The sequence below is a fragment of the Ovis canadensis genome, chromosome 6 (assembly GCF_042477335.2).
Source record: "Ovis canadensis isolate MfBH-ARS-UI-01 breed Bighorn chromosome 6, ARS-UI_OviCan_v2, whole genome shotgun sequence".
NCBI classification, from domain to species: domain Eukaryota; kingdom Metazoa; phylum Chordata; class Mammalia; order Artiodactyla; family Bovidae; genus Ovis; species Ovis canadensis.
The window spans coordinates 60,272,800-60,344,888 of record NC_091250.1 but is presented as its reverse complement, the minus strand read 5'-3'; the positions used below and the strand labels follow the sequence as shown (position 1 = coordinate 60,344,888).

General features: G+C 43.9%; 1 long non-coding RNA gene across 1 annotated transcript; it reads left to right on the top strand.

Moving 5' to 3' along the window:
• Positions 1-22,638: 22,638 nt before the first annotated feature.
• On the top strand, positions 22,639-51,348 carry LOC138442448 (uncharacterized). The gene is made up of 2 exons (XR_011257685.1): positions 22,639-22,871; positions 50,011-51,348. It is a non-coding gene; the product is annotated as an uncharacterized lncRNA (long non-coding RNA).
• Positions 51,349-72,089: the final 20,741 nt, after the last annotated feature.

Genomic DNA, 72,089 nt, shown 5'->3' with positions numbered 1-72,089 from the left:
CCGTTCTTTCCTGCCCAAGTCCTATTCTTTTAGCTGCATCTTTTCTATGCTCCAAGACCCAGCCTTACCTTCTCAGGCCACTCCAGCCCATTCCTTTCTCAGCAGTGATATCCCATCTTACATTCGGTACATACTCTCTCTCTCGCAACGGCTCAATATTATCGAACATCTGATGGAGTCAGGGTGGATAGGATGGGCATATCACTCCCACTGAGACAGTAAGTTCCTGGTTGGCAGAAAGTATGTCTTTTTAAAATTTTTATAAAACATTTATTTATTTTACTTATTTGATTGTGCCCATCTTAGTGGCTGCACATGGGATCTTTGATCTTTGTGGCATGTGGGATCTAATTCCCTGACCAGGAATCAAACCTCTGGCCCCCTGCATTGGGAGCAAGAGTCTTACCACTGGACTGCAAGGGAAGTCCTGGTACTGTGTCCTTACACTTGATAATTTCCCTTTGAGCATATAGTTTGGGGCCAGATACCTGTTAAGTTCTCAACAAATACTCATTCAATGATCAAAGTATTCAGAAAAGAGACTGTGATTAGACATTTTTTTAATTAGAAAAAATTTGGTTGTAGATGACAGAACACCCAGCTCAAATAGTGTTAAGTAAAACGGGGACTGTTTGGTGCACACAGTAGAAAAATCTGGGGGTACATTGGCTTTAGGCAGGCTCCAGCCAAAGCTCAGACAATGGCCTCGGAACTTGGTCTCTCCTCTCCTCTTGCTCCTGCTTTCCTCTCCCTGTTGGCTTTTTCAGGCTTTTCTTGGGTACGCCACCGATATCTCATCAACTTCATTGGCAGCTGTCTCAACAGAGAAAACAGTGGCTCTTCTTGGGAGCCCTGGCCTCAAGATGCATCTGCTGGGATCCTCCGTACCCATCCCTGAGCCAGTCTCTGTGGCCAAGGAGCTGAAACCCTGCTGGTTGTCTGGACAGGGGAGCTGGTAGAGCATGAGGTGGGGGCGGTCAAGCCCTGCATGGCTCACGTGGCCTCTGAGTGTGAGGGGCTCCTCGGAGAAATGAGACCCTGCAGCCAGATGCTGTGACCAGGTGCCTGCGCTCATCGTGTCTGTTTCCTGATCTACAAAATAGGAATAGCAACACTGGGATCTGGAAAGAAGCAGAGGATTGATGAGTTAACACACTGTGTGCTTAGAGCATTGCTCGATCCGTGGGAAACGCTCAATAAATGCTTGCTGGTATTATAGAAGCTGAATATATACATGTTTGGCTGCTTCACATGTGGGCATCCCAGCATGTGGGACCTTAGTTCCCCAAACAGGAATCAGACCCACACCCCCTGCATTGGAAACGTGGAGTCTTAACCACTGGACCACCAGAAAGTTCTCTGAATACATATTTTTGATCCTGCAGAAGCTCTCTCTTCCCAACAGATTCTCCATTTGGAACTCTGTTCTTAAATGATGGATCTTTAAAAATGTTATATCCCATCAGTGTTTTACCTTAAAACATACATTGATCTGAGACCACCTGGCGGGACTGGTCCCAGGGGAAGGCAAGTGAGATACTTGAAAGTAAAGTCACTCAGTCGTGTCCGACTCTTTGCGACCCTGTGGACTGTAGCCTACCAGGCTCATCCATCCATGGGATTCTCCAGGCAAGAATACTGGAGTGGGTTGCTGTTGCCTTCTCCAAAGTGAGATACTTAGGGCACAAAATAAAAGGAGGTGCTCACTGTCAGATGCCACTCTGTGCTCGCACAGTGTTGACAGCAAGTCCTCTTGTGAATCTGCACCCTGGGCTCCTCGCTTGCCTCACCAGTGTCCCACCAGTCCATGTCTGTTGGTTCAAGTTTCTTGTTGTCTGTTGTCTGCACAAGCCATACACTGAAGTCATCTCTAACTTCTGTTTTCGGTTTCTTTAAAGACCAGCAAGAACTTGAATACACCTGCAAAGGTGAATCTTGGATTTTCACCAGTTTCCCTAACACTATCGGATTGTCTGGTCCACACCAAATTCAGTAGCTTCCCTGGTGGCTCAGTGGTAAAGAATCTACCTGCAATGCAGGAGGTACAAGAGACATGGGTTCAATCCCTGGGACGGGAAGATCCCCTGGAGGAGGACGTGGCAACCCACTCCAGTATTCTTGCCGGGAGAATCCCATGGACAGAGGAGCCTGGCGGGGCTACAGTCCATACGGTTGCAAAGAGAGTCAGACGCGACTGAAGTGACTTAGCACACATTCTTCTAGCAACTTAGTCTCCTCAGTCATGGCAAAACATTTCAACTGGTTTTCATAGGAACGAGAACTTCTTTTGCTCACTTGTTTTTCATTAGTTTCCTACTTTGTGATTTAAGTATGAAATGAAAGAAGTATAACTGGAATAGAAGGTTCCTGAGGGCAGGCCTTCTCTGTCTTACTCACCAGAGCAGGGAACAGTGCCCACACATCACAGGTGCTCGAGTGTCTGTTGTTTGAATAAATTAAACTGCCATCCACAGATCTTGGAAACAAAAGATTGACTCAGTTTGGGGGAATATGTGGGTGAACTCAAGCAGAGCAAACCCACTCAGCATTTCATGGGCCTTGGGCATTGTCAGCATGCTTTACAGAGGGACTGGTTGGCCTCAGTCAACCCGGCAAGCTAGGAAAGAAGTGGTTGAACAAAAGAGCGGGTACCACATTAGGTGTAAATACCTAGGGGGAGAGTCTAGAAGCATCTGCTTGTTGCTCATACACAGTAGGCAGGTGCTTCCCTGGGCTGACTTCTTTCTTCTCTTCTTCCAGCTCTTTACCCTCTGAAGAATCTTCCTCCTCCTCTTCAGAGCTTCTGCATTTGAGAGTTAATAATGTATCAGCCACTATAAGAGATATGTATTATTTCATTTAATCCCCAGTAACTCTATGGAGTTATCACTTTGCTGACAAAGGTCCACATAGTCAAAGCTATAGTTTTTCCAGTAGTCATGTACAGATGTGAGAGCTGGACCATAAAAAAGTCTGTGAACTGAAGAATTGATGCTTTTGAACTGTGGTGTTGGAGAAGACTCTTGAGAGTCCCTTGGACAGCAAAGAGATCAAATCAGTCAGTCCTAAAGCAAATCAACCCTGAATTTTCATTGGAAAGACTAATGCTGAAGCCCCAATCCTTTGGCCACCTGATGCAAAGAGGAGCTGACTCATTGGAAAAGAACCTGATGCTGGGAAAGATTGAGGGCAGGAGAAGGGGGCAACAGGATGAGATGGTTGGATGGCATCACCGACTCAGTGGACATGAGTTTGAGCAAACTCTGGGAGATAGTGGAGGACAGGGAAGCCTTGCGTGCTGCATGCAGTCCATGGGGTCACAAAGAGTTGGACATGACTTGAGAGACTCTACAATAACCACAACAACTCTATAAAAGTAATAGAATCTCCATTTGGAAAGGTTAAGACCTAGCCCACATCACATGGTCAAGGACTGGGTGATTCCACAGTTCTCAACTCTTTTTAACCACTTAGACATACAGTCCTTCCATCCTTCCATGCATGCATGCATCCATCTATCCATCCTTCCCACTGATGGTGCTTGCTCTTCTCCCCAACCATGGCGCTTAGGCTCTTCGTATATGCAAGAGAAGCTTATAGACTCAGGAAGGAATCATGCATACGCCGTTACAATGCAAGCTGTTAAGTAAGAAAGCAAGAGGAAATCAGCTCGCTAGCAGGGGGAGGGAAGCAAGGAAGGATCATATTTCTCAATCACATAGGTGGTACCTGATAAATATTAATTATCTGTTGATTAATTTGGCTCTGTTTGCTCCCGAGGAAAAGCATCTGCTCTCACGATGAAATGAGCATGTGGGTAAATGTAGTCTGTGAACTCAAAAGCACTTACAAATGTAAGGAAATGTGCCTGTGGTTACCGGACAGGTGACGCACCTGAAGCGACGCTTATAGGTAGTAGGTGCTAAATGCATGGGTGCTGTTATTAAAGACAAATGCCAGGGCGCAGTTGGTGTGCTAGCCTTGGTAATTTAAAGGGGAAAACGTTTGTAATATTGTGAAAATGTTCTCTCCCTCCATTTTTCTGTTCAGTCGCAGAGCGATGATAAAACTGAAGCCAGAGGGAGCACATGTTTTCATGAAAAGTCTCCATTGCCTACAACATTTATTTTAAGGCAGAACCTGAGGTGTATTCCTTGCGACCCACACAAACTCACCATTCACTGCTTGTCTCCCACCTATGATATCCCTAGCATATTTCATGGGTTCTTCCCCTCAAGAGCTTCCTATCATTCAAGATTTTCAAGACAGAGAAAACAGGGTTCCTGTGTGACTCTGGGTAAGTTTCGTAGTTCACCCAAGGCCAAAGTCTTAATTCTGACATATTTCTGATTAAATATCTGCCTCACGGAGGCTCTAGTGAAGACGGCAGCAAGTAACACACAAGAGCACTTGCCTGTTTTGATCCCTGTCATATAGCAGGAGCTCAGTAAAACTGTGCTCCGGTTATCTGTTGCTCTTAAAAATGGCCTCAAATTCAGTGGCTTAAAGCAACCGTCTTACCACATTCCATGCGTGGCCGGTCAGGTTATTTGGAGGGAAGGCTTGGCTGGGTGGGGTGTGGGGGGGTCCGTGGCTGAGACGACTTGACTGGGGCCTGCAGATTCCCTCCAGGGTGGCTCTCTCATGTGTCTGGAGCTCAGCTGGAGCTCCACGTGGCTGCATTGTACTCACAGTAGAGGGGCTGGGTTCTAAGAAGGTGTCCCAGGAAACTGACAGATGCTGCAATGCCTGGCCTCAGAGGTGCCACAGCAGTCTTGCGGCTGCATTGTCTTGATCAGGCAGGCCACTAGGGCCAGTTCAGATTCACACATACTGGAAGGAGGGCTTATGTATGGAAGGATTTACACTTAACTCGCCGGCAACAGCAAGCTGTAGTTATTGTATGTGCGGAGGCATGCGGTCAGCATAGGCTGCTGGGTTCTGGCACTGACCACAGGTCCACTCGGGGGCAGGCCTGCGCGTCCAGCTGTGCAGCAGCAGCTGGTTCCCTATGTGTCTCCTCTTGCCTCTCACTGACCTGGAGAAGGCAGGGTTCAGGGCCAGCCGTGGGTCTCACCATCTGTCACTGTGGACTCTTCTATTTCCTTCCTTCCTCTTTCTTTTTCTCCCTCTTAATTTTCTCCTCGTCCTTTCTCTTTCTTTCCTTTTTTCTCTCTTTTTCTCTTTTTTTGGTTTGTGTTTTGATGAATTTATTTCAAGCTGACTTGAATTTGTTTTACTGAGTAATCCTCTATATACTGGTTTAAATTCTTTTCAGTTTTCAGTTTAGTTCAGTTGTTCAGTCGTGTCCGACTCTTTGTGACGCCATGGACTGTAGTGTGCCAGGCCTCCCTGTCCATCACCAACTCCCAGAGTTTACCCAAACTCATGTCCATTGAGTCGGCGATGCCATCTAACCATCTCATGCTTTGTCGTCCCCTTCTCCTCCCACCTTCAATCTTTCCCAGCATCAGGGTCTTTTCAAATGAGTCAGCTCTTCATATGAGGTGGCCAAAGTATTGGAGTTTCAGCTTCAACATCAGTTCTTCCAATGAACACTCAGGACTGATCTCCTTTAGGATGGACTGGTTGGATCTCCTTGCAGTCCAAGGGACTCTCAAGAATCTCCTCCAACACCACAGTTCAAAAGCATCAGTTCTTTGGCACTCAGCTTTCTTTATAGTCCAACTCTCACATCCATACATGACTACTGGAAAAACCATAGCTTTAACTAGACAGGCCTTTGTTGGCAAAGTAATGTCTCTGCTTTCTAATATGCTATCTAGCTTGGTCATAGCTTTTCTTCCATGGAACAAGCATCTTTTAATTTCATGACTGCAGTCACCATCTGCAGTGATTTTGGAGCCCAAAAAAGTAAAGTCTCTTACTGTTTCCATTTGTTTCCTCATCATTTGCCATGAGGTGATGGGACCAGATGCCATGATCTTAGTTTTCTGAATGTCGAGTTTTAAGCCAACTTTTTTACTTTTTCTTTCACTTGCATCAAGAGGTTCTTTAGTTCTTTACTTTCTGCCATAAGGGTGGGTCATCTGCATATCTGAGGTTATTGCTATTTCTCCTGGCTGTCTTGATTCCACCTTGTGCTTCATCCAGCCCAGCATTTCACATGATACACTCTGCATATAAGTTAAATAAGCAGGGTGACAATATACAACCTTGATGTACTCCTTTCCCGACATATCCAGTTTTAACTGTTGCTTCTTGACCTGCATACAGATTTCTCAGGAGGCAGGTAAGGTAGTCTGTATTCCCCTCTCTAAGAATTTTCCACAGTTTGTTTAATTTTCAGTTTTATTGATCTATAATTGACAGAGCACTGTATGAGTGTAAGGTGTGCCACATAATGACTTGATATACATGTATTGTGAAATGATTACCATGGTAAGTTTAGATAATATCCATTACTTCATATAGTTACAAAAACTTTTTCCTCATGATCGAGAACTTTTAGGATTTACTCTTAACAACTTTCAAATGTACCTCACAGCAGCATTAACTGTAGTTATTATGTCATGTACATGACATCCCAATATTTACTTATATACTTCCAGCTATGACTGGAAGTTTGTACCTTTTGGCCACCTTCATCCAATTCCTCCAATCCATGCCTGCTTCACTAACCACAAATCTTGCAAAAACTGTTTTTCTTTGAGTTTTATTGTTGTATTGTTTATTAGATTCCACATACAAATGAAATCATGCAATATTTCTTTCTCTGACTTACTTTAGTTAGCATATTCCCCTCAAGGTCCAACCATGTTGTTGCAAATGATAGGATTTCCTTCCTTCTTATGGCTAAATGGTTGTTGTTTAGTTGCTAAGTCATCACAAGACTCTTGTGATCCCATGGACTGTAGCCCACCAGGTTCTTCTGTCCATGGGATTTTCCAGGCAAGAATACTGGAGTGGGTTGTCATTTCCTTCTCCAGGGCATCTTCTTGACTCAGGAATGGAACCCATATCTCCTGCTTGGCAGGTGGATTCTTTACCACTGAGCAGTCTGGGAAGCTTCAGTCAGTAATGTGATTCTCCAAATAATGGCATCCCACTATATGTATGTATGTATGTGTATATATGTATATATACATACACACCATATATTCTTTATCCATTCATCTGTGGAGGAACACAAGTTGTTTCTGTAATTTGGTTATTGTAAATAGTGCTGCATGGACTGAACTCTTTAAGCAACTCAATGCTAAGTCTTAGCAAACACCTGATCACTTTGATGAACACAGCAACTTTATAAATAAACTCTCATTCCATGCAAAGATCTTAGCTCTGAGCATGAGCTAATAAAATACAGATTTTGTACCCCATGGTATGAAGGAACCTGACTGCCATTTTGTTTTGTCTTCTGGGCTATATTAATATTTAGGAGTCATCCTGAATGCTGAAATGGCTTTTTCATATCATAAAGACTTTATGTTTCTTAATGGCTCTGGTTCTGTTTCATAATTCAGACTCTCTGTGAACGTCTTGCTAGGACACATTTTCCTCTGTCCTTGAGACGTCTATGTCAGTTCGTTATCACGTGGGTAAAATTCCATTTCTTCACTTTCATTATGTCTCTTATTTGTCTCACTTTTATTATGCCAAAACCAGCATTTCTCAAAGTGAACATTAACAGATGTCATATGTATATAAAAACCCTGATGTCAGGTAAACCAGGGGAAGGCTGATGCTTAAAAAAGTCAAACAATTTTCTTGACTGCAGGACTTATCAGAACCTTTAACAAACTAACGTGTACTGTGCACTTCAGAGAGAATACCAAAGGCCACAGATTTGTGTTAGCCAGACTGTTACTACAGGGCACCTCCCAGGACTTAGTGTTCCAGGGGACACACTTTGGGAAATAGGCCCTATCCTGTACTCCTTTTAGGAGGAAGATGCATGTGCCCACCACGCTGTCAGCGTCTGCACACCTTCCCTTCCTCCAGGCAGCCCTGGTAGAGTCAGAGAAATCTAGGTTCCCTTGCAGTTTCTCCTCTCAGCTCTCTGCTCCTGGGCAGGTAGGCCTCAGACTTCTCAGGTCTAATATGTAGTTAATACAACTCCCTGAGTTGAGGCAGTGGGGGATTATAGACAGTAGTACACACAGAGAAGGAGCTGGAGCGGGTGTCGGAAACATGCCTGCTCTCCCTCCCTGGTTCTGGGACTGAGCCACCATAGGGAACAGGAGTGAGCGCACTCGCCCCCTAGTGGACATTTCTGCCTCTGCCACCTGAGTCGACCCATCCTTAGCACTGATGGCTTCTATTGGCTTGTTAGCAACTATTCAGAACTAGTGGGTGGGCGATTCATTTTAGATGAACCCAGTTGAGAAATTATTTACATGGAGGTGATAGATCTGAGAACGGGGATTTGGGATGCTTTCCCCAGCACGAGACGACGCATTCTTCCCATTTTACACATGCTGGCCTCGAGGTCACCCAGAGGGGCCCTTCCACACCCCTGAGTCCTTGTGTAGAAAACCAGGACCAAGATCTTATTATCATGTGTGGTTCTTAATTTTGAGGGGAGGGGAAAGAGATGATTTGCCTGAGTCTGTGATCTAAGGTAATTGCGAATCTGAAAGTCTTGCAAATAGTAGGCAGGCAGTGATAACAAAGGCGCTGTTTATTCAGAGCTTGCTCAGCCAGGAACCATCTTAAGTGCTTTAGTTATTTAATCCTTGCAACAAGCCTTGGAAGATGGTAGAATGATTCTTCCATGTTAGAGCTGAGGAAACGAAAGCACAGACCATTTGAGTAATTTGCCTGTGGTCACATAGCTAATGTGGGCTAAAAACCAGTATTCAAACCAATCCATGCAATCAGATTTTGCACCTGTGTACTTAAACATTGCCTCGCCCTGCCTCTTGAAAAATCGTCTGTGGACCATCCTGGCCACACTGGGTGTTTACAGTATCTCTGCTGTGTGCCTATTCCTGTGTCAAGTTGGAGGATACAAAAGATTCATGAGACTATTTTATGTCTATGATTGCTCCAGAATTGGTTTTGACTTCTTAATAAAGGGTAAAATCCCCGAGGAAAAAACTGAATGATGAAATTTAAAAGAGCAAGTTTTTCAAAGTAGGAAGAAACTGGTTAATAGCAGGCTGAAGGGCAAACATGTTAAAAGGAACCAACGCAGGGAAAACCAACACTGTATTAGTGACACATGTGATTTGTATGCCTGTAAGCAGGCAAGTGTAAAAGGGGGAGAGAGCTGTCTTCTTGAGTAAATGAAGCATAGAGGTTCATTAGGGCTATAAAGAAGTGTTAAAAGAGGAAACCCTGCCTTAAGAGCATCAATGGATTGTAATATAAACCATGTCAGGTAGGTGCAAATTGGAAACGGGAGATGCAGAGGCATGATCTGAGGAATACATTTACCAAAATATCAGAGAAATAATAAATTATTAAATATGTTAAAAGCTAAAAGGATCTTTGTGTCTGCAAGGCTCTTAAATTCAAGAGAAAAAAAAAAAAAAAAGACTGGCTGGTCTGGTCCGAGAGGGTGAAGGGAGGGCAATGGAGACGGTCTGGCTGGATTAGTCCTCCATTTGAAGACACAGAAAAACACACCCCTGGTGGAGTTTTCACAGAAAATCATTAGACCCAAGCCACACGCCAGGCCCTGGGGAAATTAAGGAACAAGGTAAAAACAGGAGGGCGGCTGACAGCTGGGAGGCCCTCTGTCAGGATCCTGTGTCCAGGAGCCTCAGGCCTGGCGGAAGGTCCCACTGACCAGGGCGGGGGTGTCTGGCCCACTGGGCTTTCCTGCCCCCTCTGGAGTGCCCTTCAGCCCCTCTGCTGCCCACTGCTTGGGGCCTGGGTGCAGTCTGCACGGCCCCTGCGGCGCTGGTAGGGGAGAGGGTGTGGACATGGGCCTCCCTTGGAGCTTCTGTGACACTCCTGCCACCTCTCCCACCTGGACTGTGGACTTTCACCCGACAGACGGGAGAAAAGTCCCAAAGGGCAGCAAGGAGTGGCCACGAGGGGCACGCACAAGACTCAGAGCCCCTCTCCCAGTTGTGTGAACGCGGGCTGGAGTGTGAAATGGGATGGTGATCGTGACACCTCGCTGCGTTCCCCAGATGCCGGCTGTAGGCCTGCTCCACCAGGTCTTCCTGCCCGGGGGGAGCCTGCAGTAGGGAGGTCGGCCTACTGGGCCCTTCTGTGAGACCTGTGGGGCATTTTCTGCAAACACAGAGGTAGCAGCATTGGTTTATTTCATCATCGGGACTGTTACCCTGTGAGGTCATTATTGCTACGTTCCTCCTGTTACAGCCCAGGAAACTGAGGGGGATGGAGGCTAAAGAACTTGCCCAGGATGGTTGCTTCAGTGCCACATGCCTGATGTGCAAACTGGGCTCTTAACCCTATATGGTACAGGACGCTGGTGATCGCATGGATAGTGTGCAGTCATAGCTCTGACCGGTGGTTTGGCGTACCCATGATAGGGGCATTTCACTGAGGAAGTGATGTCACTGGAATCTGAGTGAGGTCAGAGTTAACCAGGGAAAGACAAAGGGAGTTGGTCTCCCTGAGGGGAGGGGGACTCCTGAGGGGGATGGCTGAGCCCCTGGGGTGAGGGCCAGCCTGTGGCTGCAACATAGAGCTAGATGCCTGGCTGCTGTGTGGCCTTCACCAAGCTCCTTAGCCTCTCAGAACCTCAGTCTCCACATCTGTAAAATGGACAGAAGAGATCAGAGGGGGATGAAGCTAGGGGATGGCTGTAGAGTGTCTGGCCCACTGTTGTTAGTATTATTTATTGTCAAGAGCAGCAATGTATAAGGAAGAATCCCCTCACCCCCATCCCCCCACCATGGAGTCTCTACCTCAGCAACGACACCACCTGAGAGCTGAGAGAGGTCACAGGTGGTCAGGGGAGCCCAGTGAAACCAAAGTCAATAGCCCAGATTTGACCCTTCAATGGGCCAGGCCAGCCAGACACTCGGCGTCAAGGTCAACAGCAGCTCCAGCGTCCTGCGCCGCCCATGTTACTCCATTTCATGTTTGCAGCAGACTCTCCTTAGGTAAGTTCACAAACCCATTTGTAGATAGGTCCCAGATAGGCCTCCTAAGGCAGCATGGAGAGGCAGGGCTGGGCCCTCCAGCTCTGCTGTCCCTTCTCTGCGCTCTCTCATACACACTTCAGGAGAATTTCGTAGCTACGGGATACTCTGAGTGCCGTTCCCTAAGGTTGCCATTAAGCTTTTGTTTTATGTTGAGAAATTTAAATAAATCTGACTCTAGATGACTGTATGATTCCTTCCCCTTGTCACTTGGGTATAACTTCAAATCTTACCACCTCCAACAGTCTTCCTAAAAGATTCCCACCCTTCCCACGCGCTCTATCACAGGGCGGAATTGTTTCTCTAGCAATCACCTCACATCGTCTCATCCACGTGTTTGCTTGCTGACTTTACTGCGGGGCTCAGCTCATTGGACGGTGAGGGCCACAAGAGTAAGAACCCTGTGGGGCCTCCATTCTCCAGTGAGGCCAGTGCATTCCCTGCACGTAGTAGGTGCTCAGTGTCCCTGTGTCTAGACAGCATGGTCAGGAGCACAGAGCCTAGGCCCCCAGGTGGGCATGATTGTTCTCCTCACTGTCTGCCCTCTATGGAGCAGCCAGGCCTCACTCATCCCATCTGCAAAATGGGCAGCCACCTAAAATGATGTGCAAAAGTATGAAATGACAACGGACAGATATTCATGATGTGGTAAATGGGGGACAAAACCAGGCAGGAAAACAGTGGGTCAGGGTGAACCTACGAAGGGTGCAGAATATAGAATTAAAGGCCCCGCTGGGCTTCCCGGGTACCTAGTTTCCAACCTAAATTCCCCATTGACCAGTGTATGACTTGTGGGAGGTAACACTCTGAGCTTTGCTTTCCTCATCTGTAAAATAAGGCTACTAGGAGTCCATGTCAAAGAGTTGTTGTGAAAATGAATGAATTAAGGAGTTGGTGTGGGAGAGTGGTGTTTGGCACATAGAACCTATTGCTGTTGTTGATATGACCATTATCGTTTCTATTATTACTCTGATGTAGCAAGTGAGAATGAAAGCTTGCAAAATGAGATGGACAATATAATTCCATTATTTAAAAAATGTGTGTATACATGACTGGAGGTATGGAGACAGTTCTTATTTTGTTCTTTCCTCCTTCCTTCCTCTTCCTTCCTTCCCTCTTCTTCCCTCCTTCTCCCTATCTTCCTCTCTTCCTTTAAGTATTACTTTTGTAATGAGACAATAAAATCAAGAAAAGTCATTTAATCCTAAAAATAAAGTGAGCAGGACACACTTCCTGGGGAGTGGAGAAGGTGGGCTCTGGCCTCTATTCCTCACTATGGACATGCCAGGCATTACACTCAGCCCCTCACCTGCATTCCACAATTTAATCCTCTTGGCAGACCTGCCTGCTAGGTTGCTATCATCACTGTTAAACAGATAAGGAAGCCAGAGCCCAGAGAGGTCAAGTGATTTGCCCCAGAGTGCCCAGCTACCAAAGAGGCGGTTCCCAGCCAGGCCTAACTGACTTGGAGCCTGAGATCTAAACCTCATCATTTGAACTGTGGGCCCGGGCCAACACCATCAACATGCCCTGGAGCTTGAATCTCAGGCCCCAGCCAGTCCTGCCAGACTCTGCTCTGTGACCCAGTCCCTGGGTGGTTCACGGGCATGGTCAAGTCAGAGAAACCCGGTCCACCTGGGCTGTTGTGCCGTGTCCCTCAGGCTTCCCCCAGCACCTGCCTGCCCTCCTGCCTGGCCCTGATACTTCCTGCTCCTCACTGGGATCTCTCTCTCCAGATCTCAGTGGGGGAAGCCAGGAGAAGCGACTTCCACACCACTCTCTTTACTGACTACTTAGCATCTCTGAGACAAAGGTTTGAAGGTGGGGGGTGGGGGGGGAAATGTTTGAATCCACAGAACTGATTGGAGGACTATCTAGAGTATCTGTATCCATGTTATCTCTTTCCAAATAGTGGACTGTAAAGAGAATAGTTTTGGTATTTAAAGAAAAATACATACTGCAGGCTTCATAACCAGAGGCCCCGTCTGATATGCTTAAATGCGGCCTGGGTGGCCTGATTTAAGGGACTAGTGCTAGCACAGCAAAGGTAAATTATCCTGGCCTGCGGCTGTTTATATATGATGATGGAATGCAAACAAGCGTTGTTTGGCTCTGAAAGCAGAACCGGAGAAAACTTCATCTAGGTATTTAATTATACAGGGCAGAGTGGAAATGGTCTTTTGTTTCCTCACTGGCCCATGGTTGGAAACCCATCGGTCACTCGGAATCAAAAGGCATTAAAATGTATAGAAAGGAACTGGAACATAACGTGTAGCAGGGGCTTTCTGCATTTCTGCTTGTGTTCTTCACTGCTAAGGCTGTTTACACCGTGAAATTGGTGGAGAGAGTCAGATAACATGGTCTGTACACATGCATATGTGCAGGCCCATGCACGCACATGCACACACACACACACACACACACACACACACACACACCTCTTTAGGATTTATGGGAGAAAATACAATCAAGTCTGATAATTGGGCATTTAATTCTGCGTAGGTAGAAGAAGGGTTGGAGATGAACATTTCTCGTGTGTGTGTGTGTGTGTGTGTGTACATATATGGGTCACATAACCACACACAGTCAAGGTCCTGGGCTGCAGATTTTGTTTTTGCCAGTTTTTTAATGAAATACCCGGGTTTCGACACCAGTGCTAGAGCCAAGGCAGAGACCTAGAAAGATAAATGATTTAATTCGGGCTGTCAGGTTCTGTGTGTTTGGAAGCAAGGATTCACGGAGGAGAAAAGCGCATTAATTGAAGTCTCAAGGTGGTGGTAGAACACATTTTCTTTATTACTGCTCTCTGTGGAGGGGGTTGGGTTTCTTTTTAAGCTGATTTGGTCTTGTTCAGTCAACTTTTATTGAGTTGGTCCTGGGAAAATCCACATGGATAGGGCCTGCCTGTGGGCAGTGGGCTCCAGCAGTGGCGGGAGCAGGGCTGAGAGAGACACGCCATTTCCGTGGAGCCCTTACAAAGGGAATACTCCAGAAGGTGACTCCTGGCTCCATGCTGAGAAGGTGTCGGCCAGGCAGGAAGCTGGGAAAGGCATTCCAGGCAGATGAAAGTTTAGGGAGAAACCACAGGGATTTCTCTGCCCACATGGCATACCAAGGCTGCGTGTGGCTGTGGGGAGGAGCAGAGGAGAAAGGGGTTTGAGATGAGGCTGGGGAGGTAGGTGGTAGGAATCCGATCCCCTTCAGGGCTCCACTGGCTTCTTAGGCCACATGGGATCAAAGAAAATCATGCCAGACTTGGAGATGGTGAGGACCGCTAGATTGAAGGAGTTGGCAGGGGTCTTAAGGATCTGGACTTTTAAAAAAATAGTAATTTTTTTTTTTAATTGAAGTATTTACAATTGAACAATTTACAATGTTGTATTAGTTTCAAGTGTACAGCGAAGTGATTCAGTTATTCATTATATATATATGTGAGTGTCTGTGTCTGTGTGTGTGTATACACACACATACATACATATGTGTTCTTTTTCAGATTCTTTTCATCAGAGGTTATGGCAGGGATCCTGAGTGTAGTTTCCTGTGCTGTACACCAGGTCCTTGTTGCTTAGCTATTTTATATATAGTAGTGTGTGTATGTTAAGGGATTTGGGGTTTGATCCAAAGAGCAGTGGAAGCCACTGAAGGAAGGCTGCAATCAGACTTGTGCTTTGAAAGCTTACTCTATTTGAATGGCAGGTATAAGCACAAGAATGGAGACAAAAAGAATGGACAAGCGTATACTGTGAAGTCCTGGCAAGAGAGGAAAGTAGCCTGGCCTGGGAGGAAATGGAGAAGAATGGAGGGTTCACAGGGAGGACACACAGTGAAGGCCGGAGTTGAAGGGAGGGAGATGTCAAGGTGGTTTTCACCACAATCCATACTTCTTTCTAATTGCCTCCCGGAGACAAACGTGATGTGCCATCATCTGTTTTCAGATGACACTCAGGACTTGCAGGTATGGTCCAGGAGTGGTCTGAAGAATACAGGCTTCTGTGGACATCTTACCTGTTGGCATCGAGATTCTTTTTTTTTTAGTAAATGTCAGAACCAAGTCAGACAAACGAGTGTGACAGGTGAACTGAGTCCAGCCTTTTTCATCTCTCTCCCTCTGAACTCCTGTCATCTGCTCTATGGCAGGTATTGTAAATTCATGCAGTATCCATTGCAACCCCTCCTAATTAACCTTTTGATACTTAGAAGCCAGAAAGTAGAAAACTACATTTCCCAGACTCCTTTGCAGGTAAGGGGCCCCAAGTGAACCTGCTCTGGACTGACCGGCGGAAGTGATTGGTGTGTGGTGGCTGCCAGGTACAGGAGATCAGGCACTCTGGCCAATGAGGTGGCAAGACCTTTGTTCTTCTGGGACAGTGGGTGCTCCAGTTCTCTGATGTCTCAGGCCCTACTGTCATATCGCTTCTTTTTCTGGCTGCTTTGTTCCTATTTGTAGTATCCGAACCCAATTCTCTGGCCCTCCAAGGAATGACATGAATTTCCTCAGATTGTCTGCTTTAAGTATAGAAAAGTGCATTCCGTTGCCTGCAAATAAGAATCTACAGTTCACTTCATTTATTATCACATATCCTTCGTTGTTCTACATGCAGTGTTCCTCTCTGAACACAGCATGGGCTCCTCAAAGACAAAGATGAGGCTGTGAGTCCTCTCTGGTGTCAACCACAGTGCTGCTGTGGATGACTGCCATTTCCGTCTGCCGGACAGCCAAGCATCAGTCTTCTAGCAGAGAAGATTAGTAGTTTGTGTCCCAGCTTTCCTCTGGGGAACCCTATCTTCTCCAGGCTCAGTCCATATGCTTTGATACGGTAACTCCACCAAGAAAGCCAAGGATGGCTGTGTGATTCAAATCTGGTCAGTCAGAGCATTGCATCCTGCTGGTGACCATGATGAGGATAAAGATGGGTGTGTGATCCAATCAGAGCCAGTGACTGGAAATCTCAGGGCTTCTGCTGGGACGGTTGAGAGAGAGGGGCATCTGTCTACTCTCTTTCTGTTGGGACTACTGATAAAAAAGCAAGAGGTGAGCCAGGAGCTGATGGAGGCTCTGTGCGGGATTGACAATGAGGTCAACCCAAAGGCTAGTGAAACCAAGAGGCTGCGGTGCTGACACAGGGTGAGCCTTGCAGAGATCCAGCCTTTCCCCACACAGCCCTACTCCTGGCCTTTTCAGTTAGGTGAGTCAATAAAGATTTTGTTCATTGGTTTTTTCCTTCAACCAGTGAAGTGGGGTTTTTGTCACTAAAAATCAAGAGTCATAATTAAAACAGTAATTGTCCATTAGTAGCTCCTGACTGGCTCATCAAAAAACTGAAGGTCTTTGGTTCAGTTCAGTTCAGTTCAGTCGCTCAGTCAGGTCTGACTCTGTGACCCCATGAACCACAGCATGCCAGGCTCCCTGTCTATCACCAACTCCCGGAGTTCACCCAAACCCATGTCCATTGAGTCGGTGATGCCATCCAGCCATCTCATCCTCTGTCGTCCCCTTCTCCTCCTGCCCTCAATCTTTCCCAGCATCAGGGTTTTTTCAAATGAGTCAGCTCTTCGCATTAGGTGGCCAAAGTATTGGAGTTTCAGCTTCAACATCAGTCCTTCCAGTGAATATTCAGGACTGATTTCTTTTAGGATGGACTGGTTGGATCTCCTTGCAGTCTAATTCTCTGTTTTCTCTTTAAGCTTTTTGTCACTTTCACTCCCAGCCTTTAAGTGACCATCATTAACACATGTTGCACTTTTAATGATTTGATGGAACAAACAATTCAAATGCAGCCAAGATATACCCTGATCCATTATCCTCTTAAACAAATTGGCAGCTGTTTCTGGAAGGAAAGAGGTTCCAAGTGAGGGCCAGACAGTGAGAAATGTGCTGTGGCCTTGAGCGCTGTCCTAGGTAGATACTAATTGCCACTGTAGAGCATGAATGAAGAACATGGGCCATAGCACCACAAGGAATTAGGGTGACTTGGGTGTGATTATTACCTCCACACTCATTAGAGGTGTGATCTTGGCAAAGCTGCTTACCTTCTATGAATATAGCCCCAACTGGCTTAGAGTTTATTGGCTTATACACTTGGAAAGTCCAGCATAGTGTCTTTGGCTTCAGGCTGGGCTGGATCCAGTCGCTCAAAAGATGTAAGTCAGAAACGTGTGGTGTTTCCTTTCAGTGCTGGCTTTCTTCTGCACTGGCTTTATTTTCAAGCAGTTGGGTTCATTCTCGTGGGTGTAAGATGGAAGAGCTCCAGGCTTATATCCTCCCAACTTTGCTCTCCTGGCAGAAAGCACACACCTCTCTAGCTCCTGTAGCCCTGTAGATGCAATGGAAATCTGAGGTAGTTAGATTTTATCAGGTCAGCTTGGTTCACCTGCATATCCCTGGAGTGAGGAACTTAGTTTGACTCACTGATATGGGGGAGGGAATGTTTCTCAAAGGAAAAGCAGGGGGGCTGGGCTGTTGCCTGAAGAGGGGACTGATGCTAACTGGGTGAGAACAACAGAGGCCCCTTCTTACCCTCCTAGACAGGGTTCTCTCAGGAAGAAGTGGACAGGCTCCCACTTCAAAAGGTTTCGGTAAAATGAAATGAGTTAATGTCTGGGGAGCAGATGCTCCTAGTGCTCCACCCATAGTCCAACAGCTCTTACCGTTTCCAAGTATGAGGCCCCAGCCTCTGCATCTCTTTGCCTGAGAAATTTCTCTGGCTGCCAGACCTCACTCCGCCCATGTATGCCACAGGTTGGATGTGCTGGGGGGAGGGTGTAGTTAACAACAGCTGGGAGCAGCCTGCAGCTGCTCAGCCGCCTCACCCATTGAATGGGGCAACTCTGAAATGTGCCCCCCAGAGGTCCTCAGATAGGATTAAGCTCCAGTTGCCCACAGGTACAGCCTTTAATCCTTCCTTCACTTCTCACTTCTTCTATCTGCGTTTCCTAGGATGCCCTCCCAAATAAACATCTCGTACTTGAATGCACTTCCCTTTGGTCAGGGAAGCCCAAAGTAAGACTGTCCTACGTTTAACGTCGTTCCTGCCGAGTCACCAGCCTCCGATGCACATTTGTTATTACCACTGTCATAGTTATTTGGAGGTTCACTTTCTGCTTCCTGCCCTCATCTTTCTGCACTTCCCATGGGGTCTCCCTTTCTCTCTCTTGTTATACCACCCCTCTGCCCTCTCAACTTTTCCTTGTCTATTTCCTAATTTTAATCTCTCCCCAGGGTAATTATAATTTTGATGAGTGAATGTAAGTTTTTAAACAATTACAAAGAAAACTGGCAACTAACACAATAGGTAGACCAAACAACATGTGTTGAGACTGTCCACTTCATGAAGGTAGGAATGATGTTGGTTTTCACTGTGCCTGGAATTAACGCATGAGTTTGTATTCAGAGGGCTTTTTAAAAATAAGACAGATTAGCAGGCTTTATTTTAATAAAGGAAAAAGACTGAATGAAATCTACTTCCTCTGTACATTACATCTGCTTCCCATCTGCAGTTTTCGCCAAAATGATCATTTTTTTTATCCACATCCACAACAATTTGGCCTCCTGCATCTGCAGAGCGGAGCAACCGTTCACTAAATGATACCCTAGTGGTATGAGAGTGTTAATGCATCTCATTTATAAACAAGGAAAACACCCCAGCATCATCTGGACTATTAACCGATTTCCAATATGAAATTAATGCAAAACTTATTTCTTAAGGGGAAAGTATTTACAAAGAAAGATGGATTTTCTCATTAATAGAAAGATATCAATTTAACAATCGCACATTTGACAAATCATGACTTGGCAGTATGACAGAGGAATGCGTGCAGAAGAAAATTTGGTTTATCTTGAGAGACCCCACCATAGTGGATTTGGAAATCAAACGTGCTGTGCTTGGGGTTCCCATCTTCAGATCTCTGACTTCTGCACAGCAAAGAGCTGGCAAGGTGGCTGGGGCGATCTTTTCTCAAAGAGCTTGTGGCTCCCTCAGCTTCCCAAGGGGTTGTTTCCATCTGTTCCGGGTCCCAGTGCGGGTAGAAGGGGTGGCTTGTTTTTATGTTGCTGGGAACTAGCAGACAAACGCCTATGTTACTGCGTTTCTGCCTGGTGAGAAACCTACTGAGGAAGAATTCTTTTAGGGTGTCAGGGCTGTCCTGGAAGAGGACAAGCTGGGCAGAGAGGGAAGGCGTTTCATCAGAAGTCTATCCAGGTGGCCTTCCTTGGGCCTGCCCTGTTTGAAAAAGAAAGAGCTGGAGATTTGAGGGCAGCCAAATGTTTGTGGCTGGAGGCCAGACTTCATTTAAACAAGTGTTCTCTGGTTTGCTGCTCAGAGGAGATGCTTTCCACCTGTTCCTGACTCTTCCTCCCCACCCCCAATATCTGTAGGTCCTGAGCCTGCTCAGTGGATCCCTGTACCTACTTTTCCGTGTGTTTGAAGTTGGGAGAGACTACTCTTTTAAGAGAAAAATGTCACGAACCAGAAATCTCTGGCTCAGGACCTAGCTCTGCTATGTACTAGCTCTGGATAGGATAGGGAGTTGAGTCTTCTTCTCTGAGCCTTAGTCCCTTCATCTCTGAAACAAAAATAATAATAGCTTCCTAACAGGGTTCCTAGGGCTTCCCTGGTAGCTCAGTGGTAAAGAATCTGCCTGCCAATGCAGGAGACTCGGGTTTGATCCCTGGGTCAGGAAGATCCCCGGGAGTAGGAAATGGCAACCCGCCCCAGTACTCTTACCTGGAAAATCTCATGGACAGAGGAGCCTAGTGGGCTATAGTCCATGGGGTCACAAAGAGTTGGACATGACTTAGCAACAACAACAGGGTCCCCACAAAGAGTGGATGAGCTGGTGAACGTACAATCAACCTTTAAATGAACACATCTCATAGATGTATACATACCACAAATTTGGGCAGTTAGAGCAAACACTGACTTTGCTTTTGGGGGGGATGAAAGATATGGTCATGGAACAGCAGTGCTCTGATGGGCTCAGATCTTTATGTGAGAGGTAGGTGGGGGTTACAAAGTTTGGGTTTAACTCCCACTATGTTGTAGCTGGGTGATCTTGGGCAGGTTATTTAGCACATCTGAGCCTATTTCCACATCTGTGAAATGGGTTTAGAGTCTTGATTCTTTCAGGATTGTCATGAGGAATAAATCTATTCATTCAAATAGGAAAGGGGATCAGAGACAGACTTAACTTGTCCTAGGGTGGAGGTGGGACCGGTGCACAAACAGGGAATCAGTAAGTGGCTGCAGGAACAGAATTTAAACTTGAGCTCAAGTGTATATGAAAAACATTTTACAGTACTCTGTAGAAATACTATCTAAAGGACTTTATTTAGATAGGAAGACTAAGAAAGCCCAGGCATTGGGCCTAATTTCTTTTTTCTAGCCCCTTTACATTTAATATGGATAAGCATGAGATTGTACAGGGTTAAAGGCAGGAGGGCATGAAGAATGGTTCCCTCTTTCTTCCAGTCCAGAGCTCCAGGAAACAATAGATTGAATGATGAATGTTCTATTCAGTATCTTGCCAATATTGAATAGAAGCCCCTCTATTCAATATTGGCAAGATCAACACTAATTTTGATAACTGAATAGACTTTTTGAGGGTCTAACACTTCTTAAAAACAATTATATTTTATGAAGCCAGGTCCTTTGGCATTATTTGGATCTGAAGTTAGTACATTAAATTTTGTCCCTCAATGTTCAATCTGACGTGACTTTTTAGAAAAAAAAACTTTTCCCCCTTTATTAAAATCTCTAGTGGTCAGTGTGATTAGGTACCACTGATTTGAAACACCATTCTTCACGAACACAGGAAAGAGGATGGTGACTTTTTTAAAAAGGATCACTTGATGTTTCTTTGAAAAACATTTGATGTTTCTTTCAATCTCAGAGAAAGAAAACAGGTATTTAGCCAGAAGTCGAGTCTGTTCTCTCAGTCTCTACAAGGAGAAATGTTATTTCCAAGAAAACAGAATCTGTCTTTCCAGAGAGATCCTCTTCTCTTGCCTTATTTCCCCTCTGAAATTAGGAGCCAATGTTTGTGACATCACTGGGTTGCTGTGGAAATGTTTATTTCACAGAGGATTTCGACCTCAAGTGGGCAATTTAAAAGAGGAAGTATGGAATCTTGGAAAAACACAACTGGTTTGCATAAAAATGGGCAGCATTTTTGAAAGATTCGGAAAGAAAACAGTTGTTCCAAGTTTTCCTGCGAGGATTCAAACACTTGTCGGAGTACCTTACACTGATACGCCGATTTTTATTAGAATTCAACTTACTGTAAATATCTGAAAAAAAGTTGGAGAGAGCAGGCTTTTTGCAGGGGGAAAACATTGGCTATTATTAAAATTGAGAGAAAGGTTTGGTTCTAAAATGCCATTTTGGGGGCGGGGTTATCGGTTTCCAGTTTTATAACGTACAATAGACTTAAGAAAATAGCTCCATTTAAAGAACTATGACTCAAGGGGCCTGAGTTTCAATGCAGAAACTGCAAAATCCTTCTGCGTTTCAAACTGTTAAATCAACACAATGCCAAACTAGAACCTTTCTTCCTGCTGGGGCAGTATTGTCCCCTAAATCCACTTTCCAGTTCTCTCAGCCTAGCCTAGTTTGATGTAGCATTGACTTAGCTTAACTACAGCAACCGGCAAAAGGAAGTGGGTTTGCATTTGGGATGGGAGGAGGCGGCCACGGGTGTGTGTGTGCCTGCGTGATTGCGCGCGCACGCGCGCGCGCGGGAGACGTGGGGCACCAGGAAAGGAAAAAAAAAAATCGAGACGTAGCAACTATGTGAAAATAATTTCCCCGTGGCTGTACGAGTGGTCTCTGCAAGGGAAAGCAATTTTAGGAATTAAAAATAAAAAATCTTCAAAGAGGCTGGGAGGAAGGCTGGACAGGAGGGTGCGGGGCATAGCGGGGGACATGTGCCTCCTCGCCGGCATCTTTTCTTTTCCTGTACAGGCTTGGGGCGACCCCCTCCCTAACCACCCACCTACCCGCCGCCCCCTGCTGTCCTGGGGCCCGCACGGCCCAGCAGGAAGGGCTGGCCGCTGGCCGTGGGGGGGCTGCAAAGGTCTGGCGGCGCGGGCTGATTTAGTGGCCGGGGCTGTAGTACAGGCTGTCCCCGGCAGCCGGCGGAGTCAGCGCGCCCACGTGACGGCCCCGGCTCTCCGGTGAGCTCCCCAAACAGACGCACACCCAGCCACACGCGCGCGCGCGCACACACACACACACACACACACACACACACACACACGCACGCACCCTCGCGCGCACACGCCCGCCCGCTCTGCCTCTGCGCCCTCCATCCCGGCTCGCTCATTCTCTCGCCCTCTCGCTTCCCCTGCGGTCTCTCGCTCTGCGCGCACACACCACACACACGCACACGCACACACACGCGCGCACACACGCAGCCGGCACAGGCAGCAGCGGCGGCGGCTGCTCAAGTCAGGACGAACCTCTCTAGGCACCTTCTTGAGAAGGCGGCGGCGGCGGCGGCGGCGGCGGCGGCCGGAGCACCCCTCCTCCGCGGAGAGGGAGCACCGCCGAGAGTTTCCGTTCCCCTTGCCGTTCCCTTCCCCCTCCTTTTATTTGTCGAGAGAATTTCTTCTTCGCTTATTGGTTTAATTTGATTTTGAAAATTTTCGGTTGCTTGTGTGTGTGCTCCCCCCCCACCTTTCCTCATTTTATTTGCATCCAGAGCATGGCGGGCTGCGGGCTGTCGGAAGACACCTTCTTCTCTTCCTTCTTTTACAACTACGGCTCCTCCTGGGAAACCCCTTCCAACCAGGTAAGGGGTGGCTCGGTGCCTGGCGGCGTCGCGCCCCGTGCCCCTCGCCGTGCGCTCACTTGGCACTCGGCGGGGAGGCAGAGGCTTGGGAGGGGGTGGGGAGGCTGGGGGGCCAAGTGGGTCGCAACGTCTGGGTCAGTGCCAACCGGTTAGAGGAGGTGTCCCCCTTCCCCCAGCACGAGCTCTTTGGTCTCCAGGGTCTGTCGCGTCCCTCCCTTGTCCAATCTGCCATGCAAACCTTCCCCTTCCAACCTCCCAACCCAGCGGGAACCAGAGAGAGAGGCAGGAGCCGGCACGTTACCCCGAACAACTCCAGGCAAAACCGGGGAACTCGAGCGCAACCTTCCCCAAGTCGCCGCGGGCGCCGCGCCCCTGTGCGCCCGGCGCCTGCCCGCCCTCCAGTTGCGCCGAGGGGCTGCAGAGCTGTGAGTCCCCCCGCGACGTGCTGTTCCCCCTCCACTTCCCCCGGGGCCCCGAGCCACCTCTTTCCCTAAAATGGCTGCAATCTCAAGTGGAGGCGTCCCCTGACCCCGAGGAGGGGGTGCAGAGTGGATGCTCCGGTGCCCATGACCCCACGCCTCCCCCGGCGCGCACAAGCACCCCACAAACACACACACACTTAACTTTGATGACTGTGCAATGCAGTCCGGCTGCATCGTGCCCTCGACGCTCCCCGCCGCCGGCCTGCAGGTGTGCTTGTCTGTGTGACTTGGGGGGCGCCGAGAAGCTGGGGGTAGACGCCGGAAGGGGGGGGCGTGGAAGATGGGTGTTAGCGGGCCACGGGTAACCTGGAGAGACAGGCGTGTGCTCAGGGTCTAGGGGTGCAAAAGCTATTCTGGGAGCCAGAGCGAGAAAGAGAAAGGGGGGAAAAATGCCTTTTAATTAAATAACTGTTGTAGTCTGCTGCCCCCACCGCTTGTTTGGTGAAAGTCTACAGGCATCTGTCATTTCCAAACTACACGGGGAAGTGGAGCTGGAGTCGAGGGAGGGGAGAGGGGTGTGTGTGTGTGTGTGTGTGTGTGTGTGTGTGTGTGTGTCTGTCTGTCTGTCTGTCTGTCTGTCTGTGTGTACGAGCACGAGTCCAGGCTGGGGAAAGTTAGGGCGGGAGGCGAGGTGAAGGAGCATCGGGGAAAGGCAGCAGCAACTCGATGGGCGGTCCGGGGAGCGGGGGATTCCCGGGCCCGCAGAGCGAGAGCTGCCGGGGGAGCTGGAGGGAGGGGCGGGTGCCGGGGCGGGGGCGTCGAAGAAAAGAACTCGGTTCTGCCCGTCTCTCCCGGCCCCCGGGGCGTCTCTTCTCCCCAGCTCGCTCGCCAGCCACGGCGGCTAGCCCGGCTGCTCGCCGCACTCGCCGGCTCTGGCGCGCTCCTTCTCGGGCCCGGGGGGCAGCGCGCTCCTGCGAGCTCCGGGCAAAAAAAAGCCAACCCGGCAAAGCAAAACAACCGAAAAATGAGCTCCGCCGCCCCCGCAGCACCCCCCGTTTCCAAAAAGCTGAAATCGCCGAATTCGTAGTCTCCTGGCGAAGACCTCGCATCTCTGGCATGGGCTTTCCAGAAAGCGCCGTGGCCATCGAGTGAATAATACATAAGAGGGGCCCGGGAGCCTCGCAGAGGCTCCTGTCGCCGCGGCAGCAGCAGCGGGAGACGGCGGCGAGCTCTGGCCAGACTGCCGGGCCGCCGCCGCGGGTGGGGGCATATGGACAGCTCTGGGGAAGCGCGCGGGCCCCTGACCCGGCGAGGAGCTACGGCAGGCGGAGGGGCGGGGGGCGGCCTGGGGACACGAAGTTGGAGGTTCAGGGTGAGGCAGCTGGGAAAGAGGAGGCCCCGCTGTGAGTAGAAACTTGGGGGAACTGCCGAGGTGGTCGGGCTAGCGCCGGGTTTGGGCAGCTCGAGGGGGGCTCTGCTGCCCGAGGCCGGCGCTGGGTGCTTTCTCCAGGCCACCCTGCCTTGTCTGGTGGGGTTCGGGTGCTCTCCGTGCCTTCGCGTGCTGGCTCCGGATTTGCCGAGAGCCAACGACCCCTCCGGCTCCGCAAACTCCAGGTCTCCAGGAGCGGGCGTCCGGGTGCCTGCTTGTGTGTGTGTGTGTGTGTGTGTGTGTGTGTGTGTGCGCGCGCGCGCGAGTGTGTGTGTGATTGTCGATGAGTCAGAAACCGACGCCAGCTGGTCTTTGAGGACCGAGAGGTGTAGGAAAGGCTAGAGCCACAGTGCATCCCGCACAAGCCCGGCCGGGACTCGGGATTCCTCTGCCGCGCCGCGCCTTCCCCACCCCCCACCCCGCCTCCCCCAGTCTTGGAGTCAGATGTATTAGGATAAGTTTCCAGGAGCGTACATCCGACCTGCACCTCCGGGCCGAGAAACTCAGGCACTTGGTTTTCCTCCAAAGGAAGAGAGAAAGGAGGCTTGGGTGTGGGGGAGCTCACTGTGATACAGCTTTACAGCGATGGGAGGTTTGGCAACATTTTTAACGAGATAGGAAGGAGGTCGTTTGAGAGCGTAGCAAAGGGCTACGGCCGGATTTTGCAAGACAGGCAGTCACGTGCAAACTCCTTGGAAACCGAAGGAGGTGGGCGAGAGGGGGTGGTGGTGCCGGGCAGGATTGGAGTAAAGGAGAGAATCAGAGAAGGGGCGGGGGTGGCGTTTAAAAAAAAAAAAAAGAGGAAAACTATCGGTCTCTTCGGGTGAAGTTAGTTTAACTTAATTTGGAAAAACCTTTTCCCAAAAGGCAAGATCTTTCTTCTGGAAAGGGAAACTCACGTTGCTAAGAAAATCGGAAAGAATTTCTGACAAAGCATTGCAGGGTGATTAGCTCGCGGGCCGGTACTGGGTGGCGCGCTACCCTTAGTGCAGTGAATTGCACGATGGGGAAAGGGAGGTTATCTGAAATATTGATTGCTTCTTCCAGTGGTGCGGTATGAACTTTTAAGATAAAGTACAGAAACAAATGAGAGATGTACATCATTAGAGAAAGGTGCCCTCAAAGTGCTACCGAGGCTTTAATATCTGGTGGTAGGGGCAGTTATTCAGGCAGTGCATCCTACCAGGATTTGCTGCTTCTATCGCGGCCCTATCACCGTTTTCAGGGATGAAGAATATGTAGGTATAAGGACCTAGTCTCTTATTGATCGCTAGTTTGCATTTTCAGCATTGGAACATGGGCAGAGGACTAAGAAACCTGCTCCTTGACTGTACCTTCGGAGAAAAAGGATTAATTAAACAAAGGCAACCCTAACTCCTATCTTGGACTCTGGGCAGGACTGCTAGGGGGAGGCCTGGGCCAAATTTGAAAGAGTGAGACTTATTCATGATTTTTACCTGAATTGCTGCCAAAAGGCTTACAAATCCTCCATTACCTAAAAATAGCAATATTCTTCAAATATAATTTGTTTACTCCACCTCAATTAAATATAAAACCCTGTTCCTAGTGTTAAAACGTGCTTATGAAGGTAAGGGTTCACTGTACTAAAAAAAAAAGTCAAGCTTTTTATTTCTAGATCAATATGATATGCTCTCTACATTTAATACCATGTAAAAGGAGCCTTTTTACAACATCAATAGCAGGCAGGCATGTCTCCCTAAGAAGCTCTTTTCCTGGAATTACAAGGCATTTTGATTGCTTTCATTTTCACAAGAAACATGATTATGACACCTCTGGTTATAAACAAGCAAGTGAAAAAATAATGAAGATGGGGGTTCTTCATATAGAGACCTGGAAATTTGGGAACAACTGGGGTGTTTATTCATTACTAAACACAAAAACCAAAACCCGGAAAATCCAAACACGAATCACTGCTGACTGGAAGGTTTTTACTTATCCTGTGACATTTTGTTATTAAAGCAGGGGGAGGGTGGGTTGGGGTGAATTTTTTGGAGAGAGCCCAATGTGTATTAGAGCCGAAACTGCATCTGTTACCATTTAAAAACTGGGAAATTCCATCTTATATCTGAAGAGACCATGTTGCAGAAATTTTGCACCCACTTGCCAACGTGGAAAACATACCATAGTGAGAGTGGGGGCGGGGGAGCATCTGCTTAGGTGGAATTTATTTCTTCAATTAGAATGAAAACCCCAATTAAAGTGTGTATGTGAAATGTCTCTGATTTGGCTCAGTGTAGCAGACAACAGACCATTCTTTAATTTACAGTTTCACGCCTAGGGATGGCAGTAGTGCAAGCTTCCAGAACTCAACTCTGTCTTTCTATGTTGTGCTTTTTCAACCTGCGAGTCTCTCCCATAGTTGTTCAGGCTTTCCAGCTCCGTCATGAAGCTGACCGTGCACTGGTCATTCCTGCTGGCAGCTTGGACCTGGGTCACCTTCTTTAGCTGTCCTGCTATAAGCCCAAATTGAGGCAGACCAGGTCTATTATGATAGTGAAGCAATCAACTGAAAGTGAAAAATGAAGCCAATTAGCTGACTGCTTGGGTGTCCACGAGGGCCGACATCTGACTTTATTCACCCGATTGACTGTTTCTTTGGCTACTGGGTAGCTTAAACCTGAGTTTGCGAAAAAGGCATCATCACCAGCAGACTTGACTCCGCTTTTTAACTTTTCTTCCTCTCCTGTCCCCTCCCCCCACCACTCCTTCAAATTGCCAGACTAGAGGTAGAAATGGCACCCTTATAAGGACACAAACTATCTTCTCAGAATAGATGGTGACTGTTTTGAATTCAGCCCTGGACTTTTGGTAGCCAAGACCTGTAATTCTTTATACTCACTCTATCTTTTCAAGCAGGATAGATGTTTCAGTGCAAAATCATTAATGGGTTTGGGTAAGTTGTTGAACGCTTGTGCTGTCTATATTTCGGCGGGGGAGGGTGCTTGGCATTTCTTCCATGAATATGGATAGCTGAAGCAGAAGCTGTCCACTGAGGAACATTTCTTTTATCCAGTCCATATACTATAAAGAACTCAATATTTCCGCCCCCCCCACCACCTCTTTTCTGGGTATTTCTTAATTCCTGAAGTGATAACACAGCTGGGATTCACTGAGGTGAGCCAGAGCTTGGGAATGTCCTCCATTTGCAATATTATTAGAAAGCCAGTATCTTAAAGTTGAAAAAATGTAAACTCGGCTTCATCATCTTCTTTTTTTTTTTTTTAAACTTAATTCTCCTGAAGATGAATGTATGAACTACAAACTAGTTTTTAGTTACATTTCTATAGATTTACCTTAAATACACTTTTGAAATCTACCTCTAAATCCCGCTCACCTAATTCCAGTTTTTCCATCGTTGGATGGATTTCTCCAATGTAGACAGAAAAGTAAAAGAGGCTTGGAATAACTTGAGTTTGTTGTGGATCTTCGAGTAAAAGCAGCTTTTTTAAGGCACCAGTTTGAAAATATTGTTCTCTTTTCTGGATAAAGTTTTGTTAGCCTAAAACTTGGGAACCAAAGTACAGTGACAATAGCTACCATTTATTAATACTGTTCCAAATAAAGTATGTGACTCATTTAATCTCCACAGCATATGAGTAAGATGCTTTTATTATTGTTCCCATTTTATAGATGAAGAAAGTAAGGCATAGAGTTCAGAACCTTGCCTCAGACCTCACTGCTAGTTAGGGACAAAACTGGGCCATCTTCTGCCTGCAGTGCAGGAGACCTAGGTTTGATGCCTGGGTTAGGAACATCCCTATAGCAGGGCACAGCAACCCACTCCATCCAGTATTCTTGTCTGGAGAATTCTATGGACATTGGAGCCTGGCAGGCTACAGCCCATGGGGTCACAGAGTTGGACACGTATGACTGACTTTCACTTAATATATAGCCAGATACAGTTCTGTTTGGGAATGAGGTGGAGCCTTCTCTTGTGGTGAAGTGGGCTGCCGTCTATGGGGCTGCGCAGAGTCGGACGCGACTGAAGTGATTTAGCAGCAGCAGCAGCCATTAACTACCCGATGCTTTTTTTTTTTTTCCTTGGTGATGGACTAAATGCTTGAGTTTATCATTCCTTTTGGTTTGAATAGTTGATCCAGGTTGAGAGATAGGTCTTCAGATTGTCTGCTCCCACTAGCAGATAATTACGGTTTAGTGGAGGGCTCCTTTTGAATGTATGTGGGTATCAGGAAAATATAACTTTATGAAGAAATACAATTCTAAGATACTTGAATACAATAATTTTCTAAATAATCATTTAGATGCACCAAAACCCTAGCTCATAATATATATGTATAGTCATGTAGGTGTGTGTGCACGTATTTTTGAGGCATAACTCTCCTTTTATCATTTTGGGTTTGTTCTGTATATAGTTGTGCTTGAGATTAAGACTGAGATTTACCTTTCTGGTCACGGCATGTTATAACAGGTGTCTTCTGTACCAATTCATGCACCTAACATTTATGTCCATCATGAACTAATGCCTTTTAGTGGTTCATCCCTTGTATCGTGATCTTCCAAAATATAGTTGTGGGAAGGGGAGGGAAAACATTAAATGTCAGTAGTTACAGCAAGACAGTCTCAACGAAGAGGGCAAAGAGTCTCTCTCTAGTTTCACAATCCGGCAGCCCTGGCGGAAATGTAAAAGTGCAGGGTTTGCATTGGAATGAGAATGGGGTCACCTACCCTTTGTAGTCATCATCAAGGAAGCAGAACTTCCTCCCAGAGAGAGAGACCATAGGAAATCAATGATCACACTTTGCTGGCGGAGAGGTAAATGTGGACAGCAGTTGGCATTAAATAAAAAGGCAGCAGAAAAGTGATTTACTCCAGACGGCAGTGTGGCTTTTTGGTTCCTTCAAAGAATTCACATCTTTAACATAATTATATTAAAATCTTTCTTTTGAGTTATATTTTTATAAAAAAAAAAAGGAAAGGAGAAAATACCATTAGGTGATGCTATCGTCTTTTCACTTGAAGATTATTTTTTATGGAAAGCAGAGTGTCTGGAATAGGAGAACTACGTCCTCCCCTCCCTTCTTTTTTGTTTAAGAATTGACCTGATTTATTAGAGTTGCCAAATTTCTGTTTGTTTAGTCCATGTATTCCTTGACACAGAAAGGAAGTTTGCCATTGGGCAAGGCTCACCTTGACAAGGTGTTGCAAAGGATGCTTATATGGGAGAGGTGCAGAGAAGGGGGTGGTGATCACTGGGGTAAAGGGCAGTGTAGATGTGGAAGCTTAATGAAATATGCAAAACCAGTTGTGGGGTTCTAACATGCTGGCCCTCGTTAGCTTGCGCTTCTGATTGCTTTGTGAGAACATTTTCCTGTAGATTTGAAATATCGAACTGCAGGTAATAGCTGTGGGGCTAAGAATGTCTGGCTTATATCTGGGAGGAGATGAAACATCCATGTAATCTCTTGCCTGAAAGCGTATTGGAAAGTATGTTAGTTGTGTAACACCGAAACAAAACAAGTCAAAAAAGCACAAAGAAAAGGAAAACTCGCACCAACACCCCCTACCACATTTTGATCCAATTTATTATTTCCAGTAGCAGTTCAGTCCCTAAAGTTAACAATGAATGATTATGATTCTGTAGTTTCGTTTACAGCATAAATTAGCATTTTGTTTTCTGTTACAGCTTTTGAATGAGGAATTATAATGTATAATTTGCTGAAAATAGATGTTATCATCTCTTAGGATGAGAACAACCACATAAACTTGAACAAATGATAAAAATGGAATCAATTACATTTCAAATGGAAGTAGTTTACAAACCTCCAAATACAAAGTGGCAGTAGTAGCTGGTTATTGTAACAAATAATTAGTTTTTTTAAGCAACATTTATTGAATTCCATTGACGATTTGGTAATTGTTCACAGTCAACGGTAGCCCTCCCTCTTCCAAAATGAAATGTGGCGTGGAATGACTGCATTTTATAAACCAGTTTGCTCCATTATTTAGTGTTGCGACCAGAATGTGTATTTATTTGCAGATGTAACCCTTTCTGAGTAATAAGAAAACAGTGGATTGACTAAAATGATGCCACCAAGCTTGGTTGGTGGCTTAAGATAAACACCCAAGGGCTCATGGGTGAGAGTGTTTTCCATTTGCAAAGAAAGAAAAGAAGCACATTGTCAGAATGGACGTGTGTGTCTCTGCGTGTGTGTGTCTCTTCGTGTGTGTGTGTAAGGGGAAACTTTTAAAGTGATTTATCAAATAATAGATGAGGCATAATTTTACATCAGCAAGAATTCATTTTTCTGCCCCGCTCTCATCACTGTATTTCCCATGCCTTTTCCATCCTGACTTATTTTTTCTGTGTAAATCTCGCCTCCCTTGCCACTTCAGAAGCTCCTTGTGGGAAGAAACTGTGTCTTTTTCACCTCAGGATCCCTCATCATGCCCGGCCTGTCGTAGACAAAACAGATGTGTTAGAAAATGGTTGAAATTTCAGAAAGCTTTTATGCCATTATGTGTCCCTTCATTTATTTTTTATTTCATTTTTTAAAAGTCTTTATTGAATTTGTTACAATTGCTTCTGTTTTATGTTTTTGCTTTTTGGGTGCAAGGCGTGTAGGATCTTAGCTCCCTGGCCAGGAATCAAACCTGCACTCCCTGAGTTGGAAAGTGAAGTCCCAACCGCTGGGCCCATCAGGGAAGTCCCTGTCCCTTCATTTATTGTTCTTTGCTCCATCTCTTAGGATGATGAGGACAATCTACAGTGTCATTTTTGAAAATGGGAATTTGACTTGGAGAGTAAATGAATCCTGCCTTCATTGAAGCATCCCCAGGGAAGAAGATGATTGGTTTACCGTAGGCTCACTAGACCTCTTAATTTTTAAAATGAAAAGTTATGAAGTATATACTTAATAAATTCAGAAAAGATAAGGGCAGAAAACTGGGAATCTGAGGCATTGTAATTTTAATTTTTTGTTTTTCGGTAACTGCTACATGCTGAGTGGATCATTCATTTTTGATTATTTCTAAAAGATTAATCTATTTCTTTAAAGTTAATATGCAAAGAAATATGTTCAACATCACTTTATTTTTAGATCCCACAATTTAGTCTGAAACAAATCAGTGGTGCATTATAAACACACAAGAATGTATCTAATGACAGGAGTCAGGCTGAACAGATGCTAAAAAAGATGCTTCATGTGAAGTCGAGGGAGCTGCAGGAGGGAACGGAAAAAAATCTCTAGAAGTTGGAGGGCTTGTGAGGTGAACGCTATGGAGACTTCTCACCCATCAAATGTGTGCTTGTGTAGTTCAAAGCAGAAGGGACCCCATTTGCTTCTGCACAAAAGTAGGAATGATGACATCCATCCTCTAGGATGGTTGTTAAAATGAAGTGAGACCTTGGACCTGGAAAGACCTTTGCTATTGACTAATAAAGAGCTGAGTCGATGTTCAGTCTTATCCGTCAATCCTCAAATATTTATAGAGCACCTTCTGAGCACGCACTGATATGCTAGCCCAGCAGTGTGCCTGGCACATAGTGGAGCCTCGATACATTAGACTGAGTCGATAATAATAGAGTTCTTGCATTGAACACTTACTATAACATTTCAGAAACCTTTCAAAGTGCTTTACGTAGATTAACTCATTTTGCCATCAAAATAACCCTAGAGGTAGGTACTGTTATCAGTATTGCATATTACCTATTAAAAATGAGAGAGCCGAGGTTCAGAGACGTGAAGTGACTTAACCAAGATCACACAGCCAATAAGAGCCAGTAGGCGGTACAGTCAGGATTTATATCTATCCTGTCAAGCTTCTGAACCCATGTTTTAATTTTAACCACCATGCTCGGCTGACTTAAGGTGGATGAATCGATGGGTGACAAGGAACTCAAAAATGAGTAAAAACCTGCTGCCTTCAGCATGAATGTGGGTTTCAGGTAGAGCTTCACTTCTGTGACGAGTAAGCTAGAAGATGGGTAGTACTTTGAGAAGAGACCAGACAACGTGCTGTGGTCATCTGGATGATGAAGAGTTTCTTTTTGGCTGGAAGAATCACAGAAACTTTTGAGAAGGCATTTGGAGAATTTGAGCAGGTGAGAATGAGGTAGAGGGGACGTTTCAGGTAGAAGGAAAGCACAGGAGGAATTTGTCAAGGTTGGGGTATTTTTGTTGTAGTTCTTTTTTCATTCAACAAAATTTATTTGGTACCTACACTTTATATTGTGCTTGTCCCTGCCCTCAGGAGCTTTAATTTAGTAGGAGAGACGTAGATCACATGACATATGATATGTATATATTACATGTGTAATATATATTACATATAAATTATTTTGTGTCTATCTCCGTATATATACACGTACATCAGTCTGTCATCTATCCTTCCTTCTTTCCTTGCAGCCGTCAATCATGTCCTTTAAACTATGTGAAGTGCCAAGAAATAAAAATGAAGAATGTTATATATAGAGAAGAAGGGGTTGGGGGGGCCTGCCCTACCCATTCGGAGAAGACAATAGCACCCCACTCCAGTACTCTTGCCTGGAAAATCCCATGGACGGTGGAGCCTGGTGGGCTGCCGTCTATGGGGTCGCACAGAGTTGGACACAACTGAAACGACTTAGCAGCAGCCTTACTCATTATTTCAACTTTAGAAATTCGCAAAGCATCTTCCAAGGGTGAATTCACCTCCTCCCACCAGTGATCTCCCTTCATCTCTCTTGCTTAGCAAAGGGACAGGGAGCTGGCCGAGTTGGGCGGATGTGAGTTAGTAGTCTAAATAGGAGAGCTGCTTTCCATTCTGTTCTGTAAGGAGCAAGCAATAAAGCTTTCAAATTTAGTTGAAAGTTCAGATCTTTGCATTGGTTAAGATCTGCTCTGTTGACAATGTCAAGAGAACAGTTTAATTAGTAAATCAAACATTAAGTTTTATTTTAGATCTTATTGCACTTTACTAGATGGCTGAATTTTTTCTGGATTAAAATTAATCATCGAAGCTAGAAAGTGAAATAGCCTCTGAAGTTGGGAACACACTCTGAGGCCCATGTAGCAGTGCTAATGAAATCCTTTACTGTTTCTCCTTGTGATGCCAAACTAAAAGGGTTGCATAGTGTGCAAAGAGCCAAAAAAAAAAAAAAAATGTAAAAGAGAGTGGAATCATCTTTACAATGTCAAATGCTTGTTGTTTTAGGGAGTAGGACTCCATTGCTAATTGATGTTTTTACCCTGCTAGTAGCAGAGTCATTAGGAATCATTTTAAAATTATTTCCCCCAATTAAACTGATCTTAAAAAACAAGTTTCTAAAAAAAATTCAATGAGTTGATTCCTACTTATGTGCATTAAAATAAATATTGGTTCATCTTACCAAAATTTTCTTTCCCAAATTCATTCTTTTACTGTAAGTAGTAAAATTGAGTATGATGATGTTTTGGGGAGTGTTTATAAACTGTAAAGTGTTCTCTTAGTCGTTATCATTATGATGGAAGGAGAGCTTGCCTTCTGAAACCATTTCTTTTTATTACAGTAGCATTGAATACACACCCAGAAATAAAGTAAATGTTAAATAATATGCATTGCACTCACTTAGGTAGTTATTTTTTAAATGTTTGTTTACAGTGATATTAAACATTTGCGTTATGGGGCCTCACTCCAGGAATAATGACGAAATCTGTTTTAAATCTCTACCTCTTCTTTAACTGATTCTGTCATGTGACCTGAGGGTTTCTCAGAAAAGCATATACTGAGGTCGTTTTAGGCTAATGAGTCTTTCCCATACATTACAGAGTTGTTTAAATAAAGTAGAGAATGTCCTGCAATATGAGAGCCTTTAGAAATACTCGAATATCTCTCTTTTCAGGAGAATTTTGGGAAAATGCCTATTTTTATATTTGGGCATATATGATATTTAAGAAGTCTTCATAAATAGTAAGCACTGCTTGAATGCTTGTTGTTCTTATTAGGTCTTATATGTCTGCTGTATTTAAATAGCTGCAGCTTTTTCTTAGTTGATTTATAAATGCCTTGAGTTTTTTTAAAAAAAAACATTATTTGGATAACCTGCATATTAAATACAGTGCAGGGCACAAAATATGTGCTAAAATCTTTATTGATCATTTGAAAAGAAAAATAACCTTTGACTCCTTCTGGGAATTTACAGATATCAGCCCCTTTTTCAAAAAGGATCAGAACATAGAGGTAGGAACATTCCTTTAACCACCAACCCAAAAAGGACTTTTGCTAAAAAGAGAGTTTTCTCTTCAAAATGAGGACAAATACTTCTTTTGTTCTGCATTTTCAAGAACAGGGAATACTTTCTTCCTTTATACTTCACTGCCTAATTTAAAAAATATATTTAAACCTGATTTTCTAAGGTACTGTTTTGGAATATCTTATATCTGGAAATGGATAAAAGTATGGTATTAATTTTTTTTATTACAGATATGATACATTTTTGTTTTGGAGATTTTTCTTAGGTTCAGAGAAAAGAGGAAAATCAAAACCATATATATTGCAAACATCTAAAGATAATCACAGATACTATTCTAATGGATATCTTTTCAGTCTTTGTTTTAGGCCTACATAATGTTTCATTTTTAAATTGGAATCATGTATAAGAAATTTTTTATTTTTTTGTAAACAATTTTATAGCCTGATTTTAGATCAATAAATCATAACTAACTTGCCACGTAATATTTCACATGCCTCTATGTCCCCCTTTTATTGTTTCTATAGTATTTCATTGTATGGTTATCGGACCATTTATTTAACTATCTTCCTAAATATTGGGTTTTTGGGTTGTTGACAATTATGGCTAAACCTGGGGCATATCTATGATTATTTCTTTAGGATAATACCCAGTAATAGAACTGCTGGGTGAAAGGGCATGCCTTTTTTTAAGACTTTTGTGTTAATTGTTTCTTGCAAGAGATGCACTAGCTTATACTCCCAGCAGCTATGTGTCAGATGGAGGCTATTAGGAGATGAGTCCTTGTCTGAGAGTATTGTCTTTGTCCATTTGAAAAGTTCAAAATAAACCTTTTGAATGACCATGTCAGTCAAGAGGTCATGCTTATAATAATGATGACTTCTGTTCATCTTTAGTTTTTCAGATTCTTTGGGCTGCTAGAATAAAACTCTCGTTATCAGATGAGCATTTGTCCCTCTCTTTCTAGGGCATATTATCTCTGTGAAACCTCCTGGCTTGTGTTCTTTTGTGATCTACAGAGAAAAATCTTCCTTGTTCCACTCATTAAACTTAAACTTCAAAACAAGGAATAAGTCTGGATGCTAAAGAGTATCTCTAGTCATGCCTGAAATGATTCCAAGGAAAGAGGAATGTTGACTGTATACTTACGGCATCATTATTGCTGGTCTGGTCTGGACCCAAATATGACAAATCTTAGAGATATCTGTGAAAACAAAACTCCTATACAAGAGTAATAATGATTCAATTCCCCAGTGAAGGACATTATCATTGCTCTCAGACTCTCCCCACTGCCTTTATCTGCTGATCTCCTTCAACCGTTTTTCCATAGGGTTTCTTTGGACCCTTGGTTTATTGCAATATAAATTCTCTTTCCCTAAATCTTGCCTTTGTTATAAGTGAATTCCTCATTAAGAAAATACAGTTTTGGGGGGCAGGAGCTGTTTATTTGTTCACACCCCTTAGGCCCAGAGGAACTGTGGTCATTGTTACTTCCAGAACATTACTTGGCCACTATAACACAAAACCGTGCAATTCCTATAGCCCCCAGGGAAATTCCCAGAGACTGTATCCTACCTTTCTTCCTGGCCATCTTATCATCTTCCTGACCCTTTCCCCTTTCTCCCGAAGGCTCACACACTTGGCTAATGTCTTCCCTGTCCCCCAGCTGTCATCACCAGGGTGATCTTCAGCATTTGTGCATGGAGGATGGACCCAGTGGCTTAGTCTCAGAGCTGCAACACTTTACCTCCCACAATGCTTTGGTGACCCAGTTATCTCGCCCACACCCTGGCCTTATCCTTTGGAATAGCTCTGCTTCTGGAACCTTAAACTCCAGCATCATGGTACATGACACCAGCCCCATAGCTTTCTGCTCCCTCACGCATTTATTCCCAAGATTGCTGATCCCAGTACTACCCTCCCTTTCTCCCAGCTCATCAGTCATACTTTCCCTCTCTCTCTCTTTTTTTTTAATGCCAGCACAGAAACCATGATACATCACTTTAACCACTCTCTTGCCAAAACCTCAAAGCCCTTAATCCCTTGTCCTTCTATATTTGTCCTCAAAATCCCAGTCTTGGGTCAGTCCAACCAACTGCCTTGTTTGCTTCTACATACAAACTGTTGCAGGCTGTTGGAAAAACCCAGTCACACTAACGAATGTGATTTTTATTGTCCTCAAGCTCAGTGCCACTCACCAAGCTCTGTCTGGATTATCACTGTCTGTATCTGTAACTCCAGACATTGCCCACTGCTCTCAACTCCGCCTACCGCTGGTTCCCTTCCCAGGTGAGGATTTGTGGCCACCCAATGTGAATTCCCTCAGCCTTTTGTCTCATATCTGGACATCTCCATCTTTTCATTTCCTTCTCATTTTCTCCAGGACTTTGATCCATAGTGTGACTTCGTGATTCCATACACTTCGGAATAAATTTATCACTCCCATCCTGAAAAATTCCTTCATCAACCTTTCATTTCCCTTTAGATGGTGCCTGCCTCCTTCTTTTGATGGATGGCTTGAAGAGCTCAGATGATGTGACTGTACATTTCAAAGTCATGAATTCACATGACTATGAGGTTGGTTTCTCTTAGTGGTTCACAGATTCCTGGAGCAAAGAGGCAAATAGTGATCCAGGGCAGATAACCTATCTGCCAGCCTCAGCAGGAACCTTGTACATTAGCATTGTTTCCAAATCTTTCTCTTCTCCCCCACTCTCTTTCTAAGGACCTCTGGAAGGGCTCCACCATCACTACCATTATCCCCTCTCCTGGGAATGACTTCATAATTCCCAAATACTGGAACTCTTATTAGTTATATGAAGTGAAGTAAAGTGAAAGTCTCTCAGTTGCGTCCGACTCTTTGTGACCTCATGGACTATACAGTCCATGGAATCCTCCAGGCCAGAATACTGGAGTGGGTAGCCTTTCCCTTCTCCGGGGGATCTTCCCAATCCAGAGATCAAACCCAGGTCTCCTGCACTGCAGGTGGATTCTTTACCAGCCTCAAGGGAAGTCCAAGAATGCTAGAGTGGGTAGCCTATCCCTTCTCCAGTGGATCTTCCTGACCCAGGAATCGAACCAGGGTCTCCTGCATTACAGGTGGATTCTTTACCAGCTGAGCTATGAGGGAAGCCTTGTTAGTTATGTGTGTATATATACACACGTGTAGATATTTCTGTGACTGTTGAGAAGTTGCTTTGACTTCTGTGGCATCTTCCTGTCCTTCATTGCATCTTCTCCTCTCATTGACTCTCGAGCTTTGCTTGACCTTAAATGTGATGTTCCTGGGATCCCCACCCCGGTCTCCCCTCCTTTTACTGTATTCCTGCTGTCCTGTGGCAATCTCCTCAGCCATGGAAATCAGTCCGTCTTTCAGATTTCTATTTCCAGGCCACATCTCCTTCCTGAATTCCATAACTGTTTAACCAATTGGTTACTTGACCGTCCCAAACTTTCCTGGTGGCTCAAAGGTAAAGAATCCACTTGCCAATGCAAGGCATGGGTTTGATCCCTGAGTCAGGAAGATTCCCAGTAGAAGGGAGTGGCAATCCATTTCAGTATTCTTGCCTGGGAAATCCCAAGGACAGAGAAGCCTGGTGGGCTATAGTCCATGGGGTTGCAAAAAGAGTCAGACACGACTTAGTGATTAAACAAGAACAACTTGATATTTTAAGCACAGTGTGTCAAAAGATAGGATTCTTTATCCAGATTGTGTTGCTTTTGAATTCCTTATTTGGGTGAAAGACAATTATACTCATCCTTGTATATCAGTTAACTTTTGCAGTATACCAAACCACCCAAAACCTTGTGTCTTCAAACAACCACCATTTTAAAGTGCATAATTATATGGATTAGCAATGTAGGCTGCGATCAGCTGGGTGGTTCTTCTGCTGGGTCAAACTAGGTTCACGTATGTCTGAAGTCAGCTAGCTGTGGAAGGCCTCACTCATACATCAGGCAGATGGCTGGCTGTTAGTTGGGGATATGGAGATATGAGCCGTGTATCCATCTTCCAACAGGCTGGCCCAGGCTCTTTCCTATAGTAGTGACCACAGGATTCCCAAGAAAAGGAAGAGAGAGGAAGCTGCAAGATCTCTAGATGTATAGGCTTAGAACTTATAGAACACATCACCTCTGTCTTATTCTGTTGGTCAAAGCAAGTCAGAAGGCCAGCCTAGATTCAGGGAGTGGAGGAGTATATTCTGCCTCTTGATAGGAGGAGCTTCAAGGCCATATCATAAGAACACGCATATGTGTTGTGGCTGTTGGAGGTGGGGTGAATAGAAGGGAATTAGAGGCCACTTTGTCATTACTAATCTCATGACCCAAGTCAGCCAACATGTCTTGCTTTCCTTCTCCTTTCAGTTCTAGTCAGCCATGAGGTTAGGCTGGTTATGCCTTATGGTATGATAACACTCTAATGTGTTCCTATCTTCAGCTGTTGGTCTACTTAATTTGTAAGCTTAACTTCTGTGTTAGTTGGCTAGGGCTGCTGTACCAATGTACCATGGGTAGGGTGTCTTAAACAACAGAAACTTATTTTCTCATAGTTTTAAAAGTCCAAGATCAAGCTGCCAGCAGGCTTGGTTGCTTCTGAGGACCATAAGTGAAGGACCTGTCTCAGGCCTCTCTGCTAGGCTTCTAGATGGCTGTCTTCTCTGTGTCTCTTCATGCCATCTTCCCTTGGTTTGTGTCTATGTCCAAATTTTATTCTTATTTTAAAGACACCAGACATATTGGATCAGGGCCCACCCTGAGGGCCTCATTAACTTACTTACACCTGCAAAGGTCCTGTTTTCAAATATGTCACATTCTGAGTTCTGGGGGTTAGAATTTCATCATGAACCTTTTTTTTGGTGGCAGACACAATTCATCCCATGTTAATTTCCCCAGCATCCTCTACCTCATTGTAAAACAGCGTTATGGTAGTGCTAGGGCTGAAGTCTCAGGTCCTTTGTTAGTGCTATTACTGCCAAGTGATATGTTTTTTGCCATTAAAAAAAAATGTCTCTCTTAATAGACTAAGCTTCATGAGGGCAGCAGACCCGGTCTTTTTGTGTCCAGCCCTTAGAACACAGTAGACCCCCAATCAACAGTGGTAAATTTGAATGTATGACTTGCAGTTTATGAAAAAAATGAGTAAAATTATCTTTTAATTCTATACCCTGGGGGAGTGGTCCTCCAGAAACAGTGATCTCCAATTTGTAATTTAGGAAAGAATGGTGAATGATGGGACTTTAGTGCTTTTTGGCTGACCGTGAGCAAGGGAGTGAGACAGTTCTAGCCTCCACCCAGTTAAAGTCATGTTTTAATGGCCACAGAATGACTGAAGGGTGTGGTTGAGAGGACGGAACTTGTTAGACCCATGTATGTGGTTAGAATACGTTCTGTTAACTAAAGAAAAAAGCTGAGACGGTATTGCAGATGACAGCAATGTCAGACGTGTTTGAAGCAATATGTGTTAGGGTTTTCCAGAGAAACAGAACAAACAGACAAACAGTGTTTGTATGATGTGTGTGTTTTGAGAAAGAGAGAAGTATTTTAAGAAAATGGTTCATACAAGTGTAGAGGCCTGGTAAGCCCAAACTTTGTGGAGTAGGCTTGGCAGCCTGGGGAGTTGCCATCGGAACCCTAAGGCCATCAGATGGCAAATTCTTGTACAAGGAGGTCAGTCTTTGTCTATTAGGGCTTTTCACTGATTGGCTAGGACCCATCCACACTGTGGAGGGTAATCTGTGTTACTCATGGTTATCAGTTTAAATATTAATCTCATCCAAAAAGCACCTTCATAGAAACATCCAGAATAATGTTTGGCCAAATATCTGGACCAGCCAACCTGACTTATAAAAACTAACCTGGTTCCATGAATATAGTGACCAGAATGTAGGCAGAGGATTGGACAAAAATAAATAATAGGAGAGACTCTTGTTGAAAATGCCATGAGGGTCTTGCCCGATTTAGATGTTAGCCAGCATTTGAAAAAGATGTTCTGTAATCTAAAAAGGAGTAGTCATATAATTTTCTGTAGCTTGAGTAGAAAATATGATGAGCCTTGAGTGTTTAAGAAAACTTTAAAATCCTTATTTTATGATGAATTTAATTCCAGTTGATAAGACATAACACAAATATGGCTACTGTATTCGTTTTTATGCAAACATGAAATCAAAGTTTATGCTGTATGCTGAGGAGTATTATAGATTAAACAAAATCATGAAAATCAAAGTATTATTTGCTGAGAAACCCAAGTTGGAGTGCTGATTATTATAGCTTAGTTATCATCCTTTACTATTACTCTTAGATCTATTTGTGATTCTAATCAAATCCCCTGTAGTTTCTTGTCTTTAAACAGACTCAGAAGAGTTATGAAAAGAAATAATTATTTTCTTAGACAGTTTTTGGATTCTGAGAAAGTCTTTCATAACAGGAGAGGCCTTTGTGGGTGGTCATTTAAGAGGCAATAACAAGCATAAAGCTATATTTCCATTAAATCTTAAAAACATTTACAAGGGTGAGGAATTTGGAACAAGCTATTTTTTTCTTCAAATGGCCAAATATTCAGATGATGAAATACTGTCTTCAAAGATGTCTGTAGGCATCTGGCCCAGACTTAATATGCAGTGTTTATGAAATCAAGGGAAGCGAGAAAGGTTACTTGTAATGATGAATTCCACACCGTGGTTATTAATTCTGTCATCATTTTTACTAGTGAGTATAATTCAGCCTTCAGATTTCTCCATTTTTACTGGAAAGGAAAGAATCTCTGCAACATTTGTATCTTCTCAGGCAGATTTGTAAAAGGATTCTGTGTGGCTTCAAAGTTTTGACCTCTCCGGATTGAAATCTATCCATATAGAAGCTCTAAAAGGAAACCTAAGTAGAGTGGAATGGTGAAGGTCTGGTATTTTATAGTCAGCTCTGCAAGTTTTCTGATCTGTGAAATGGACATTATAACATCTGCTCTCCGAGGTTATTGTAAGAGTTATGTAAGATAATACAAATGAAAAGCTTAGTGCTTGTGTGGGATACGTCAGAAGCTTCAGTGGTCACGTTAGTCTTTAAGAAGACAGAGACAAGTGCAGCGTAGGTGAACAGATGCAAACCAGGATTACAAGAGACAATTTTGGGGAAACCATCATATCCATTTGACCCTATTTTCTCTGTCCCCTTCTGCATTTGTCTCCACAGAACATGTTGGTAATGGTAAGTTTCAATAAAATATTTTCTAGACACAAACATATTTAGTCTTTTGTGGAGCGGCCTTATGCCCTAATAATACATACGAGTCAGATCAGATCTAGAAGTTCTGTTGTCTTCTTCAGATTTTCATTTTTTTTTTCTCCTTGTTTGCAACTAAAATGGAAAAAAATTGCTCATTTATTTTCAGGAAATAAAAACATGTAATACCAAAGAAAATTAGAAGGTAAAACTCCAGAATAACATGATTCTTCAGAAAATACAATCCAATTATAGGAGACAGGTAATATCCAGCTCTTTTTTTGGTTGACCTATAATAAATGCAGATTGCATACGTGTTTAACACAGACTGGTATTTCAAACCCAAGTGGTGACTGTTATTTCCATTATCAGGGAAAAAAGTCATGTTAAAGTAGAAATTAGTATTTTGAACTTCCAAATGGGAAAAAAATTTTTTTTGAACAAAACTACCTGAAAACCTGTAACTCTTTCCATCTCAAGTTAGAGGATTGTTCTTGCCACAGATATTTTTGGAGGCTCGATCATGTTCCAGACACTGTTTTAGAACCTGAATAGACAGCAGTGAGCGAGAAAGAAAACAAAAACCCGGGCTTGGATGGCAGTTATCATCTTGCAGGTGGAGACGGAGTGAAAACAATAAAATCACATGGAAGCACAAGATAATTTCTGAAAGCGATAAGTGCTATGAAGATGGTAAAGGAGGAAAAGGACAGTATGATGGGTTCAACAGTGATGGGGACGCAGTGTGTGAGAGATGGAGGGGGTGGTCAGGCTGTGGGTCATCAAGGGAAGACCCCTGTGGAGCTTCTGTGGGCTGGCCTCCCGTGGACAGCACTTCTGATGTGGCAGCAGCTAGGTGCATGGGATGTGGCCAGAGATCAACAGAGAGGAAGTGGAGGCTGGATCCCACCAGACTGCAGGTGGATGTGAGTTTAGAATCCATCCTCAGTGACAGGAGAATTCACTGGAGATGTATAGGCAGGGGAGGGGCAGGGAAGGGGCAGCATGATTTAAGTTTTCAAAAGATCACTCTGGCCACTTCGAGGAGGAGGAGAAGGGGTCTCTGGCAGAGACGGGTGAATCAGGGGCAAGAATGAACCATTGGTGGTTCTTGTAAAAGAGAGGTGGTGGAGGCAGGGACTGAAGATGGAGAGTCATTTTCTTAAACAAAGAAGAGTTTGGGCAGCTGCCTCAGTTTCCCAGCACTGTAAGGACATCAGAGTGTCAGGTAAGTAGTTGTATGATAAATCTGAAGTGGCTCCTCAAACACTAAATGGTGGGCAGAGTTTCAGTGGCACCTTCAGGGCAGATGGATCTCTCTGATTGGCTGGATTCAGAGAGATGAGAAGAGTGCAGTGGATACACTCTGTACCCTTGTGAACCCAATGGGGATTTTAGAAACAAGCGTTTAAAATGTGTAAATGAACAGACCTCTGTGCTGTTGGTTCCTGTGGAGAGCGATTGCCCACTTTGAAGAAGGGCTTGGTGCTGGAGTCTTTAGAAGCTGCCAGTCATTGCCTAGATGTTCTGTGGGGAAAGGTATCTTCTGGGGCTGTTTCATGCCAGTGTTTCCTCCTTTTGTTTGCATGGAAGAAAACCCACTCAACACACACACACACACACACACACACACACACACTCTCACTCACTCACACACGCATACAAGGCTTTAGTTGGAAAGCAGATATATGGCAAGGATCCAGACACATCATGGGATTCAAGGTCAGAAAGTGAAGTGAAGCCATGTGTAGTGTGAAGCAGGACTGGGCACTGCAGTGTTGGGACAGGGGCCACATGCCCTCGCTGTCTTAGGAGCCCCTTTGTTCCTTGACTTATGTGGCCTAAGATCCTGCCTAGATGGCTGCCAGGCCTGATACATGATCGGCGCTCAGCCCCAGTGCCGCATCCCAGTTGATGTTCCTTCTTTGCCTCTTGGTTTGGTTTCCCAGGGGCAGTTCTGTTTGTCTCAGGCCCTGGAGTCATTTGCTTGGCCCTGGTTTGTGGTAGTGGCTGGGGGCCAGCTAACCTGCTCCCGCGTCCATCTACTCAGTGGTGCTGGGTGGGACAAGGACAGATGGGTCCAGGCCTGCATTTTGGTGAAGAGCCATCTTTGGTTTCTCTGTATCCTTGGGCCACTTGGCAGGAAAGGGAGGAGATTGTTTCCAGTCATGTCATGGAGAGGGTGAGAAGGCAGTGTTGGTGCTGGGATGGGTGGCTGCCTCTGGAGAATTCATGATTGTCTCCAACAGAGGGTTGGAGGAAGGTGGCAGCAGGGAACAACAGGCAGAGAAGAGATTCTACCAGTGGCTGAAGGACCTACTCTAGGGCAGTGTTTTATATACACTGGTCAGAGTTCCATTTGTAAAGTAAGATAAAGATGTGAGACAGCTGACTAGTAAATTCGGTTTCTCCCACTTGTTTTAGTGTGTTGGGTTGCCATAATGAAGTACCGTACACTGGATGACTTACAAACGACAGAAACTCATTTCTTACAGTCCTGGAGGCTGGAAGTCCTGGATCAGAGTGCTGTGTGGTTAGGTACTGGTGAGGGCTCACTCCTTGCTGCAGATTTCTCAGTGTGTGCCCACATGCCGGAAAGACCCAGACCTCTGGTCTCTTCCTCTAGTTGCTGCTGCTGCTGCTAAGTCGCTTCAGTTGTGTTCGACTCTGTGTGACCCCATAGACGGCAGCTCACCAGGCTCCGCCGTCCCTGGGATTCTCCAGGCAAGAACACTGGAATGGGTTGCCATTTCCTTCTCCAATGGGTGAAAGTGAAAAGTTACAAGGGCACTAATTCTGTCCTGGGGGCTTCACCCTCATGACCTAATTACCTCCCAAAGGCCTCACATCCTCATACAGTCACACTGGGAATTATATTTCAGCAGGTGAATTTTGAGGGGACACAAACACTCAGTCTGTAGTACCACCTTGTCTATTGGGAGACTTTTACCTTCCCTTGTCAATACAACCCTCTCCTTAGTAGTCCTTTGTGTGGTTATTATGTTAAAAGTGTCTTTGTCTCGTCCCTTTTCTTGAGGAAATTAAAATCTGTAAGGAATTCCTACAACTCAGTAGCAAAATACCCATGATCAGAGTTTTAAAAAATGGGTTAAAGTCTTTTTTTTTTTTTTTTTTAGTTTTTTATTTTTAAAATTTTAAAATCTTTAATTCTTAAATGCATTCCCAAACATGAACCCCCCTACCACCTCCCTCCCCAAAACATCTTTCTGGGTCATCACCATGCACCAGCCCCAAGCATGCTGCATCCTGCGTCAGACATAGACTGGCGATTCAATTCACATGATAGTATACATGTTAGAATGTCATTCTCCCAAATCATCTCACCCTCTCCCTCTCCCTCTGAGTCCAAAAGTCCATTATACACATCTGTGTCTCTTTCCCTGTCTTGCATACAGGGTCGTCATTGCCATCTTCCTAAATTCCATATATATGTGTTAGTATACTGTATTGGTGTTTTTCTTTCTTGGGTTAAAGTCTTGAATTGACATTTCCCCAAAGAAAACAGACAAATGACTATCAGATATATCAGTGGCTCAGTGTCACTAATCATCAGAGAAATGCAATTCAAAGCAACAGTTAGATGTTATAACACACTTTGTAGGATGGCTATTATTAAAAAAAATAAAGTGTTGGTGAGAAATTTAACTGTTTCCTTTCTTATCCTAGGTTTGGTTTACTTCAGGTTCCAAAATCAGATGTTGTTGGGACATAGAAGCTATGTAAGAAAAAGCTGTTTTACTGTTGCCATTGTGTATTCAGAGACTACAACAAAAATACAATAAACAGGGAGGTTTAAAAAACATTTATTCTCACAGTTTTGGAGGCTGGAAATCTAGGGTCATGGTGCTGGAGGGTTGGTGTCTGATAGAGGGATAGGCTTGCTCGTTTATACTTGGCCATCCTCTCAACGTGTCCTCATGTGATGAAAACAGTGAGAGTGCTCTCTGGGGGTCTCATTATAAAGGGCACTAATCTCATTCATGAGGGCTCCACCCTCATTACCTAATCACTTTCCAAAGGCCCCAGCTCCAAGTGCCATCACATTGGGGGTTAAGATTTCTATATATAAATTTTGGGAAGACGCACACATTCAGATCATAACAATATGGACTGAATCATTTCAGTGATGTGTTAATGAATATCTTCTAACTGGCAATATTCTCCAGATTATCAGAATGTATTTGGCAAATGTGGGCAATCTTTCTTTGCCCAGTAAACTTGGAAACACATAGTGCTGAAATTTCCTGATAGTTCCATATCTCTTTTACTTAACCAGGTTTGAGGACCTTAAAAGAGCTACAGATGCATTCGTACCTCTGAAATGCTTTAAATTCAGGGCTTAACAAATATCAAAACCTTCTTTAGAGGTTTGGAAGAGTTGAATTCTATGGATGCAAATTATTATGATTTTATATTGATAAAACCCACTGCTGGTATTTTGAACAGAGTCCCCACGAAACATAGTAATCCAGTACCAACAATCTGGTTGTGTCATCAAAGACAAAAAGGAATTGTGAAGATACTGATTTTATATCAACATGGATCTACGGACACATGATTCAGGAAATGTTTAAATAAAAGGCCAGTCGGAAAAAGGGGATTATATGAATCTTCAAGATAGAGACACTCAGTCTCAAGATCTTATTTAAACTTCACACCTGCGAATGCTGCTGTCTGCACAGGGTTTGGACTTCCACAGTTGGAGCAAACGTCTTAATATGTATGGGGGCCTTGTGTAGAGTAAGTCGTTTGATCATAGGGTGTTTTCTGGAGGGGTTCTTAGCAGAAGGCTTGCTGAGCTGACTACTGCTCCCATAAGCCTTGGTGCAGACCCCGAGACCTGGCTGTGCAGTCTCAACTCTCCCCTCCTACCTCTCACCACTTCTGCCCCATCCTTTCCCCAGTGCCAGCTGTTTCTCAGTGTTCCAGTGCAGTGTGATCTCTTATTCCACTGAGACTTGGCTTTTACTCATCCCTAACCTAGAGCTTCCTTCCCAACTCATACTGTTCTGTAATTTTTAGCATATTGTAAAAAAAAATGACTTACACTTTGCAAACTAAAACAGTGACATTCAAACTGAGGAAGAGAGGCAAAGAATGTATGTAATAGTGAACGTTATTTGACCAACCAGACAAATATATAATTTGTGCAGGTTAAAAAAGCATATTAATAACTTCATGAGGTTAACCAATTTAGGACTCAATTAGAAATGTGATCCCAGGAACTACATACAAATTATTATAATTATGGTGACAGGAAATGGCACTCCTAGGAAATGGTAGGAGGCAAAAATTTAAAGGGGGAATATATTATTTAAAAGTCAGGCAGCTTGTCTTTGCAGCCCTAAGAGTTAAATTGGGAAAATTAAAGATCTCAGATCATAAAACTACCAGCAAAATGAAGTACTAAGCTAATCCACTCAGCAGAAAGCAGTTCACCACCATAATTGGAAATACAGACTTGTGGTTACTTAATAGAAGTGAACATTTAATCATGTCAGGGCCACTCTGTGCCACAGATTTAACCTACCATTGCTAACATATTTTGCCACTTGGACAATTAATTCCACACCTGTACTGTCCCTTATCCAGCTTTATAAAACATGTCCTCCCCATAAAAATAAATGTTTGTGGCAAATAATCCTGTCCCTTGTTTCCAAAAAACAGATTACTATCAGGAAGGCCAAAATATCACCTGCTGTCAACAAACAAATTACCCAAGTTCAGGTCATTATCACTGCTGTCATTATCTTACGTGTGAAAGCTGTTACGTTTGAACATAGAAATGAAACGGATGATCTTGAATTTATCTGGAGTTTTCATTAGACCTTATAGAACTTCATTTTGCATGTTTGTAAGATTATGGCTGAAAATTCTGCATGCAGTCCCACGTTTTTAAAAAGAGAAACTGCCTCTTTAAATGAAGAATTTTTTCCTTACCGCTAAAGGTTTTAGACAAACTCAGCCTCCCATGAACCTTTTCATGTTGCCGTCTACTGACATTTTTCTTTCTGGATTTTTAGAAACATAATACAAAATAAAAATTCACTTGGAGGTGAAACAGCAAGCGGTACAGATAACAAGAATATGTATTAAACGTACTCTTTGGCTTTTATTCTCCCCTTATTACTTACGTAATTTATGTTTCTACTTTTTTTCACCTTTAAAGTCTGCTTTCGTGAACGCTGACTTCCTTGATTCTGTTTTATTTAATTAAACGTTTTGAAGACTTCTTCCCCCACTCCATTTCAATGAAACATGGCTGAGGAGAGAGTGAATATAAACATCTTTGCATAACTGATACGCTGAAAAATGCATGACCACTTAAATGTCACAACTCCACCAAGCATTTCTTTTTCATTCTAGTGCTACTGAATTTTAAGGACAAGCTGAATTTTGCATTTGTAGCTTTGCTAAAATCAGGTAGTGCCACACTCCTGGGCTCACAACTGTCTCCGTGAGAAGCATGTTTTTGGGACCTCAGAATTTCTCCCTCTCTCCTCTTTCCCCACCTTTCTCCTCTCTCCTTCCTTTTCTCCCTCCCTCCTTCTCTTCCTTCCTCCTTCTCTTTCTTCCTTCCTCCCTTCCCCTCCCTCCTTCCTTCCTTCCTCCTTTCCTTTGGCAAATAGCCAGGGCTGCGGGCATAACAGATGTGAGGCCACCTTGGGCTGAAGCAGCGAAGTCCACATCCCCAAAGAGCTGCCCTTCCTCCCCTTTCCTGTGCCTCCTGGTCCTGTGACTGAGCGAGGTTCTGGTTCTGCCAGGTCCCGCAAGCCTCGGGAATTAATTCTGTTCTGGGCGGTGTAGCTCTTCCCTGACTGGACTGCTCATTTACTTGCTCTCCAGCGGTCAAGCTGTGGTAGCTGAGACTCCAAGAATGAGGTAAGGTCTGATTCCAATGTCCTACCAGCAGGATCCCACAGGCAGAAAGGGGCAGGGGAATACAAATCTGAAAGGGAAATAAAAGGACACAAGAGAAACAATTAGGTTATTGAGAGACAGAATAAATCAGAGCTAGAAGACGAACATAAGGGCAGGGGAAGTGGGTCAGGAGACTGCTGTTTCCGAAGCACCTACTAAAGATGAGACACGCACGTGACTGTAGGCGCCAGGCAGGGGTGCACAAGAAGCGCGCCAGGTGAGTGGCGACTACAGCTTGTCCTTGTCAGTTTGTCACAGTCCCCACCACTCCACACTGTCTCTCTGACAAATGAGTGATGACGGATTTTAGGAAACAAGACTCCTTACGTTGTCTCAGATCTCCACTTAAAATTGTTTAGGTACCTTGTGAATGGTGAGGACCCTGTGAACCAAGAAAATCTCTGCATCTTCAGAGGAGACTGTTGCTCCTTGCATTCATGTGTCCTAAGTCATGTCCGACTCTTGTGTGACCCTATGGACTATAGCCCTCCAGGTTCCTCTGTCCATGAGATTCTCCAGTCAAGAATACTTGAGTGGGTTGCCGTGCCCTCCTCCAGGGGATCTTCCTGACTCAGGGATTGAACCCACGTCTCTTAGGTCTATTTGCATTGACCTGTTCCCACTAGTGCCACCTGGGAAAAGCTCACCAGTTGTGGCCAGGTAGGAATGCACGTAGAGTGATGAATTCTGATTTCTCAACAAGCAGGCATTCTATGTTTGATTGCTTATGTATGTGTGTGTATATGAGAGACATCCCTGGAGGTTTGAATGTTGACAACAAAGTTTAATAATTTAAAGTTGATTAACACTGTCAAATGCATCTATGAGATGAATGTGTCTGGAGCTGGTAGTTTCTGACTTGTGGCCAGTGCTGGGCTTGAGCTGGCCGACTCACTCCTCGGCCTGGCCCCACCAGGTGGGAACTTCTCTTCCCTTTCACAGGATTTAAAGGAAACTGACAATAACCTTGGAAGCACATGGAATTCAGCAAGTGTCTTCTGGGAACCTCCTCTGTGCCAAGCGCTATGTTGTTCCCTGTGGGAAGATGTAAAAGAGTTCCTGCTCTGCAGGTACTTCTAGTCTCCCTCGGGTTTCAGGAAGGATGTATGAAAACTTTACCACCACCACAATAACAGTTCAGGGCAACCGTTACAAGGCCTCCCAGGATTAACTGTCAAGTGAATCGCACAGATAATCATTGTTCTAGGAACTCCTAGAGACCACTCTTTGAGTTTGCTTTTGGGCGAGGGATTTGAACAGGCATCCAAAGATTGGGAATATGCTCCGAAACAGACTGGAGAGAAGAGCGGAAGTCAGAGTGAGATACTGGAGCAGTTCCTCTTTTGGAAGAATTCCTTCAGGGGAAAAGTCTCCACGGAGGTACGGGATTTGACCCAGGGGGCTGAGTCACCTGCCCATGACTGGTTGGTAAATTCATGGCAAATCCAGGCTTAGAACGCCAGGGTCTGTTTGAGCGAAGGGGTCATGTTATTGGGGTCTATCTTGGATCTTTGATGAGAAACTCAAAGTGAAAGTCACTCAGTCACATCCGACTCTGTGACCCCATGGACTATAGTCTACCTGGAATTCTCCAGGCCAGAATACTGATGGGAAAGATCAGAGCAATGATAACAGGATTCTCTGAGTGACTTCGGGGTCCTTGTGCCTGCAGGTTAGAATCTATCTAATCCTGTCTTGGAAAGTTTCGTATTTTCTTCTGGAAATCTTTTTTTTTTTTCATATGAAAGTGGTTATGGGAACCCCCACATTGTTGCTGTATCTGACCACATTCCTAGGTTTGAATGTCTGCCTGATACCAGTTGAACAGTTAATAGGTCATCACTGGAGGCTGTTTTAGTGACTCCAACCTGGAACCTGGAGGAAGTCAAGAGGGAAACAGGAATAAATGACAAGTACAGAGAATGGAAGGACCCATATGGATTACTTGTAACTGGTGTGCCCAAGGAGTCCTAGCTGCTCTGTAGAGTGGTGGCTTTCAAAGTTGGTCTTATGAACTGCAAAGCCCAGTTCAGTTAAACTTCTCGCTCAAAAATCTCCCAATTTAGAACAGATGAAGATGGTCTTCCCACATCCCCTGCACCTGAGCCGTCCCTGAGAGGGTGAAGAGGCCGAGTCCTAACCAGTGGACCACCAGGGAATTCACAATATCTTTTTATTTTGTATCTTATCCTCTTCAAGTTCTTTTTGGTTCATGGGCTATAATATATATAGTATATTAATGCAGAAGTAATGTATAATTAAATTATAAATTAAAAAACATTCTGGGGATTTGTGCTCAATTTAATTCTTTTACTTTACTAGTGGAAATAACGTTTGGAAACCTCAGTCCTGGTCTGTGAGTTTCAAGCTTCAGTATTTTAATTCTCTTCTACTAATGGGGCTAGATCCCATTGTGATGTAAACAGGATGCCCAGCTCTTCTGAGAAGAGAGTTTAACTGCTCACAGGCATTCTGCAGTTTGTCATTTATGGCAGGTTTTGAGGACATCAACATTGCAGTGGTATTTTTGAGAGGAAATTTTTATCATTATAGCTCCACACACATCACAAGCAGAAACAATAATTTCATTAGCAGCCAAAAATTGTAATAATGCTGTTGAATATAAATTTCACTGCTGTGGTAATTCTAAAACACAAGTATGATGAGTAAAAAATTGCAGCAGTATTATTGGGAATAAACTTTATTGCCACGAGTAAGACTCAAGTGGGAGGATTGATGGACTCAAATTTTGGATGATTATTTTCAGCCAGTGGTGTTCCGTAGGAACATAGGTTACTTTTCCCTCCAGTGCCATACCCTCATCTCTGGTGGAGAATCCCTGCTCCATAGAGAATGGAATAATGCTCCCTTCGCTCAAACTGCAACTCACATATGTCTTTCACTCAGTCTTTTATTACCTCAGTCATTCTATCCTGTTGCTTAACACAGAACCCAAGAATTGTCCTCTCTTTCCCTGTTTCTCCCAATGCATCACCAAGTCCTATCAGTTCTAACTCTGAGTCAGTTTATTCCTCTCCATCTTCTCTGCCTCCCCCTGTTCCAGTGCTGGACCTCCTACTAAACTACCCACTCTCTGTGCTATTCCCTTCCAACCAGCTATCTGTCTTCCAGAGCCAGAGTGAATGTTGCCCTATGGGAACTGGATCAACCATCTTCCAGTTAACTCCCTCTTGTGGCTTTCTTTATCGACACATTTCAATCCAAACTCCTTACCATGGGTTTCAAGATCCTGCAGGATGTCCAGTCTCATCCCCTGCAGTCCTCTCCCGGGGTCACTATGTCTAACCACTCATGTCTTTCTTCTAATTCTTAGACTCTGCTCTGGCCTGAATTGGGTCACTTTACCCACTGCCCAAGTTCACATGTTGAAGCTGTAAACCCCTAAAGGTGACAGCGCCTTTGGGAGATAATAAGGATTAGATGAAGTCATGAGGGTTGGGGGGGTCCTCATGACAGAATTAGTGTCCTGATATAGAGACACCAGAGAACCTGCTTCTTTCTCTGTCATGTGAGGACACAGAAAGAAGATGGCCTGCTGAAAGCTGGGAAGAGCACCCTCATCAGGAGCCTATCAACCAGCACCTTGATTTTGGACTTCTCAGCCTCCAGAACTGTGAGAAATACATGCCTGTTGTTTAAGTCAGAGAGTCTGTGGTATTTTGTTATGGCAGTAAGAGCTGATTAAAACAGACACCAAGGGCTTGCCAGGCCTGGTGCGTTAGTTCCCTCAGCTCTGAGCTGCCTACATCTAGACTTCAAGTTGTGTATGTCCCTTCCTTGAAACATGCCTCCTTGACCACCTAGGTAAAGTGGCCACTATCGGCCTAGGTTACTGCCCATCTCTGCACCTGAGATGTGGCCTCCACTCCTCTAGGGGGCACTGTTCACATAGACTATGGGGTAAGAGATGGCCTTGGAAGCTGTGCCGTGAAAGTGTTCCTTCCTCATCTCCTTTCTTTCCTTCACAGATATTGACCTAATCTGACATCATCTTACATGATTGTGTACTGCTTTGATAGACAAAAGCTCAGTCTTGAAGTATAAATCAAAATTAATGAGGTACACCTCATATCAGTAAAAATGGCCATCATTACAAAGTCTACAAATAGCAAATGCTGGAGAGGGTGTGGAGAAAAGGGAACCCTCCTGCACTGTTGGTGGGAAAGTAAACTGGTAGAATCACTATGAAGAACAGTATGGAGGTTCCTCAGAAAACTAACAATAGAGTTGCCATATGATCCTGCAATCCCATCCTTGGGCCTATATCTGGAGAAAACTCTAATTTGAAAAGATACATGCACCCCAATGTTCATTGCAGCACTGTTTACTATAGTGAAGACATGGACACAACCTAAATGTCCATCAACAGAGGAATGGATAAAGAAGATATATTACATATATGCAATGGAATACTACTCAGCTGTAAAAAGAATGAAATAATGCCACATGCCGCAAGACGAATGGATTTAGAGATTATCATACCAAGTGAAGTAAGTCAGAAAGACGATACCATATGATATCACTTATATGTGAGTCTAAAATATGACATGAATGAACTTATCTATGTAGTAGAAACAGACTCACAGACATAAAGAACAGAACTGTAGTTGCCAAGGCGGTGGGGGGGAGGGTGGAGAAGGGTGGATTGGGAGTTTAGGATTAGCAGATGCAAGCTGTTATACAGAGAATGGCTACACAACAAGGTCCCTCTGTTTGGCACAGGGAGCTATGTTCAGTATCCTGTGATAAACCATAATGGAAAAGGATATGAAAAAGAAGGTATATATGTGCATAAATGAATCACTTTGCTGTATAGTAAAAATTAACACAACATTGTAAATCACCTCTACATCAATAAAATATATTTTAAATAAAGAGCCCAGTCTTTTAAGAGAGCTCTTATAATTTTCAGGTTTGTAGTTCCACGTCTGATGGGGAGGACAGATACCATCACATATTGGCAAACAAAATGCCAGGTGTTCACGTTGCTCTGCTGAGTTCTCCGTGAGGTAAGTCAGGCAGACGTTCCTCGCCAGGCAGACACGCTGTGGGGTGGCAAGGAGGTGTCAGCTCATCTGCCACCTCTGCTCACCTGTGAGAGCTGCAGAGAGCGCTGCCTTGCCAGGCCACACTGAAGCCTGAGGTGGAGAAAAATTGGTAGCACCCATCCTGTTCTGACTTAAGATTTTGGCTTTTCGCTCATCAACTTTTTTTCTGTCAGTTTTTTTTTTTAACATATTGCATTAAAATATTATCTTGGTTACTGAGTGGGTTTTTTTTTTTTTTTTTGGCTGCACTGCGTCTTTATTGCTATGCATGGGCTTTCTCCAGTTGTGGTGAATGGGGTCTAATCTCTAGTTGGTGTGTGCAAGCTTCTCATTGCAGTGGCTTCTCTTCTTGTGGAGCACAGGCTCTAAGGCATGTGGGCTCAGTAGCTGTGGCCTGGAGGTTCAGTAATTTTGGCTCCTGGGCTCTAGAGCACACGCTCAGTAGTTGTGGCACAGGGTCGTACTTGCCTTGAGGCATGTGGAATCCTCCCAGACCAGGAATCGAACCCATATTGCCTGCATTGGCAGGCAGATTTTGAACCTGCCTTAATCACCAGGGAAGTCCAGTTACTGAGATATTGATGCTTCCTTAACTTTGGCACCCAAGAAAAGTGGCACCCAAGAAAAGTGTGCCCCTGTCCTAGTCCTGGCCCTGGCTGGGAGCGTTGTATCGATCATGATTATATAGGTATAGATAAGGAATCAAAGGTCTTACTTTGCTCAGCGGAAGAGTGATTGATTGGTACTGTGGGCAGTGGTGTGTGTGGAGTTGGATGGATGCAACCTAGGTGTCCACCCTGCTAAATTGACTAAGATATGTCAGAAGCTAGGAAATTACCTGAGACACTCATAGCCCAGCATTGACTGAGGCCTGGGAGCTAGGTCATATAAAATGGTAGGAAAGAGCAGGGTTTGGGAGTCTCATGGCCCCAGGTTCCAACCTTGCTTCCTCTTGCTTCTGCCAGCTTATTATCTGTGTGGTTTAGGCCAAGTGCTTTATCTTCTCAGAGCCTCAGCATCCTCAGTTAAAAGGAGTTAAAAAAAATCACCTCCTCATTGGGTTGTGAATATTAAATAGGGTCATTGCTTCATTTGATACAGACCTAGGAGGTGCCCATGACGTATCAGCTCTGTGCTCAGCCCTGGATTCAGAGGTGAAGGGGAGAAATGGATGCTGTTTCACCCTGTGGGGGTCTGTGGTCCAGAGGGGGAGGTGGACATTAACCCAGGTCACATATGCCAGTGTCTATGCTGTAGGGGCACTGGTACGTGTTGTCCTCCTCAGAGAGAGGAGAGGAGAATTGGTGATGTAGGTGAGATTTGAGGGGAAAAAACAGGTGTTCAGGGGGCACAGGAAGTTGGAAGGGCTTCCAAGAAGAGGAAACAGCTTGTCCAAAGAGCCAGCCTGGGGAAGGGCATGACCTGCATGCAGAAATGAACACATGCCAGGGTGGCCACCATGCAGAGTTGCTTTATGTAATTTATGTTGTCATTTTTACCAGTATCAGCCACTCTCCTGGGTTATACGGGGAGGATGGGATCCAGAAGGTTCACTGGCCTACTTGTGCCACCTGCCGGAAAGACCATGCTGCCTTCAAAGCAGAAATTGAGTTCCGGGTCTGAGGAATCTTCTAGAGAAGGTTCCAGTGAGAGGTAAGGGGGGAGGACAGCTTCTCAGTAAGGGTGAAGAAAGAGTTAAACCCCAAAGAGCTGACCTCAGGATGGACAGTGGATAAACAAGAAGGGACGTTTCTGTGTCACCAGCCATATTTCTTTGGAAATAAGAATTGTTTTTCCAGAAATAACTTCAGTATTCAGCAAGAAAAGGTCCTGAGCTGAGAAAATTCCCTGGTGACTTAACATTTATGAACAGAGTGTGCAGGCAGCTTTCAAGAGCTCTGCCCATTTCCCCTACGTGGGAGTTGAATTTGGGGGGCATCTTAAAAGTTTCACCTGCTAAGCTATTTCCACAGGCCTGTCACAAATGGACAAAAATTAGGTGAGAGTAAAACTGTGGAAGTGGAAAAATGGAAAATGTTAGTTGCTAAGTTGTGTCGACTCTGTGACCCCATGGAACACAGAGGCTCCTCTGTCTAAGGTGTTCTCCAAGCAAGAATACTGGAGTGGGTTGCCTTGCGCTCCTTCAGGGGGTCTTCCCAACTCAGGGATTGAACCCAAGTCTCCTGCATTGGCAGCCGGATTCTTTACAGTCTGAGCAACCAAAACTGTGGGACGTTAAAGTAATTTGAAAAATGGGTGGAGAAGGGATTTGCATTAGGATCATTTGATGTTGTTGGCAAAGATCACGGAACAGGTGGAAAAGGGCTGCTACAGCCTCAGCTTTCAAGCCCGTGTGACCTCAGAGAGCGTGAGTTTCCAAGCTCTTCCCTGAGATGCTGTGCAGTGAGTGCTTGTCACACGAGCGTCATTCGTGGCAGCTGATAGTGCCTGAAAACACTCCCAGAGTCCATGGGAAGATAACGGCTCTCCATGGCCTTTTGCATTTGAACCAGTGACCTGGAGGTGAGAAATTCCGTATTCCATTACTGACTCCCTCAGCTCTTCCGGGCACCCTGATGTAGCCCGACACTCAGAGTCCTGTGTGGCATGCTGCATCGGCTCGTGATGAAAAACTACACCGACAGAAAGCGAGTCCTCCATGCAAATCCCACGAGGCCAACTTCGCAATTAACAGCTCTGACTTTTCTGAGAGTGGCTGCTGAGAGCTTCATCACTGCCAAACCGTTCAAAATCCCGAAAGAGGGGCGGTGAGTTCCTAGCAAGCCCCACTCTGTAGTCTGTTGTTTATGCTTCTCATTAGCTTTGAGTGCTTGCTTTGGCTTTCTTTCCTTTTGTGGGGGAGAGAATGGTTCTTATCAATGCCCTGCAAGGGATTGGAGGGACACAAGTGAAGATTCAGAGGTCAAGAGATGTTTTGACAACAATGACAAGCACAGCAATCAACAGGTCGTCCTCCCATCCAGGGTCTTCCGTGGGAGGGAAAAGGCCGTCATTATGGAGGCCAGTGAGGCTTGGTGTCATTTTGTTAATAAAGGCTCTATAAGAATCGGGAGAACACCATCTGGTCCTGGGGCTCTGCCAGGTTGAGGAGACTTTAATAGCTTCTTGAGTTTCAGCAGTAGAAATTGGGCTATCCAGGGAACAGAACACGTGCTCAGGGATAGGAGGAGTTAGAACTTATTTAAAAAGTGAGGGGGCCCTAAGATCGCCCTCTGTATTGGCACAAGAGAGAGATGGGCTGTGTGGTCAGAGCAGCTGCTCCAATGATGCAAAAAGGAATAATTCAGGGTGCAACTTAGTGTCCCAGGTGACCCTGTCGTTTGGAATCTGTGAATCAACAGAGGAGGAGACTCGTTATGTAAAAGGTTGCCAGTAATCCTTTTTGCAAAGACACCTCATTCATAAACTCAGTGTCTACAGACAGGAACATTTAAGGTGAGGGTTTATAAGTTCCTTTTGTAGATGATAGTGATCAGCACTGGTTAAAGGAGATATGGATTTCCTAGTTTATGAAACTTGTGGGCCAAACTGAAACCCAGTAACCTATTTCATGAAGTAAACTGTTGAAGAGTTGCCATGAACATTCCAGAGAATCACTTGTCCCCCTCCTAGAGTGAAGGCAAATAATATTTATTCATTGTATTAAAATTTTAAATTAAGTTATCCAGTAGCAGCCTCCTGAGAAAGAAAGAAAAATGTACAGGGACACTGGTTAGAAATGTTACTATAGATTAAGACTGTGGAGGCAATTAATATTAAGAAAAAGTCAATCTAGCAAGGTAAGAAACTGAAATATTTATATAAAACGTTAAAAAAAAATTCCATGAGCTATTACCCAGGTGGACACATCTCCATGTAATTATGGAGTTCGCTAACAAAAGCAAATTTCTCTCTCCTTCATTGTGTCTCTAAGGCATTAGAGTTGGCTGAAGTTCTGTTCATGGGGAAGTAATTTAAATAGATACTGAATGAGTTAAGAGTCTACTATGTAAATTGTCCATATTCTATAGGTCAGAGGGCTTCCCAAGTGGTGCTAGTGGTAAAGAATCCACCTGCGAATGCAGGAGATGCAAGTTGGATCCGTGGCTGGAGAAGATCCCTTGGAGTAGGAAATGGCAACCCACTCTAGCATTCTTGCCTGGAAAATCCCATGGACTGTGGAGCCTGGTGGGGTACAGTCCTTAGGATTGCAGAGATGGACACAACTGAGCAACTGAGCATTGAGCACACATAGATCAAAAATAGGACTCCCCAAAGGCAGGGGAAATAGAGAGAAAGAGGCTGTCAGGTGCCCAGTGGGTGTTCAATGCATCCTTGCTCAGCTGTATTAAAAAAGATGGTACAAGACTTATTCCAAAAAACAGCAAGGTTGATGACCTCAGTATTACTTAGGAGCTGGCAAAAGTTCAGATAAATTTTCCTAGTTAGGCCCCTTCATACGTTGGTGAGACTAGAACAATACTATGATCCACAGTTATTGGTAAGAAGCTCACAGAGGTATGATGATGTGCGGAGGACCCAGCAACCTTGAAGGGACAGTGAGACTAAGACAGGGACTGCTCCTGTTAGTAGAGAAGGATAGGCTTTCTTCCAGAACAGTCCTCACTAGTCTGCCCTGTGGATGCATGGTGAACCCAATGTTTTTTCTGCTTCTGCTCTGGGCTTTCGGCATCACAAAAGGGAGATCCAAAACCATGTTGATGGGCACCATAACCGTGACATCATGGTTTCCAGTTTTGGTTAGATCTTCAGTGCTTCCTGAAATCTCTTTGCTTTCCCCAAATTTGGATTCCCCATGTAAGCCCATTCAAAACAAGCTATTCCTCACCTTATGCAGATTATGCAGTTAATCTTACCTCATCTTTCACAAAGGAAAAATGAACCCAACTAGGGGTTCCCTCATTTTCTTTGCATATATCTGAATATTTACCTATGGCAACCCACTCCTTCTCCTCTCCTTTTCTGTAACAGATAAGACTTACTAAAGCCAACTTCTGCTATGGTCTGAATGTTTGTGTCCACTCAAAATTCATATGCTGAAATCCTAAAACCACTGTGATAGTAGAAGCCAATGGGGCCTTTGGGAGGTGATTTGGTCAGGAGGGTGGGGCCCTTAGGAATGGGATTGGTGCCCTTGTGTGGGGGACCCCACAGAGATCCCTTACTCCTTCTACCATGTGAGGTCACAGCTAGCAGACACGGACTATGAACCAGAAAATGGGCTCTTACCACACACTGAACCTGATGGTGCCTTGATCTGAAACTTACTAGACTTCAGAACTGTGTGAAATGTATTTCTGTTGCTTATAAGCCACCTGAACTATAGCATTTTATTATGGCAGCTATAATGAACTAAGACAGCCTCTTTACTTGTATGCCTGTCTCCCTAATCCCTTCTACCTTTTCCACTGGCTTATTCCGTTTCTTTTTTCTTTCTTTATCTTCAATTTCTTCCCTCTGGCTTATTCACCTAAGCCTATACATGATCTCATATTGCTTCCATCTCCTCTCCCAAATTGAACTTCTCTTGATATTGCCTTCTATTCCCTTGCCCTCACCCCCATTTTCTTTGAAGCCATACTAATTTAGCTTTTATCCCAACTCTTTATTAAAAGGGCTTTTGCTAAGATTACCAATGACCTAATTTTCAAACTAATGACCTATTTTCAGTCTTCTTTCTTGATTCTTTAAAGTAATTGCCCATGTTGACAATTCCCATATTTTGGGATACTTTCTTTCCTTGGCTTGTGTTGCTTTCTTTATTCATTCAGTCCTAATATGTGCTGAGGACACTCTTCTAGGTTCTGGAGATAACAGAAGTATATCATATTCTAGTGGAGGAGGCAGACAATAAATAAATATGGAAACGGATATAAAGTATTACACTGGATAATATGAGGCTGTGATGATGACCATCTTTTCCTGACTGGCCACTGATCTTTCTTCCAGTGTCTTTGATGGTCTCTCTGGTTCTTCAGTTTGGTATTTCCATGTTTGTTCTCCTCTTTGCTGTTTCTAAGACAGTGCATCCCCCTCTGCAAGGCTTTAATGATCATATCTCTGCTAATTACATCTTTTTCCATGTTTCCATCTCCAGACATAGCTTCTGAAATTTGGAGGCATCTTTGCAGCTGTTTCCTGGACATTTCCACTGGGGAATCATCCCATCAGCCTTTCCATCTAGAAGTTTTTCTCTTGTCCCTGTAACAAGTCACTCAGGGTGGTTGATTTTGTGACTCAGAGGCTCCAGAACTTTGTCCTACTTTCTATCTTCAGGGTCATTACCTTAGTTCAGACTCGGATCATGTCTTTTATGGGCTCTGGTTTCTAGCAGGCTTCCCTAATCCCAAGGTGCCCAACTCCAGTCCACCTCCCACCTTGCTGCCCAAATTACCATCCTAAATATATCTGATTTTGTCAGTTCCCAGTGTTAAAAACCCTCTTGCTTCCCTGTGGCCTGTAGCAGTGTTTAAAAATGGTAGGATAAAACTCCTGTGTGGCTTAGGAAGCCATTTTATGTGGTTTGCAACAAACATTAAAAAATATAAAGAGGAACAATGAATATCACATAGAAAAGGTGCGTATTGTCTTGTAAAACATTTATTTCAGCTGCAGATCTGGTCAGGAAGGACTTAGTTGTGATAGAAAATGTGTATCTTATCTGGGCAGCCCCAGAAAAAGTGAAAACGAAAAGAAGTACTGGCTTTTGGGGTATCATGTGAATTCCTTTGCTTAGCCTATGAAGCTTTTCTCAGTCCCGCCTCCATCTCCCTCTGCAGGTTCTCACACAAGGCCCGTCACAGGAAAACCTTCCTCAACTCACATGTAAGGAAAAACATCTCACTGTCTCTGAGCAGGTCTGGTTCTGTCGATCCCATCCTTTGTCCATGCTGTCTCTGTACTGCTCTCCTTTCCCATGGGCAAACCTCTCCTTGCTTTTTTGCTTTTTTATGTTTCCGCTTCCGGGTCGCTCCTCTAGGAGGGGCCCTTCCTCCATGGGGCAATCCCCAAGCTTGCTGATCTTCCGGTGTGGTGCTGGTCTCTTTAGATAGTGACTCACTTGTTCAAACGTCTGGTTTCCCACATTAGGCCCCATGAAGGACGAATGTCAGGCCAGTTCACCTTTGTGACTCACTTGTTCAAACGTCTGGTTTCCCACATTAGGCCCCATGAAGGACGAATGTCAGGCCAGTTCATCTCTGTGTCTTTGCTGCCTCGCACAGGGTCTGGGACACGGAAGAATTCAGGAGATGGGGGGGAATGTATGTGTGTTAATTATTCGGCAGTTATGAATATATGAGGGCATGTGCCCACAGCTGACTTTCGAGTTCTTCGGCTACTGTTGTGTGTTTACCACCTCAGCCCAGTGCCCCTGAGGCCAGACACTGACCACACGTGTGCTGTGCCATCGGCCCAGGCTCAGCGGTGGGCATTTGTAGTGAAAGTCCATGCGTATTTTGTCATGTCCTGCAGCAGGTGTGGCACTGGTCTCTGTCCTTGTGCTGGGTCTTTCCATACTGATGAGGTCAGTGTCTTAATGTTCGGATCTCATAAGGCCTGGGATTACCCCATGGTTTGAGGCATTTGTATAACTAATGATAAGGAAGACATGCGTTCATTTTTTTAGCCCCTGAATGCATTTGGCTTACAACCACCCCAGGTTAGAGGCGGGAGGTGTTGGTCTGAAGTGGAGTTGGCCTATTTCCTGTCACATCATTCTTCTTCCCCGATTACTTAGGAATATTTTGGAGTTCATCTTAGACCACGGGTCAGCTTCCACTCTGTAGCATGGCCGGGTAGTACCCCAGCCTGTCCTTTGCTGGGAGAGCACTCTCAAAGCTGGATACACATCTGGTTTCTTCTTTACAGTGAAGTGACCTGAGTGACTTTTGACAAATTACTTGTATCCTGGGAGCTTTACTGTTACCCTGTACTGAGTAAGGATGTCATACCACCCTTGTTGGGTTGTCTTGGAGATCACATAGGCTAAGCTACTTTGGCAACTGTGAAGCACTCTGCACATGTAGCTGTTTTGGGGGCAAAGAGAAAGAACAGAAAATAGAACAACGGAAAAGAAATGGGACATAGAAAGAAGACAGAAGAAACTGGAACATTGGGTGGGATGGAAACGAGGGGCCCACGGCTCGGCTCTTTTGCCGTGGATTGCCTGCGTCTCTACCAGTGAGGGTGGAGGACCTTCGTGTGTTTGTTACTGGGGAAGTGCTGGGGCTGCACGTACGAGTCAGGGGGACCCCTGTTCTATACAGCAAGGCATCTAGACCCGGGTTTCCCAACCTCGGCACTGTTGCCATTTGGGACTGGATAATTCTTCCTTACGTGTGTGTGTGTCTTTCCTGTGTTCTTGGCCTCTAACCACTCGATGCCAGGAATAGCCAGCCCCCATTTCTCCAGTTATGACAACCCAAAGTGTCTCCAGACCAATGACCAATGTCCCCTGTGGACAAAGTCACCTCTGTTGAGAACCACTGCCCTAGACAGGTATTTGCCCACCTCCCTATGGCCTATTCAGCTGTGAGGCAGCCCTGACAGCGTTGGACTGAATACCACTGGCATCAGCAGAGACCCTGAGCTCTCCACTGGAAAGATGAAGCCAATAGAGCTTCAAAAGAAAGTTGACGCTCAGCTTCTTCAATAAAGACCCTACCAAAAATCAGCTGGATGAGATTGTTTTGCAGGAGGGCAAGGAGAGAGCGAGACTGCTAGCAGTAAGAAAACTTGGAACAAAAGAGGCCCTGTGTTTCATTAGTGAGCTGGTTCTCAGCTTTAGGCATGACGTTGTGATCAAGGGGTGAGAACCGTGGCTCAGAGGAACCTGGGCAGATGTCCCCTTTGGAGGAACTAGCTCCTTGGAGTAAATGGAGAGGAGGAGAGAAGACAGGGTCACTGTTTTCCTTCTTTTGTGCTACTGAAAAAACAAAAAACCTGCTATAACTAGTTTCATTTCATGTTTTCTAGGACGTGCCCAATTTTCTGTACTCTCTCCACTACTGCTTTGCCAAGAAATAACCAGGGGTAATTCTTGATCCAGCATGAAACTCTTTTCTCAAGTTATGCGATGGAATGTCCGAGAAGGCTTTAGAACAAGCACGGTCCCCAGATAGTACAGTTTCTTCTGTGTTGGCCACAGATGCGTCTGCAAAGATTACTGATGTTAAAAAAAAAAGTATTGAACAGAAAAATTACAAAGAAGAAAACAGATGCAACATTCCCCATACGTCCGAAATAAATTTTTTTCATGTGCATAATTCCCTCATTTATAGGCAGCAGGAAGGAAATACAAATAGATTTGTGATGAACGCATTCAACATTGTGAAAAATTTACCTTAATGTAGGAACCCAGGCCTGTGCTATGAAGCAGTTAATTCTCATAGCCATTACCTTGCATCCTCCCCTAACAGACCATTTGGTTTACCTCGGCCTCAGTGTTTTGACCTGCAGAATGGGAATACTAATACTATACCATTTCATAGAGGCGATGAATATATTAACTAAGGTCCTTGCAGGTTTCCTGACAGCTGAGACTTAAAAAGGTCAGAGTGTTCTCCCCAAGACTTCGTGTTATAAAAACATTCACCTGCATTACAGGAAAGCTGTTTTCTGTGTGTGTTTTCGATTACGTCGGTCTGGGTATTTATCTCTTCAGTATAGCACTATTACCCTAAGGTACATATTTTTCAGATCATTATGAGATTCCTGGTGTGATAATGCTGGGGAGGGGAAAATCCATGCATGCAAGGCAGCCTTGGAGCAGTTCGAGCATTTGCTGTTTATTTCTAAGCTACACATCTGCAATGAGCACTAGACCATACTTAAACCATAATGTATGGTTTGAAGGTCACTGCCGGTTATTATCTGACCGGTAATGACCGCAGAAGTATGCATTATTGCTATTAGGAGCCGTTTTTGTACTATTTTCAGTTTTCCTTTTTATTGAGTAGCTGCTGACACCCCCAGAGCTTCACAGAATTGGGTTATGGTCACGGAGAATTCTCAGTCATTTCGCGGGGTTTTGTTTGGGGGGAGAAGCTGGTATGTAGCTGCTGCTTTTGTTTGTGTGCCATCAAGGGGATTGAAGTTTATATGAAATGTTCCTTTTATTTTGAGAAGGCGCTTGGGACTTCCCATCCTGTGAAGCCTCATTTTCTCCTTTAAATTAGGGATTAAGGTTGGAGGAGTTGGATTGGTTTATTTTCTTGCTCTTCCTAAATAAGTTAGTTATTATGTCTCCAAAATAATCGCAGTGTCAATATTTTATATTCTGGAATCATAAAGCATTATATAAGGGGATTTAGTTCCCTAGGATAAGACATAAGAATGGAGTCCAAAGTTAACTGACTGCTTCCCCAGAGTTGTAATTTTATTTTCTGATGAATCTATGAGATAGAATTTTCCTTTAGATAGGAAAATGGGTACAAAGAAGTTAAATCACTGTACAACATCATACGATGATCATGTGTGGTAGAGCTGCGAAACTTCTAAGACTGCGCTTTAAATATTTATACCAGGGTTGTAATCTTAAATCACATTTATGATTGTTTCTGTTGTGGTCTTACTGAGAAAACTGTAGTTCTGCTGTTTGAACTGGTGAGATCTTTATTTTTCCAATGCTTAAACATTCCTTTCTGAAATATTTACTGTTAGAGAAAACACCACGGAGTGGCTTTTCTGTGTGTAGAAGCTTGTTATTTTGTGGTTAGTTTCAGTCAACTTTCATTTTCTGTGGAGATTCAAATAATTATTCAGAAAATAATACCAGGGGAAGGAATCAGAAATGCGGCACCATGACAATTTGATCCCAGATGTGAATTCTCTCCCTGAAAGTGCACAAGTGATATGAAAGATTTTATTCAGATGAACAGTTGGATATAAAGGTCTTAATAATAAAACCTCATTTTGACAGCTTTTACTGTTGGACAGCAGGCTTCATTATATTTGCCATGTTGATTTATTATTTTTAGTTTCTTTTACATATGTATGCGTGCTATGTAGCAGTTTCATCTGTATCTTTTTCCCCATCACTATGTGGCCTTATGAAAGGATGTATTAACATTTTTAATGAGAAATTTTATGTTGGAATAAGAAACAACAAACTAACATTAATTATTATACTTGTCCAACCAAAGTAGGAAAGAATCTCCACCGTACATCTTTGTCTATTTATGTAACTGTCTAATGGTGGATAAATTATACCCTTGTTGCCGCAGTAAATTAAAAAATAATAATAATCCGAGCTAGAGAAGCAGTTTTATAAATCTGTGGTTCTACAGAAATATTTCAGGAGATGATGAAGTTTCCCCAAGACTTTGTTATTTTGGCACGTACAAACCTTTGCTAATGGGTGTCATTGTGGTCCAGTTATTGAGATAATAATTATGGCCTGTGATATTTTAAGGTATCATTTATAATCTTACCATCACAGTTTTTCTTCCATGAGAGGAATGAGATGGGTGGGGATTGATGCTCCCTGTGATTCCTTGTCAAGCTGGAGCGTTTTTGAGTGTTTGGAGGATGACAGAATGATCTCTTTTATACTCTTAAATACATAATCCCAAGAAGGTTTAAATCAATGTGTTAATTGGTAAGTGATACTGTAATTATATGCATAATCAGGGAAATTTTGAATCCAGATTATTTACTTGCTCTCAGGAAATTAATCTGCAGAGGCCATATCTTAGATTGCTTGTTTATTAAGTGGGACCCCTGTAGTTACACAGTGCCGACTGGCTGTGCCCTCCATGAAGCATTCTTCTAGATGTTCCCAGCAGGTGTCAATGGCACAGAGCCTCGAGTGCTTATTGATCCAGATTCAAACAGTTCATTAATCTAAGCGCACATTATATAGATTTTTCAATGTAATTTTGAAAGGGTTGAAAAACTATATTGAATGATGAGAGATGATACTCAAATTATGCTTTTTATAGCACTTCTCCCTTGGGATTGTGGCATTCTAACTGGGATGAATACTGGAATACATAGTATATAGTTCCCTCTGGGCTTAACATTTCTTTTGCTCCCCTATTACTAGGTGGTTACTTAAATAGGTTGCCCAGCCAGCACAACTCATTGATAGTTTTTTCTCCAGTCTTTCTTATTTGGCATAATCAGTGAGGCTTCTCCCAAAATATCTTAAAAAAAAAAAGAAAAGAAAAAAAAACAGCTATAGGTGTGTAAAGGCTAAAAACAATTACATAGAGAACATTTTAGGATGTTTTTGTCTTTCTCATAAAAATTCCTTGGTAAAATTTTCCTTGCTCTCTATTCAAGGTCTCTACTTTTAAACACATACCAGATAGTTTCAAACAATATACTATTATATTCTGAAATAAACAAATTGACTCCCAGATCCATAATTAATGCTAAAAATCATCATTGTATGTATTTGAATCTCCGGTCATCATTTTGTAAATCTCTGTTTGAGCCAAGGTAGCATTCACTTGTGCTGGAGAAGACTCTTGAGAGTCCCTTGGAGTGCAAGGCGATCAAACCAGTCGGTCCTAAAGGAAATCAACCGTGACTATTCATTGGAAGGACTGTTGCTGAAGCTGAAGTACAGAATGTACTAAAGCATACAATACTTTGGCCACCTGATGCAAAGAGCCCACTCGTTAGAAAAGACCCTGATGCTGGGAATGAGTGAAGGCAGGAGGAGAAGGGAACGACATAGGACGAGATAGCTGGCTAGTATCACCAACTCAACGGACATGAATTTGAGCAAACTCTAGGAGACAGTGGAAGACAGGGAGAGGCTGGTATGCTGCTGTCCATGGGGTCACAAAAAGTCAGACACAACTCAGAGACTGAACAACAACATTCCATCCAAACAGGCTTGACTTGTAGGCAGAGATGGGTTGTGTTCGACTTTTCCTTGGCCTGTTGCACATCTTCCCAGTTCCTTTAATTTGGGATAATGACTTTACTGCCTTTGTTAGAAGTGAGGCTGGGAGAGGTAACTAATTATCTTATTCATACTAGTGTGCAAATGACTGATACTGGCTTATTTTTCTAAGAGAAAAAGAGCAGCAATAGGCAAATGAAGAGAACTTGACAGGAAGAGAAAGCATACAAAAAGGGAAAGCCTAGAGGTCATTGATCCAGCCTTTCTCCAACATGACTTATTGTGTATCTTGCCTTGATAGCCAACTTGTCAACCAAATTGGGTTACAAATAGAGTGTTTCTTTGATTACTACAGAAATATTTACTTAGGTGTGCTTTATTCTGCTAGTTTAGAAGAAACTTATTATATTTTCCTTGGATCTCATTTGGAACATCTTTGAGGGTTTCATCCCTTTAGCCAGAACTTAAAAACCTTATCATGTGTTAAGCTGGAGAAAGCAAGTTAAGTATAGGCCATGATTTAGATACAACCAGGTTACTGACTTATCATCAGGTGCATGATTATGGCTACTGGACTTTCGAGAGCAACCAGAGTGAATAGATATTCAGAGGGAATGGCAACAAATTTTGTCTGGGCCAGCATGGAAAAGTTTATCGAGGAGATGACATTGAGCTGGAATTCATGTTCTCTGTCTATCTATCTGCATTTTCTAAGGCTGGGAAACTTTCTAGAAATGTTCAGTGTCTATAACAGCACAATAGGGGCAGTATTTTATTTTATTTCAAACCTAAGGTGTCTGTCTTATCATCTTAGTGAATTGGCTTGAGGTGCTCCAATACTGCTGACCTGTAAGATCAGAATGCTATCATGCTTAAGGATGCTTAACTTAGTGGGGTGCAGTTATGCTTACTCAGACATTTGTAGCTGATTAAAGCTTTATTTCCAGAGCCTACCCATTGTTTTAGAAGTAATTTGTGCATGATTATGGAAGTTACTGTGTTACCTATTTAGGCTAACTTTAACACATTCTGTACTAAAGTATTGAGTTGTTGAGTTATTAAAAAGGGTTTTCCTTATATGGCCATAGTTCCCTATAGGAACAGATGGCTTTTTTTTTTTCCTTTTTGCATTTTAAGAAGAACCGAATAAAAGGCATGTTGGTGTATTTCACTTACCATTACCTAGTTCAGAGTGTAGGTGGGTCTGAGTTAATAAGGGAAGGCTTACTGGAAGAAGCAGATATTATTCTGAGTCTTAAGCATGAGAATGAAGGATGAAAGCCTCCCCAGATCCAAGCATAGGAAGGAGGTTAATAAAAAGAACCTGAAATGGGAAATGGAGTACCATGTCAGCTTTAGGCTGGATTGTGCCATATATATGCTCTGTCCAAAAATATCTCTGTCATGGGGACTTTGAAAGTTGTATCTTTTCCTATGTCTCTCTTGGATGACTTGATATTTTAGGGCAGGGATCCCAAACTTTTTTTTGTAAAGGGCCAGAGAGTAAATAGTTTAGGCCTTATGAGTGCTATGGTCTCTTTTGCAACTGCTCAGCTCTGCTGTTGTTGCATGAAAGCAGCCATAGGCCATACATAAATGAGTGACTTTGATTGTGTCCCAATAAAACTTTATTTACAACATGGGCTTCAGGTCATTGTTTCCCAAATGTCCGACCTTCAGTTGCCACTGTTGTGATATACTCTCCTGATACCACTTCACCTTGAGTAGCATCTGTGCTGTTGTTTATTTAATTTTCTCTCTTCTGTTGTTTAGCTTTTTGTTTTAATTTTTGAATTTATTTTAAAAGGAACTTTGTATCATGACCATAAATGGGAAAGCAGTAGTAAGTTTTTTTTTTTTGGTTGTTCAGAAATACATATATTAAAAATTTTTATATTATGTTGAAGTGTAAAGCCTGTTAGGGCTTCCCAGGTGGCTCAGTGGTAAAGAACCCACCTGTCAATGTAGGAAATGCATGTTTGATCCCTGGGTCAGGAAGATCCCCTGGAGAAGGAAATGGCAACCCACTCCAGTATTCTTGTCTGGGAAATCCCATGGACAGAGGATCCTGGTTGGATATAGTCCATGGGAGTGGCAAAAGAGTTGGACACAACTTAGTGACTAAAGAACAATAGCTGATTAACAATGCTGCAGTAATTTCAGGTGTAAGTGTTACTAATAAGGGATCACCAAAAAAGTAAATACAATGGAAATGAAAAAACAAAAAATATAAAAGTATTCAGTCATGTACTACTGATTGCACATACACTATGTTTTGGGAACTATTGATTAAGGCTGCTGTCAGAACCGAGTAAGGGAGCTTAACATTAGCCTCTGATTTGAAGACTGGTCACTTGGACGTTTTAGAAGAATGTAGACCTGTAGGCTTTATCAGGAAGACAGGGCTGAGGAAAAGATTCTTGCATTGAAGACCAGATCACTATGAGACACACCAAGAAGGCTCCTAACCTAGGGATGTGAATCAAATACAGAACACCCATTACATCTAAACTTCAAGTAAACAACACATAATATTTTAGTATAAGACTAAATGCCTTACCCTTCTTTCCTTTACCCTGGTCCAAAGCATGGGGTCAGTGCAAGGGCATGTGAATGGTGGGAGGTGGATGGTACGGTGGGGGAAAAAAGGTTTTCAGGAAAGAAGTCACTTATCCTTCAGAAAATTTGCTCTGTGGGAGGTCTCAGCAGAGGACAGTGAGTTGGTCTGACCAGGAGGTCTGGGTCAGAAAGGGGCATCCCAGCCAGGAGTTTTCACATGATCCATTTCTGCACCAGAAAAACCACTGAAGAACACATGGGACAGGGCAGAAAATAATCTTGCAGAGAAACTTTACTGTTAGCCTATTTCTGTAGCTATATTATGCCTACAATGCTGGAAAAAAATCATCAAAGGATAATTTAGAAGTGTTCTCGGATTGTCAGGTTTTCATCTAAAAATGTTAATGTACATTAAACTTTTAATTAAAAAAAGCATATCCCATCACAAACTATTTTTAATATGGAATATTCAACGGCAGTGCACACATTCTGTTCTGTGCTCCATCAGGGCATTAACTGGAATAGTTTGGGTTTAAAATGAACTGAACTAGGTTGCATATCCCCAGGTTCAGTCCTAAACAAATTATGTTAGTTAAACTGCCATCTTTGCAATATTCAGGCGTGTTTTTCGTTGTTCTCTGCAGGGTAAAGTTGCAATTCAGTTGTCAGTTTCTGATGGCATCTGAAATGTCAGCAGCCGACAGAGCCATTTGTGGAAGAGACAAAAGAGGAATATCATTACAGGCCTTTAGAGACCTATTTTTCATCTTCCTTTTTGTTTTAAAAAGATTTTGTCTATAATTGCAGGCCTTTAAGACTTTGCAGGCCACAACGATGCCTGGATTTAGACTAAATATTTGTGCAAGTTTGTGAGTTTGTATGAGTTTGCATTTGGACATGAAAATCTAATGCTAGCAGGAATTTTCTATTTTCTGGTCTCTTCTCAGTGATTTGGATATGATTATAATCAGGAAATAATTTGAATGTGATAGAACCCTGGTGATTCCTAATTCTAGCCGTCCTGTGAAGCAGCCACTTTTGTTTTTCTCTGAAAAGGACGGAAGTTGCTTTTTCACATTGATGAGAATTAGTGCACGCCTTGCTCACCTGGCCACAAGGTGGCGCTGCAGTCATTAGGAAGTGTGGTCACAGTTACATAGTTTGGCTGTGGCATTAAGGAAGTTCCCCAAGGCTGGAATTGGGAGAGAATAAGCTTTGGTATCTCTGACTTCTCTGGGTTGTAAGCTCTTTGGATTCTCCTGCATACTTTGTGTATCTAGGATGCTGCTGAAAGAGAGAGGATTTTCTGATTAGGATGTGGCGTTTTCTGCATTTGTGGTTGAAGATTTGTTAGAGATTGCTGTTGGTTGTGGAGTAGAAAGTGAAAGGAAATATCATACTTCCATGGTTTCTAGGCAGTATAGTTTGTTCCAGCTGAGCAACGAATGGTGTCCTGAGTGAGAAGGAATGCCCTTTTCTTTGGTGTTCATCTGCTCAAGGGGGAAGTGTTCTCTTAGTAGAAGCACGACCCAACTTCTGGAGAATTGTCAGTCTCATAGCATCTCTCTCTATACCAGTCTCTCTCTTTTTTTGTTCTTTCCTCTCTGTGTTTAACCACCGGGGAAAAGAAATCATTGTCCAAAAGAATATATAGTTTTTTATTGTTGTTCTTGTTTTTCCTCCAACAGAAGCCAAGTATTTGAAAACTAGACACCCCTCTATGGCCTCAAAGAAGGAAAAAAACCAAGTATGAGTGTCAAAGAGTGAAAACTGAATTACACAACCCAAATTGCTCTCTAAAATAAGAATTCTGGCAAAGAATTAGCAAAACTAATTCCTAAAGAGTGAAACGTGCGGTATTGATCAAAATTGAAGTGTGCCTAGTGAAATTAAATTTGTTATCGATGACTTCAAGACATTGTCTCAGGATATATTGGCAGTTAAATCAGCAAACAATGGGATTCATCATGAAATAATAGCTATGTTTTTTGAGGTCCTACTCTGTGCCGGGTCCTATGCCAGACACTTTTGTATAATTGTGTGGTCTTTAGGTTTTGAAAGTTTCATCTATCCTATTTACTTATTTTCGTCTCTGCCGCATCTTCATTGCTGAGCATGGGCTTTCTCTGGTTGTAGTGAGCAGGGGCTGCTCTCTTCTTGCGGTGCGTGGGTTTCTCATTGAGGTGGCTTCTGCTGTTGCACACAAAGGCTTTGGCATAGTCAACAAAGCAGAAATAGATGTTTTTCTGGAACTCTCTTGCTTTTTCCGTGATCCAGTGGATGTTGGCAATTTGATCTCTGGTTCCTTTGCCTTTTCTAAAACCAGCTTGAACATCAGGAAGTTCACGGTTCACGTATTGCTGAAGCCTGGCTTGGAGAATTTTGAGCATTACTTTACTAGCATGTGAGATGAGTGCAGTTGTGTGGTAGTTTGAGCATTCTTTGGCATTGCCTTTCTTTGGAATTGGAATGAAAACTGACCTTTTCCAGTCCTGTGGCCACTGCTGAGTTTTCCA